General features: G+C 41.0%; 3 protein-coding genes across 3 annotated transcripts; 2 read left to right on the forward strand and 1 right to left on the reverse strand.

Moving 5' to 3' along the window:
* Window positions 1–14,474: 14,474 nt before the first annotated feature.
* On the reverse strand, window positions 14,475–24,007 carry nt5m (5',3'-nucleotidase, mitochondrial). Its single transcript, XM_084342859.1, has 5 exons — window positions 23,106–24,007; window positions 21,076–21,176; window positions 19,123–19,183; window positions 18,870–18,984; window positions 14,475–17,128 (listed from the first exon to the last, which is right to left on the reverse strand). Exons 1-5 carry the CDS (start codon window positions 23,379–23,381, stop codon window positions 16,989–16,991), a joined length of 693 nt encoding a protein of 230 aa, XP_084198985.1. The 5' UTR covers window positions 23,382–24,007; the 3' UTR covers window positions 14,475–16,988.
* Window positions 24,008–24,657: 650 nt separating this feature from the next.
* On the forward strand, window positions 24,658–35,531 carry cops3 (COP9 signalosome subunit 3). The gene is made up of 12 exons (XM_084343336.1): window positions 24,658–24,841; window positions 25,824–25,953; window positions 27,702–27,814; window positions 28,410–28,459; window positions 29,506–29,598; window positions 30,013–30,192; window positions 30,339–30,479; window positions 32,100–32,273; window positions 33,044–33,130; window positions 33,424–33,537; window positions 33,652–33,732; window positions 34,674–35,531. Exons 1-12 carry the CDS (start codon window positions 24,787–24,789, stop codon window positions 34,725–34,727), a joined length of 1,272 nt encoding a protein of 423 aa, XP_084199462.1. The 5' UTR covers window positions 24,658–24,786; the 3' UTR covers window positions 34,728–35,531.
* Window positions 35,532–35,828: 297 nt separating this feature from the next.
* On the forward strand, window positions 35,829–58,359 carry usp22 (ubiquitin specific peptidase 22). The gene is made up of 13 exons (XM_084342330.1): window positions 35,829–36,320; window positions 43,345–43,477; window positions 47,844–47,957; window positions 48,644–48,745; window positions 50,825–50,991; window positions 51,085–51,232; window positions 51,579–51,681; window positions 53,814–53,972; window positions 54,320–54,446; window positions 54,539–54,630; window positions 55,431–55,493; window positions 55,836–55,985; window positions 56,128–58,359. The coding sequence occupies exons 1-13, from the start codon at window positions 36,201–36,203 to the stop codon at window positions 56,168–56,170; spliced, it is 1,521 nt and encodes a 506-aa protein (XP_084198456.1). The 5' UTR covers window positions 35,829–36,200; the 3' UTR covers window positions 56,171–58,359.
* The last annotated feature ends 964 nt before the right edge of the window (window positions 58,360–59,323 follow it).

The raw sequence follows: 59,323 nt of genomic DNA on the forward strand, positions 1-59,323 counted from the left end.
CTAAGAGCATTTACGATATCGCTTTCCTTATTTTTTTGCCTCGCTGTGTCTCCCTCAGTCTAGTTTACATAGCGGCAGCATAACGACCTGTAAACACTAGATGTTATTATATTACCACCTTATAAAGTTGCTGTTGCGAAAAAGGTCAGCAAACAGTTCCATATTTACACATGAAGAAGATACAGAGCAAATTCAGCATTCATTAAAGATGCACTATGTAAGAATTGACCACGTGTCAAATTCATACTCCAAACAAATGGGGGGCAGCTTATCACCGGAGTAACCGCTAACTGCTGCCAACTGTAGCTGCCATTAGCTAATTAACACAGCCAACATGCCTACGAGCTGATTCTGCCCAGACTGGGAGCTAAGACCAGGAGGGAATGTTGGTGGTGTGCACTCTCCGACTATCACCTCTTGAGGTTGACTTAGCACACTTAATGTTTGATGTTTTAATCTAAAACTTAGCGTTTCACCAGCTAGCTGCGAGCTTTGTCTGGCTACGGTTTGGGGGTGGACTGGTCGTGTACAGTGTGATTCTTTTTTTTTAAATTAAAATGGCTGCTTGAAACAAAACAGTATAGATGGTAGGCAGTAAAATCAAAACAATGAGCTAAAAGATGCCTTAAAGAGCTGTGGAGCTGAGGGGAACTGCACAATTCTCTGTAGGCTTTCACCATGGGCAACCCTTTTTACATAACACATATCTATTTCACTCATTGTTAATGTAAAATAAATCGACTAGTGCAGCTTTAATGAAAAGTGTTCAGGTATAAACAGAGACTTTGTTGCTGTAAGGATATTTTTTTTTCAGATATAATTTCTCAATCCTATGAGCTCACACAAACACAACGGCAGAGACACAAATCTCACAGATACTGTATGTCAAGCTTTCTGCACTGCTATATATATATACACTATATATATAAGTTGAACAAATTCTTTAACAGCTGCTGTAACCACAGACAAAGAGCCGGGTATGGATAATGACTTTCCATTACGATAACTCTACTGTAATTGCGATTATGTAAGCCCAGAAGCAGCATCAAGGAGAGGCAGTATTTCTACGAACATGAAGCACTCACTGTGCTTCCTACATCAGTGAAACAAGATGAATTGTCTTTGTTTTCTGGCACTTGAGTGCACATGCACGTGTCACAACAAGACACGTCCGTAGGAGTGATCGGACTGAGAGTGGGCCGACATCTGAGAGATGTGTGTGTGTGCCAGAGTGTGTGATTGGTTTTAGCCCACAAGCCTCGTGGATCACTTAATGGCCTCTCTCTCATCTTTTTTCTTTCTAGACAGCCTTGTACGGAAGTGCAGTACGCCCCCTCAACCACGTCCTCAGTGCCATCAAAATAAATGTTTGTCAGTGCCATCAAAAAATATCACAAACAACATTTATATTAGCATTTTCAGGCCCACTGCTGGCCATGCTGAAATAAAACCAGGATGGACTGCTGGTAGGAAATGGCCTGTCTCTCAATAAATCTATGTTACTTCCACCTTTTTACAGGCATGACCAAACATTATACAGGGAGTTTTAGGCACTTTAACAAAAGACCAATGCTGTTCTTGCTAATGCCAACACCTGTACTGTGTTAAAGCAGTGGGAAATGATGCCCATATCGATTGAAAATGACATGAAATTAATTTTGAACCATAGGGTCGCCAATATTTGGCTTAGGTTGGGCTTAGGATTTCAGATTTTTAAAAGAAAGAATCTTTTTAGAGGCCCCATATTGGAGAAACTGTAGATTTCCACATCTTTTCAGATTATAATGCAGGTGTAGGTGCTATATAAAAACTGTGTTGTGATGTCATAACTATACCACCTCAGTACACTTCCTGCTCAGGCCTGTAACAGCTGACCAATCAGAGCAGACTGGGCTTTTTTGGAAACTGACCATAAAGAGACAGGCACTAAAACAGATCACTCGCTCAGACAGAGGTGAATAGAGGTGCCGCAGCAGTGGTCAGTCAATGAAAAATCATGTGTTTTTTTGAACATTAAAGCAGGTAAGGATTTTCTGGTAGACACCCAAAATAAGAGCATGAACCTGAAAATGAGCATAATATGCGACCTTTAAAATTTAGTGCGGCCCTAACATAGAGTCATTCTATTGTTAGGCTCTGCTTTACATACGTATTTCACACTTTGTTCCGTTTTTTTGAATACTTACGCTGAATGATTAAGGCACAAATTAGGTTTCACACAGCTATCAACACATATGGGATAAAAAAATATATAACTGACAACAGCTCACCCCAATGATTTCAGTACCAGGTAACCGGCTGAAACTGGGTTCTAGCTCTGAAACAAACACAACAGATCAGTCTGGGAGTTGATCAGCCTGGTTCAGATATTACATTAGGGGGACGCAGTCAGAAGTTACTCATAAGCTAGTCTTAAATTTAGCATGCGACCATACATTCACATAATGTGTGTTGTGACTCGAGGACAAAACAGGTTTCCCACTGCCCCGATGACGGCACACAGCGTCAGTCTGTGTCTAAAAACAACAGAACACCAGGGGATTCGAGGGAATGCCATGTAAGTATTAACATACTGACTCTGAGGAGTAGCGTTGCGTGCGTGCGCACACACACACACACACACACACACAAACACACACACACACACACACATTTGTGAGTGACAACTTGGCATCAGTGCGCGGCATCACACTGTGAGCCTTCCTCTGTGTTGCAGCCTCAATCTGTTACCCACGACGTCAATGTGTGAAGTTTCCTGGCAAAGTAAATGGAGTCAGAATCGGGGATGCTCAGTGCGCTCTCTCAGGCGCACACACACAATGAACACAAATATAGACATGAGATACAGACGGATACACAGTGGAGTCAGTAGTAATAGCCATCATAGCTGTGAAAAAAAGGTGTCACCTAAAACTAAAGCTCCAAAGGAGGGGACAAACTAAAATAAAAAAGGATAATATTTAGCACTTTTGATAACCAAAGAGCGGATATTGGGCCACGAGCAGCAGTCTCACATCACCCCTACCGAGGTTTAAAAACCACAGGACATCCCAGTGAAATCCAACACTTTAGCACCATCTTTGAAGAAATGTTCACACTGAAAATGATTCATCCCACCAGAAAAGAAAACTACGACATTTTTTTTTTTTGGGGGGGGGGGGGGTAATTTCCTCTGTTTTATTTATTTATTTATTTACATTCTAATTTTAGCCCTTTCCTCTCACTTCAGAGCTGGATGATTCAAGACTTATGGTGGCACATCTCCATCCTGCGCGTGCTTTCATGCACACACACACACACACACACACACACACTGTACACTCGCCACACACCAGAGAGGGTTGTGGTGAGTCAGTCTGTGCATTGCACTGGCACAGAGCCCTCTTTCTTTTTCCTCTCTCTTCTCAGGCCACACGCACACATGCACACAATGATACAAACGCTGCGTCGTTTGCGTCATCCTCTATTTCCACGGCTCCTGCGCCGACACAGTCCGAGTCTCCTTTGCCTCCCAGCTCGCTGCATTATTTATCGTCTCGCTCTCAACGGAAAACTTCACAGCCTTGAACCTGGCTCTTGGAAGATGACCCCATGATGGAAAAAACAAAACGAAATCCAATGATATTAAAGTTTCACAACAACCTGTTGAGTCACGCAATATTAACCTTATGAGGGGAACACCAGGACTCAACTACAAGTCATACTATAAATCGACCCAGAGTCGTTTGAACAATTAAAAAACATATGTATCAACATGGCTGTGTCAAGTGTAAAGGTTGCCAAATAAGAATCAACAAAAGGCTGCCAGCTGTCTTACTTGACCTACTTACCCATTCTTGACAAGTAGGGGAAGAAATGCTATGGGTTGTTTTTGGTATTTCTTTAAACCAATCACAATCATAACCACAAAGACCAGCGATGCTGCCCCTGGCAAAAAAAAAAAAAAAAAAATGTCAGGGTGACCTTGTTTTGCATGTAGGGAGGCGAGCCCTGGCAATAACAGGGCTAAATCCCCACAGAAGAAAAGGTAAAAACTGTTAGCTTGTTTACATTTGTACAGATAGAGACCAGGTTACGGTGAGGGTTTTTAAGAGCTAAGATCTTTTTTTCCATTTCAAAGTGACACCATGGAGGACAAATGTTGGGCTTGGGTGGGTGATTTGTGACAGGATGCTGAGGGTTCCTTTATATTAGGCCATACATAGAGAGTGTTTGGTGATTATGTGCCAGATTCAATAAGAGTAACATGTTACCACACAGAGGATCTTCAGATGCGCCAACCGGATTTAACAATAGGAGAGGGTGCGTGTGTGTGTGTGTGTGTGTGTGTGTGTGTGTGTGTGTGCGTCGTGAGCAGCCTAATGTGAAAATTTTCCAGCTCGGTCCTGTGCCTGGAAATGAAGCAGCTCTATAAAGAGATTTTGCCTCTGCAGCCGTCAACAGCCATGTCTGTTCCTCTGTGAAGATGGATTGCAAAGTGATGTGGTGGTCTGGTCCACTGTGGAAATTTACCCGTGTTCCTCCTCTCCATTTCTCACACACAAACACACATGGCACACGACGGCAGGCAGAAACAAACACACACAAAACAAGCTGTTCTTCCCATAGTGAGAACACATAGGAAATTAATCATGATAAACTTTACACAGTGCACAGCTTATCAACCCGAGCTGAAACACAGACAGCACGCTTTCTGTGTTCAACCCAGTCTCTCACTTGCATGACAATCTATAATTCCTGCTCTCTTCATTTTTCTCCGTTCTGCAGAAATAATCAAGCCCTTCTTGGAAATGAATCACATTTGCAGGGACCTTTAGCAGAACAGGACTCGCAATTAGTGATTATGTGAAGTGAGTGTGTGGCAGTGGGCAGTGTTCCTTCCTTTAGAGAAGAAATGTAAAAAAAAAAACCTTCAGTGCTGGACTTAATTGTTCTGCCCTGAAATTAATGCAAATTCCATTGTCTTCCTCTGAAAAGAAAATGAAAAAAAAAACACCCAGTGTAAGCCTGACACGCGTTAATGGTTTCTTCACAGCTTTTGACAGAAATACTTTGAACTCGATGCCTCCCTGATGAACTAGCCGTGAAGATTCGTAGAAATTTACTGATTATTTAAGCTTGTTTCATTCCAGCCTCAAATTAAAAAAAGTCCCCCTTCTGATACTCTGATATTTTTTTATATCCAACTGCACTCAAGGAACAAACTTCTCTCCCCTGCTTGACCCACTTTCCTTTGACGTGCCTTATCTTTATCTAGTTCATGCGGTGGTTGCTGTTATTCTCAGAATGTCGGTCACCGGGTGTAAAAACGCTGAGAGATCGAAAGTGTTGATGGATCTCTCACTGAAGTGCTCTCTCTCAGAGTTTTCACCACTGAGAGGGAGATAATCATACACCTTTGTCAAAAATAAAACATGACCTCCAGCTGCATTCTGGTCTTATAAGGCTGCTCTCAGTTCACCAACTGGTATCTTTTTTTCTTCATCGACACTCTCGCTATGACTGCTGGACATTGGTGAAACAGGCAGCTCTTGGTAAAAGCCTGCTTAGAGTAGACTGTGCCATTTATCACAAAAAATGTAAGCTACGATGATAATTATTTTTTAAATCAACAAAGGATTAAATGATTGTGTATGTGAAAGGGAAGAGAAAGAGAGAAATACCACCCATTTCTGCTGCTCCACTCAGCTCTACGGAGCATTTTAGTGTCTTTCAGCTGTGAACAGTACATTTGCAGCCGTTTTCAGCAAAAAAAAACCTCTAAAAACAAACTGAGTGCTACGTGCCCAGCACCAAACACAAGACAGACACAGTTAGTATAGCTGCTGAACATAGAGGAGTATTAAGCAGCTGTCATACAGAGCTGGATATTTCATTCAAAATTTCATTCATCATTTCATGATGTACAAAGTATTACTAGGATGTGCCAGCACACTTCAGAAGACATCTCTGCAACACAGTACATGTATGACATCAACACTGTTGTTTCTTCACATTCTGTCTTACATTTTACATCCTGCTCCTTTAAAAATCTACAGCAGTAAAATGCAACATACATATTAATGTCATGAATTAAATTCTGATTAAATGATTACACTCAAAAAAACGTATCCACCGTTTTACAGCAGCTTCTGTCACAATGTCATAAGTCTTTCAGGCCCCTGTGCGTCACGAGAAGTTGTAATTACACGGCTTGGCCACTATGTCAAATTGGCTTCAAAGCAGCTGATACATATCATTCTCAAACTTGCTATAATGATTCAACATACTGCATACTCAAGGGTTCAATCTGAGTACTGTGGCAAAATATATGGGCTGTTAGAAATAGGATTTTGATGCCAATCTCTTAAATAATTGTTGCTTCCCAATTCTCATGTAAAGCTTCTTAATGCAGCAAGTTTAACCCTTCTAGACTCATAGGGGGAAAAACTGAGTTGCCAGGTGTCTTTCTGAAGGCAACTTGAAAGTGCAATGGCTTTGACCCACATTATGGAGTCTATATGTGGACATTCAGCTGTCTTCCTGATGACAGTGTAAACATTCATCCCTCAGATCTTACTTAACCTCAGTAAGTGCCTATGATACACTTGGCAGACCCAGTTTTAGGTTGCTTGCTGCACAAATAGAATTGAATTGAAAGAAAAAGAGAACAGAAACCATTTTTTACAAGTGAGAATTACTCAAATTCATAATGGTTTGGAATGGAAACATCAATTTAGGAAACTTGTTATGCTGACAGAGCTGGGCTCAGTCAATTGAAACCATTAAAATAAAACCATGTTCATTAAATACAATGCACTGAGAGACGGGCATAAGGGCGACAACACCGGTTACCATAAAATAAGCTTATCATTGTTACTGTACTGTAATCGAGTGCAGGTGTGTGTGTGTTTTTTCCAGTGTTTGACTTCCACCCATAACACCAGCTCAGCAAAACACGGCGTCCTGTTCCTGCAGCCACACAGATGGATGGAGAGAGAGAGAGACTAAAAGACAGATGACAATACGCCAGACTGACAGATTGACAGAATGAGTCAGTCGCTGGCAAAAACATGCAAACTACTGACTCAGATATTTCATACCACCTGGGACGTTTCTAACGCATAAACACAAGAGGAATCACATACACGTGCACAGAGTCACGCACGCACACGCAACAGGCAGAGAGAGGCAACCACACACTGCAGTGTGCAAAGTCATCAGTACTTGATTATAACTACAAAGTATCTTTAACAGTGTTGAAGACATTTGCTTTTTGAACAGTCCATAATTAGCCGGTCATTCCCATGGTGAGGCTAGCAGCTGTGGAGCAGTCCGCTAAGATTTAAAGCTGGGTATTATATTTTTTGTTACAACATACATATGATGTCTTGGCATCAAAACATGCATTATACCATAGTTTGGTCTTGGGTAACTTTGTTGATACATGCATGCTTGACCCAGTTTTCAAGGAGTTTGACTCACCAGATGCAGACTGTGGGTGTAAAGCCTGCCATTATGCAGCTAATTCAGTCGGCATTTTTATCCCTTTTGCTATCAACGAGTTACCGATCTGAAAATCCATGTCACCCTAGACTATGATCTCTGAGCATACAAGCTGAAAATGGCAAGTTACCCTCACCCTTATCTGCAAGCTAACAGAAACATTTTAAATGCCAGGGCCTCCTTTTGTACGCTCCACCGAAACTAGTAATCCAGTCTAGTATTTTGCACTGTATGGGCACTGTCACTGCCTCCTGGGCTTTGTGCCGCTCAATATGATTGTGAACGGTTTAAAGTAATACAAACAAGTCAGAGCATTTCTCATTGGTGCAACCAGACCTTTATCGATTGCTGACACAGTCCTGTGGGGATAGGTCTGGCTCTAAGACTAACTTTAAAGCAGCACCTCTATCGGTTATCAAGAATTCATAGAACAGCGGTTCCATTTGTGATATTTTTAAAGCTGCACCCATCAATACTATCAATAAATCAAATGCTTATTTGTAAAAGGTGTTGACTGGAGTAATCAAAGCTACTGTTAGTGATATACAGTATGTTGATAGATAAATAAATAATCATAAGTAGCTCTGTCTTCCAACTCTTCATTCAGCAGATCAGCAGATTTATTAGTCATTGTGTGCAGGCTTCTGCACAGACCTATTGTGTAAATTTGTGTCTATGAAGCTCCAAAAAGTTGAGTGGAGCCACAGATTCAAAAGGTCATGTCGTCATTTCCTGATTAGTTGTAGATTTGGAGATGGAGAAATGATCACGAGGAAACTTGCTATACATGAACTCAAAAAATAAAGCGCACAGCAGGCTGTAAAACCAGACTTTTAATACCGCTATGAGGTGCAGATGATCCGATCTGGAACAGAATACGCAGCACATTTCAAGCGTGTCTCTTTCCTACTCTGTTGTAAAGCAATTAGACAAACGGAAGGAGAGCAATCCAAACAGACAGGGACGGAGTGTGAAACACAGGGGGAGGTGGTCGAGCGCTGTGACGAGAGGAACAAAAACAACTCAGCAAACAGGAAGAGCTCCACCTGACCTGTTTTCTCTATTTTATGTGCTTCATCGCACTTTCCGTTCTTCCATTTTTTCCGGTCTTGCATTTGTACTGTTCTACTCCAGGGAATGTTCTTTCTGTAGAAATAAATCATTGGCACATACACAAACACATATGTTCCATGAAACACAACCACCAACCAAGTCCCTGATTATGAACCTTCAACATCAGCAGCATGTGGTTAACCGTAAAGCTGAAGTCTAATCTAAATATAAGTGCTGATGCCAAGCCCCCATTGTCTCAGTGAGGACATCTTGTACATTATATGTCCACTGCACAAACAATACAAACTGTGCTGTACAGAGCATTTTCTTTGTATGTTCAATATTAGCGCACTCCCATAAGGCTTCTGTATTTGTCTTCAAGGAAAATTCTTGCTCAGTTCCATTTTTACTGCTCTGTTGGGATTTCCAGAGGACTGTGACGCATTTGCCCAAAAAGGACAGGCCATTTTACAATGTAGTACAGTTACACAAGGACGTACTCTTTATTCCAAGGCTGAACGCAGATATTTGATTAAGGCCCTTGCTGATAAGCAACCAAATTATTTAGCCTTTATTGTTTTCTTGATTAAACAGTTCTTTCTTATTCAGGTTTCAAGGATTCGGCTGACATTCTAATCGGAAATGATTTACAACAAGGACTACAAGAGAATAAGCTTAATTTCCTACATCACCATGATAAGCCAACAAGGTTGGAGCCTATTATTAATTTGGTAAAATTGGTATTATTATCAAGCTGATATCTGCCTTTGTTAAACACAAGCATCAGTGGTGTCAACCTCCACTGATTTTTTTTTTCCATAACTGATCATGCATTAAAAACAATGTTTAAAGCTGCACCAATCAAGTTTGTTACATAAACAATTGGTCAAATGACAGTGTGTAATATGAAAGAGGTCATTCGTGATGACCAAAAAGTTCCCCACAACTCAAGTCTTTTAGCATCACTGTTTTGGTTGTATGGCTCGCAACTTTACTGTTTTGGATCACTAGCAAATCTCATCTTTTTCTGCCCCAGAAACATCTGTGAACAGCAGACAAACTAGCAACTAGCTGCACATGAACTATATCACATACGTAACTTATCTTCTATGTTACTAAAGTAGCTTAGTTTTCTTGACTCAAACCATGATCTTTTTCTAATCCTTACCCATTAGTTTTGTTGCCTAAACCTAACCAAGTAGTTTTGTTGCCTAAACCTAACCAAGTAGTTTTGTTAGCTAAACCTAACCAAGTAGTTTTGTTGCTTCACCCTAACTAAATAGTTTGGCTCGCTAAACCTAGACAAGTACTCTTGTTGCCTGAACATAACCAAGTAGTTTTGTTAGCTAAACCTAACCAAGTATTTTTGCTAGCTAAACCTAACCAAGTAATCCTGTTGCCTAAACCTAACCAAGTAGTTTGGTTAGCTAAACTTAAACAAGAAATTGAATTTGAACCTTACCAAGGGCCTTACCAAACCTAACCAAGTGGTTTCAATAATGAAAACCTAACCAGGTGCATAAGTCTAACCAACCAAAACCGTTTCACGTTGATCATGTTACAACGAAGGTACAGTCCAGGTCACCTGTAACTTGTACTCTCCAACTGTCATATGTTGTAGCCTTTATGTTCGTATATGTTGTTTAAAGAGTCATTGGCAATGGACCTATTTACTGATTTAGGTATGAGACTGCGTTTCAGCTGAAAGTTTATGGAACTATTTGCTAACAAGTTTGCTATGTCAACTTCAGTCCGAATTATGTGTTTAGGCTTTCTGCTGCCCCCAAGTTGTCAAAAATTGTATTCCATTTATTATATTAAGTCTTCATAAAATGTCTTTCTTCAGTATGAAGAGCTACTAGGAAGGATTTCATAGGTCTGGTTAGCACATACAGAAACAGTGTTGCATGATGCTCCTTTATTAGATATAGATGCATCTCAATCCAGATATGAATAACCTGGAATCCTTTTAATTCAAGAGTGTTGGATAATTGCAACCAGTAACTGTAATTGGTGACTTTGGCAAAAAGAATACATTTAATTTTTAAAAAACTGAAGTCAGTCAAGTCTTGGCAAAAGCAACAGCAACCAGGGCTATAGCACCAGACAGTATTTATGTAACGCTGAAGAAAATAACGACCAAAGGGATGGACAGATGGCTCTTTTTTTTTCTGTTTGATGCAGAGAAGCCAAGCACCACCTATACAAGTCCAACAGCACGACACGCTGTTTTGCCTGCAGGTAAAATGACACATACAGAAGAAATGTGGCTGTCTGTGAGTCTGACTGTAGAGCCACAGAGTGAGAGACCAAACAGATTATTGATTTACACTCAGCTGGTGTTATGGGTGGAAGTGAGTCACTGTGTGGGTGTCTAGGTGATGACTGACAACTTTTTAATTTACATACAAACACAACTGGACATGTGACCATACACACACACTCCATAGTATTTCATTTTCACTTGATGGCCACGATTTTGTTTTACGGATGAAAATGAGGTAACGTCGTTACATGAGCATGTTATTTTGGTTCCATTCAAATCTACTGTGCCTCAAGGAAAATGTTCAATACAAAAAAGGCCTCAAGAAAATCTAATCCTGACCAATTTCCCCTTCTCCACAATTTCAATGTCATTTTCTTGCTTTTGAAGGCCTAACGTCTTGTTATTGACTGTGAAGTTACATGAGGATTGGTATATTTTTGGCGCGATGACGGCAGGCGAAGCAGAGTCGTTTCGCAATCACTAGGATTTGTCATCCTATTAACAATTCAGATTACAAAAGCTGTTACTCACACTGTCCTAAAGACAAATCATGCCCAAACGGGTCTTTGCTTTCCCTTTTTGGTCCTGTGCCATTATACCGTACCTGTTTGAAATAAAATAGGCCAGCACACATACGCTTCCTTCAAGCCTCTCGGTTCAGTTCCACCTCCTTACACCCTAAACACCTCCACTATGCTCACTGTGCCTACACTTTGAGTGCACATCATCAAGTTTCCTACAACTCTTCCTGAGCATTTCTCCTGTTCATACTGGCTACAATTCCTGTTTAACCGTCACATGCATGCCCAGTCTATGTGAATGGGAATTGTCTGAATGGAGATTATTTCTAAAATGGTGCCAAAACACTTGTGTGGACGGAAATCGTTACCAAAAATAACGATGTACGTGTGGACCTGGCCTAAATTTGCTAAACGCCTGTGATTACAACATTGAGAACAGAATACAGGCAGTAAAATTCATCATGATTGGTCCATGGCTAACGTTGTCGTCATACAGCAAGATGTTTCTGGTTTGAGTGGAGCTTGTATGCATTCACAGCCAGACAGAATGGAAACTTTTTCAGGCTGTGGGTAGCAAGTCATCAGAAGTGTGATCATGTGCTCAGTATCTGAGCCAAACAGATAGGCAGAGAAAACTGAGCCAAAGACATAATTCTGCCAAACAGATTTTTAACTTCCCAACTATTTCCATCTGATAATGCTTCGGAAACATTCGTTTTGGCGGGTGCATAATGTGCATAAATTAGAGCCATTAAAATGTCCTAAGTATGATCGGAAAAAACTACAAAAACAATGCTGTGGATTCAGCTGCATTAATCAGGTTTTCTCAATGTATTTACCTCAAAGTGCAAAACAGCCTTTGCTAGCAAACGGGTAATACGCCCTGTGGCTCGCAGTGGGAACATACAACAATGAACTACCTTTTTTTAAGACCTTTGTCCCATCCACCTGTTCAGAGACCATTTAAAGCGTCACTCTGTTCTTTGCCAATGCATTCTGGGATAGGCACCAGCCCCTCAGAACCCTGCTGCAAAGGCTTACGTTAACAATTTATGAAATGACATGCTGGCAAGGTTTTGTTCCATTCAACAAACGCAACTCTAAAATTACACCCAGGAGACGGAGCTCGATTGAGCAGCACAGCGGACCTCAGGTACATGTTGAGGTGAAGATCTGAGTGTAGTTTCTGAGGACAAAGAAATGAATAGAAGATCTGAAAAGAACCGAAGACCAAGAGCTGTGTGAGGCTGATGACAGATTATCTAACCTCTCTCTCTACAAATGCTGACATGTTGACAAAGCCATTATGGACAATGTTTTAGACAACTGGCAGCCGCACACCATCTGTTGCGCACCATGGTATGGCGAGGCAGAGGGGTGATGTTGTGGTTCATGTGAGGAGACTTTGAGAAATCGAAATGGAAGGAAGACAAAACAGTTGAATGTGACTAAACACTTAGAATTCTTTATTAAATCAATCATTTCTGCATCGAGGTTTCACAATTTTTCTGTGAAAAATGATTATCCGCACCACAAACATGAGACATTCATTGACAAAAATGGCTGACATACAAGTGACACACATGCAGTGTTTGTGCAACGGTTGATTGGCTTTTTGCTTTTTATGTATCTCCACTTTAACAACAACGTGGCTGTCAGCTGGCCGGTCACATGGAACGGAAAGCACTTCCTTTGAGTTCCACCACAGAGGCTTCCAGCATTTATCCGAGGCAGCTGACCCAGTTGACCAGGTAGTTAGTGATGGTCGGAAGTACGGAGAGGAAGCAATGGCGATGACTTTGAAAGTCACAAAGCGGCTGCAAATTGAGCGCTGTATGCCGAAAAAAGAAAATATGACAAAGATGCAGTCATGCATGTAAAGCTTTGTATCTAAATACTGACTGAAAGATATTTCTTGGCCCTGTTTTTCCTTCGCATTCACACTTTCTTCTGAGCTTTCTTTGTGATCTCCTGTTGCCTCCTACAGTTCATTGTGAAGTGAAACTCTATATACTGCCCACGTGTGAATGAGAATGTGTTTCCGACATAGTATCACGGCAGTTCGTCAAATTGTCACCAAGTATAATCTACACGATCAGTGTTTATTGTGCTCTCAGCGCAACTATCTTATCTTATCCTTCCATCCCTCACATCCCCACTCAGATCACTAATAGGCGGGCCGCTGTCGGGATCTGGATCTATCCGGACCCCAATCCATAACTGATGATGAGAATTATTATTGACAGAGAATTTTAACCGGCGCAGCTTTCTAGTCTTTAGCGACCCAGAAAACTCAGACCAGTTGCATGCGTTGTAAATCACTCATGTGATGCTACTCAGCTGATCATATCAAATAGACAGTGTAAAGAGCTTTTATGAATGTACAGTATATCTTAAATGTATATATTGCCCATGGGCAGTTCAGTTTTATATAATATGTTATATGGCACTGAATCATTATGCAAGTTAGAAACTAATGTTCTCTACTAATGTTAACTGATGTTCTGGACCTTTGCTTAAGGAAGTTTTCTCTAACTGGACCTCTGTGAGTTTAATTTTTTTTTCTCTGGAACCTGCTGTTCAATCAAGTTTCATCTTTGATCAATAATGTTCTCTCATGGGATTCACTTCTGTTATGGTTAGGGGAAAGATCATGATTGGTCAGTTCATATTAAAACATCTTTGTCAAATACTGACAAAATGTAATCGTTAAGATTTGTGTACATTGACACGAACTGTTCATTTAAAAACTTGTGTTGACTGCCATGCAAAAAGTAGACAATTTGATCCCTTGTCCACAATCCTGTTGATTAAATGTAATCAGTATTTGACAAACTGCTGTGATACTGTGTTGGTGTTTCGCAGTGTGTTAGCTCTTTGATACCCCTCAGTGAATTTAAATCCTTGTTCAATCATATCCTCTCTGTTTGTACCTGTTTTAATTGATGTGTTTTTATATCTTGTTTCTTTCATGAACAGTATTTATGTCCTCTTGTAAATGTTCTTTCTCTTTACTTGACATGATTGTAAATGAGGGAAAACCAAGGGTTTTAAAAAAGGGAAATAAATAATAGATAAATACAGCCTCACAATTTCATTCTGTTTTAAGTACCGTAGAGCGAGAAGGCAGTCAGAACGTACTACAAAAATCAATACTTAAATGAAATGATTTATGGCTATAAGGAGGCAGATTTTGACATTTGATAACAGCAGTTTCTCATGCATAAAGTCTTTTCTGGCATGAAACAATGGACTGATGGCAAAATGCAGTCTAGACTAATGTTTACATGTGGCATGAGTTCTTAACTGATATAATCAGTAGAGAGAGGAAATTACAACAAAGATCACAATAAAGCAAGTTCATCATGTTTAGTTAAACAGTTTGCCAGAATGTTAAACGGTTAGCAGATGACAAGTTGTCCAAACTTCTGCCAAAAGCTATTTGTGAGCTTTTGGCAGTGTTAGCCTAAACAAACAAAGCACAAAAACTAAACAAACAAAGAAAATGAAATGCACCTTTAATTGCACCAGAGAGAGAACCATTAAAATTTCCACATCCCTCCTATAATTCTTTTCATTGTGCGCATTTTAAGAGAGGTGGAATAAAACACAGAATCTAAAAAACACCAGACAGATGTATGTTTGAATAACATGCACAGCACTCAGCGCTCGGTACGACTGTCATAACACATGTTCAGCACCCACCACCTTCTTTTCCATAACACATTAGCAGCAACAGGCAAATTTGTCACTGGCCTGACAGAAATATCCACAATGGATTCGAACATACTTAAGGAAAAATGGAAATCCTGACGGAAAGCTGTTTTCTTAAATGTTCATTTGCTTTACACCTCAGACATAACACAGTGATGAAGAGTTGCGTGAAACAGACAAACGCAGCTGGCTCGTATGACTCAACGACATCAGATGTGGATATCATATCATATCATATCATATATATTCATATGGTCTTTTCAATTTGGTAAAAAAATCTATGTTTTATATTCACAAATGACACACTACAATAAATGCAAGTAAATTGTGTTGTATTGTGGAGGTACTCTGCCATTTAGGAGTTTATTTTTAATCTGATGCAATGCTTATGTAAACACACTAAGAAGAGAAATTAAAAGTAAACAACAGTTATAACTGTACCATTCATGGTTTGTTTCGCCAGAAATGATGCAGATCTACTTGGAAGTGGTATAGATCATTACCACTATTCAAACAAATGCGTGAGTTTTTTGTATTAAAACAGATGCTAGTGCTGTGCGTTGCTTTTGATATATTGAGGTAATGTAACTTTCTCATTTTAGTGTGTTTACAGTCGGCAGTGTGCACAAGATTTAACCGGAAATTGATACAATATGCCGTCTGACTGGCTGTGTGAAAGTAGAGCATATAAAAACAGGAAGTCTCTAATAGCATAAATCATCTCTTTTGAAGTTTAGTATATTATTTCCTTTTTTTAAACTATCTTAATATCTTTTCTTCCTTTAATACTTTAAACATATTCAGCACACATTTCTCTGTGAACGTTATCCTAATATATTCAGCACTAGTGATGGCTTTGGCAACATGCATATGTATGTGTGCAATTCTAAGAATTTTTTTTCATTGGTGTAATAGTTAAGATGCATAGATCAGTGTGAAACAGAGGAAATAAGTACGGGAAAAAGAGCACCAACGTAACCATGCCTGCTCTTTAAAAACCTTAAAGAGATATCACTTAGCATTTATATTTAAAGGGCAACTCCAACAATTTTACAATATTAAAGTGTGTTTACAGTTCTTGAGGAGTACTACTGAATATGTGAAACAGTAGTATGAAGTCTTTTGTGGCTCCAGAGGAAGCTGCATGTAATCTGATAAACTGCCTCCAAAAAACTACTTTTTTAGGAGTACTCCCCAAGTTCTGTAAACACACTTTAATGTGTACAATTAGTGGAGTTACCCTTTAACTTACTACTCAGTGACCCAAGATACACTGCAGTACTCTAAAGTAAAACAATAACCTGACATAACAGTTCAAGTGCTGCTACTTCCAGCGCACTCTCCTGTGTTTATGTATTGCACATAGTCGCCAGTGCCAGTGACTCGTGGAGGCTATTCTTTATGTAAATGTGAGTGAAATGTTTAGTGGAGTGCCCTGTTGTTGTGAGTGAATTACAGTCCCGTGACTCATTAATGCTACACAATAATGTCAACTACTGATAAGACCTTTGTGAAGAAAACACAGATAAAGTGGCTCCAAAGAAACAAAAAATGTCCTCAATAAGAACCACAAAAACATGTAGTATGCAGACGCAGAGCAGCCGACAACAAATTCAACCTGCTCTTTATTTTGTCCTCATGGTCAACCTTTCCGTTGTCCCAGCTGTGCAGTGAAACTGGTGGAGATGTGGTCGTAAACATCTTCACCTTCAGTCTCAGAGTGCCCTCTTGTGGTCAAACAAGTGAATGTTCTCTCCCAACAGAGTGCATCAAGGGTCTGCTTTGTGTATCCGACCTGTATGTTATTGTGAATTTGGCTGATCACTAGCCTCTTTTTTTTTTTACCTTCCTCCTTTTCAAATAATGATTCTGACATCCCAAGACGTCCTCCGAGCCTACACACACACAGGTTGGTAGTAATGATGCTGGGCTCATTGATGGGAGTGTCCTCACTGCCTCTTGCTGTCCAGGATGGCCCTCCAGTCGTCCGACCAAGACAGGAGTCGTCTCTGGGAGGGGCTGGAGGAAAGATGCTTGTTGTGGCAGGCGGTGAACAGGATGTGCTCCCACGTTGGCTTGGGCTCCACTCCTGATCAGGTATGGAAGGCACAAACATTATGTAAGTGACAACCAAACACATTTCACTGATTTACACAACCCGGACTAACAGCTCACACACCGTTAACAGCTGTCTTAAAAGCGGCAAATGAGGCATTGAAGTAGATGTATGCAAATAATTACACCCACATGACATTACACGAACAGGATTATGCAATGTTCTTCTTTTTAAATTTTTTCCCTCCCTTCCTTCCTTCCTTCCTTCTTCCTTTTGATCTTTGGAACACACTCTTCATGGATTCATTTTAATGCTATTTTTTGCAAAATATTATCATTTTGATTTATGCCACTACATTTTTGGGATCGACGATAATTATAAACAGCACTTAAGTCAGCAAAAAAAAAAACTCAACCACAGTTTTTAAGACCAGAGGACTTACAAGGTTGTATTGTAACAACCGCTGTGCTTTCCTATTGGTAATTTCTCCTGTTATTCTGGTGATTTCAAAACTATACAAATCAAATGGGTGTTTCTCAGTTTCTGTGTGGGATGTTTGTCATGGTGCCTGGAAACCCAACTCAATCAGAGGTGAGCATGTGCAAACAACCCTGCCCGATGTGCTAATTCCTCAGTGCACTCTCACAAGCCCGCAGCAATTTCACTGATCATTTCTTTGTATATTTTATATGTTTTTTGTTATTTTACTGTGAGCGATGAATTAAAGACTTATTAAAAGTACTTAAACTTTCACATCTTTGTAATTATTCTATTAATCTGTGGTTTAGCATTATATTGAGATGGGTTGGCCACTCTCCAATACCCCAGAAAATCTCCATCTTTTTCACAGCCTAATGGTGGCAGGGATGGCTGCCATAATTTTCTAATCACTTTAACATTTACATTTAATAACATTAATTACTGTTACACAGAGAATATTTTTGTTGGGCTGAATGGCTATAAAACAGTTCAGTTATTCTTTTATAAAGATGACTGATTTGTTTTCTTGACAATAAGGGTGAGTAAATAACAACAATTATTATAATGTATGCTTTATGTTCGACTATGACTATGTATAACTATAGCTTAGCAAATGACAAACTGAACCTGGTGTTGGCTACAGCAGAGTATGTCTTGTCATGCTGTTACTATAGTTAGAAAGAGTTACACAAGTTATTATAACTTTCTGGGTACTAAACACAAGACTTCCATGTTGACAGCAGCTAAACACACAGCAGGACTGAGAGTTTCTGTCCAGAACAGTGAAGCCTCCAACAGTGAACTGCAGTTTAATTTGACAGCACAACAAGTTTACAGTAAAGAAATGTACTAAGGTACTTCGTTTGGAAGTACTTTGAATGCTAATACGTTTAACTAACAACTGCAGACGGTGGTGAAAAAACTTGAGTGTTGTCTGCTAGCAGCTGTTTTCATTTTAAGCTTACAAAAGCAACGTTCACCCAGAAATGAGAAACCTACTTTTGTCTGCCTTTGTGTGAAATCAGGGAGCCATTGTTTAATAATGACTAAGAATTCTGAGGAATAAATCTGACACCGTTAAGGTTGGAGACTACATGTGTTCGGTGTCAGAGGGGTGGAGCTTAGTGAATACAAAGCAAAATATTTATAAATATCTCACAATGCATAATGTGCATTTGTTACATGTGTAAATCCTTGAAAACATTAAGATGTTGATGAGCACGCATTTTTGTTAATGTGACAAGATAAACTCTGCATGTGCACACAAACACACAAACACGTGTTCAGTCCTCACCTAAAATGTCTGGCTTGTCGTCTATGAGGATATCTCCGGTGATTACCGTCTTGTCTCTGGTCAGGATGACCTGCTCCAGAAAGTCATGGCCTAAATGTCTCTCTACCCAGGCATACTGAAAACACACACACACACACACACACACATACACACACACACACACACAGTTGATGAGATCTAATTAGAGAAAGGAAACATGGTAATAATTTACAAAGGAAACAGAATAGATGTTGTTGATTGGCAGGGGGCTTACCTTCTCATATGGGCAGTGTTTGAACTGTTTTATTGGGCTGGTGCAAATAAAGACATCTGTGCTGCGGAGAGAGATGGAGACAACAGAGCCAGAGTGGAAAAATTAAAAACATACAAACATTTCTATATTCCAGCTGCTCAAACTTGACAAACACATTGGCTCTTTATAACCGGAATGAATGACTATTTTGGCGACGGGCAGAGGGCCTTCAATGGAAGGACAGCTTAAGTGAAAAACACGGGATCGCACCATATGGCAGATTCCCCAGATAAGAAAACATCCCATTCATTCATTCATTCATTCATTCATTCATTCATTCAAGCGCTGGTAGTTAAAGAAACCCATTCATTTCTATCAGGAGAGGAAATGTAAACACAGTTTCCTTACTATGGCGGCTATTTTTAAACGTTATTCCACTGTGTTGGGTTTTTCTGAGAATATTGCCGAAAATGGCAATCACCGCTGCCTCCATGTTGTCTGTTGACAGTAGAGTGCATTACAAGCACATGGCCGGTGCTGACTAGTAGGGCTGTGGAGCAATGTTTTTATGAATGGATCCTGGTTTTGTTTGCACTCAATACATTTGTTTAGCCTCAAGGATACACATAACACACTTTGGAGGGAAACACTAGTTGTAAACGTAACTTTTGTTTGTTTACAATAAAACTCCATAAGGCACCTTTAAATCTGACCACAGACAGCAGCCAGTATTTCTCAATATCATAGTTCTTTAAGTAAAGGAGACTCAGAAACAGCAACACAAGAGGACACGAAACCTCTTACACAGCAATAGAATAATTGGTATTCATTATCAACCCAAGACAGTGTCTCATCATGTCTTTATAAAAACAAATATAACATGTTAGACGGACTGTTTTTGTAGCACAAATCAACAAAGAATTTCTTCATTGTGTGTGAACAGCGCACAGCACTGACCTGCCTATATCCAATATTTAAAGGTCCCATATTATGCTCATTTTCAGGTTCCTATTTTAAATTTGGGTGTCTACTAGAAAATGTTTACATGCTTTAATGTAAAAAAAAAAAAAAACCCAAAACGCTGCAATATCTCTGTTCACGCTCCGTATGAGTGCTCCGTTTTAGTGACTCTCTCTTTACGGACCCCCTCCCGAAAAGCCCAGTCTGCTCTGATTGGTCAGCTCTCACAGGCCTGAGCAGGCACCGCCCACCATGTTTCCACATCAGCTTTGCTGACTTTTTTTGCAACCACGGCTGTGCTGGTGGCAGGGCTGAGGGCGGTGACAGAATCGTTGTGACATCACAACATTACGGAAGTCCTGACGGCTTGTTTGAAGGCTCAGTTCCTGAATACAGGCTGTGTGCATTGCTCTGTGGATTGAGTGTTGTAATACTTTCACTGTGTTTATATAGCACCATGCTCTGTAATCAAAAAGACAGGAAATCTCACTTCTACAAACTGGGACCTTTAAGTTGCTTACAGCAAACATGGCGCCATGCTTTGTGAGTTCTCTTTCTCTGACAAATTATAATCTTATCAACTTGACACAATCCCCATCCATTAGTCCTCGGTGCTGTCACACCCTGAAACTGCATGTCAAACAGATTACCAAAGCATCGATCAACGCTTGCAATTTTCATTAATCATCCATAAATATGTAGTAAGAGTGTGAGCTTGCTCACTTTAAACTGTTTGCCTTCCTCTCACAAGTTTCTGCGCAAAACCATCCACTACCTTGTTAAAATCCAGGGCTCTCACCAGATCGCTAGATAAAAATTGCTACTTGTTCATCTTTTCCACCCATTACTTCTTTGATTTGTGCAGTTAGAGGCTCAATCCTGTTGTTTATTTTCTTCAGTTATTCTGCTGTTTTCTATACACATTCCAATATGCCTGTCTACATCACATTTCACTGTGGCAGCAGCAAAAACAGTCTGTATATTAGATGAGTGAAATGCATCACCAAGACTTACTTATCCATCTTGGCCATCTCCTTGACCGCCTCCACTCCTCCAGGCAGTGGTTCCAGTTCTATAAAGAAGTCCTTGGACTCCCAGATACTGATGGCTTTTTCCTGGAGTAAAGAAAAAAACAACAATATGCATATGACTTGGACATGCCCAAAGTTAGGTCCATGGTGGGAGGCTATCGAAAATACACTTAAGAAAGTCTTGAATATGGAATTTAGCTTATCTCCTTCAATAGTAATCTTGGGTGATTACTCTAATCTCCAGTTCAACTCTATACATTTAGCTCATTTCTTTGGGCTGGCCATAACAGCTGCCAAAAAACTCATTCTGTCTAAATGTATTGATGAGGATCCTCCAAGTCACTCACAATGGGTGAACGAACTTAACTATTGTAAGCCATTAGAGAAGATCAGGTATAATGTAAGAGGTAAACGGCAGAGATTTCATAAAACATGGCAAGCACGGATTGAGTTCCTGGAAACAGGATAGGGTAAATCTGTACTGCTCTCATTTAGTCATTTCCTTTTTTTTCTTATTTAGTTACTTACCTATTTTGCATTTTCATAGTAACTCTGCAAAATCCTTTGGAAGAATACAGGGTGCTCCTATGTGTGTATATATATGCATCAGTCTTCTGATGTGTGGTTATTACCCACCGAAGTATATATGTCAAACTGGATGGAATATATGATTTGTGTGATTTGTAGACTGTGTGATAATGCAGGTTGCATGGAGCTTATCCTTTGCCTGTACCAAATATGACGGCGAATAGGGACGGTGCTCTGATCCGCCCTGGCAACATATAGCAACATAAGCAAGACAGCTGGACTTTCAACGCGTTACACCAACCACAGCATAAGAAGCACCGCTGTCCAGCTCCTCTCTCAGGCCAGCCTTGAAAGGGAAAGTGAAAACTTTACCGACCAATCCTTGTCTGCTGAATCATTGTGGGTGATTATTTATTATTTATTTCACTCGTAAGCCGTGTAATAAGCGGGATAATGTATAGTTAGTTGGTTGTTATGGAGAAATAAACCCCTTCAGGTTGTATGGAACCCCTGTTTCTCCATAACAACCTCCAAAATATACATGATCCCTTACATATTTCATAGCAGAATGTGGAAGATACACTGTTAACCTAAATTGATTTTGATTTTGATTTTACTTAATCTTGCATGTATTCAGCTTTCTTTTTTGTGGAAAACTGGAGTTCAATAAAAAACAATGCAAAAAAAAAGGGTTAACACCAATAAAAACACACACACACACACACAGCTCAGTATCGGCTTACATTGATAAGGTGTGTGTGAGTTCCCGTGAGTGTACATGTGCTCTGAACAAAGAATGTCCAAAGTGCAACGCTCTCAAGGTCAGCTAGAAACTCCAAACTCCCTGAAGGAAATAAGGTTTTCCACAAAATATAAAAAATAAATACTCGACTATCAAGAAATTACATTATTTTGTCTTAAAATACTGTAAATAAAAGAGCCTGTACGCTGACTATAGACCTGTGATTGAGTCAAGCATGATGACAAATCGAAACCAGACCCAGTCAGTCGATATTATTCGATATTGTCAGTGAACTAATTTTGTCCTTTAAGATGCTGGCTACTTTTCATGCTGTCCATCCCCCCATAGATTGAATTAAAACAAAAAATACAAACGAAAAAAAAAAAACCGTCAGTGTTTTATTTGGTCGGCAGTGTGCAAATGCATACATGGGACGTATACAGTAACCACTGATGCCCTTACAACTAGCCTATGTGAAGATTAAAATGCAAACTAGATTATTGTCTTTTCATTTTAATATTTTCACAAATAACACGTGGAAAATTATTGTGGATTTACATTTTCATTTTCACATTATCATTTTTTAAAAAGTCCCCTCTGGTCTTCCATTGAGGTAGTCGCATATTCAGTAAAAATCTAACTATTTTCATTTTATATTCAAGGGCCTCTGCTTCTGTGTAGGACTGCAAATATGAATTTCGGAAACTATTTTTGAACATATGTAACCTATACTCGTCACTTACACACAGGTCACTCCTCAGCCGTCCATACTGCGTCGACACCCAGAACCCCCTCCTGTCATCCAGGGTGATGTAGGGCTCGCTGGGGTACCTGGCCCGGTACTTCTTCAGGAACCCGCCCTCGAAGTCCGCCAAGACCCCGTCCATGTCAACCAGAACCCGCAGTCTCTTACCCGAGGCAGAGGTGGACGACATGTTTACGCAAATCCTCTTAAACGGATCACGAAGCAAAGTTGTTCCTCTTCCGAGTAGGCGTGTTGTGCTGGACAGTATCAACATTGTTGATTGTTACCAAAAGCGGTCACTGCGTCGAGTGGAGACCCTGGATAAAGTCCGCATGGGAGTCGAAAAAGTTTTCCAAATACTGCTGCAGTGACACCGTGTCGTTCTCAGCACACGTTATTTCTGGTGCTGTTATTTGCCTTAAAGCATTAAGTTGTTGTTTCACTGTTAGCTTAACTTTGTCACTCTGCTGGCCAGCTGCAGTTGAGCTAACGCTCGGTAGCTAACTTTAGCTGTCAGGCTAGCCGCACAGCAGCGGGCAGGTCAAATGTGACAAGCCTTTGACCACAGTGTACTGGGAGCTGTTTGCATCGTTTGTCAGTGTGTATTTCCCACAGCCTGTCTCGAACCCGCAGCATATGTAACAGCTGCTGCTGGGGCAGCCTGAACTACGAGGAGTAGTACTGGCACTGCAACATCAAGGACAGTGGGAACAGACTGTACTACAACAAGGCTGTTCGCAGCAAAGATAGTTTAGGTGAACAGGATGGCTCACTACTACGTGCTTGTCTGTGTGAGTGCCAAGCCTAGCAGTTTTACAATATTACAAATAAAAAAACACACATTTTACCACCACCATTAATATTATATGGTCTAAATGTGACAATAAATAGTCCGTTCTGAACGGACGAAGTCATTTTTTAAAATATTTTTTCATATGCAATGGTTGCTAATAATTTCTACAAATAAGAGATAACGCACTCAACTCACAATCAATAAAAAGTTTGATGGGAGGGCTGTCATTTATTTTTCTTTTGCTAATAATCTCTAAACATTTGCATTTACCATCATACAGTACATTACAGTACTTTGCTTTTTAAAGTTAGGCATATGGTGGTACAGCAATAACACATAAAATATCAGTATATGTATTAACAAAGTTAACATCACTTAAATCAGGTGTATGAAGGCAATTCACCAGCACATAATAGGCTTCCATACTGATGCCGTACCGCAAGACTGTGTCCAGTCCATAAACAGCGGATGCTTAAAACTCAGTTAGACAGGCGCTCTTACACCTTATACCATCTTTGTTTAAAACCCGGTAAATTGTACGTCAGTTCCCTTATTTATTTTTCCTTAAATGGAGAACGGGCACGGCAGTCTGAAATAGACAACTGTAGTGCATTAACACAATAGGTTACAATTTCCTAATAAAAATACTTATATTGAATTTATGGTTTTCATGTTTACAATACTTTCAGCGAATCGTGTATCTGGCCCTTTAAGAATCCTTTGGTCGATCCGTAAACTCGTTGCAGTCTGCTCTGTTCTTATGATCTCGCGATAGCTTCACATCAGTGGCGGCTGTGTGGCCCCCCTGTCTTAGTCCGGACGGAGTTGTTTCTGACGTTTGAATGAAAAACAGTGCAAATTACCTCCACTTTGGACCCAGGAAATAATGGCTTCAGCCTTGGAGCAGTTTGTGAACAATGTGCGGCAGCTCTCCGCTCAAGGTATGGTTGCTAAACTCATTCGAGTGGGAAGTATTAGCTAGTTAGCTAGCATATGCTATCCAATGCCTTGCCGATAGCTAGGCAGCCAAACTGGTCAGAGCCCTCTTTTTGCTTTATCATGTAAACACACCGCAAAAATGACTTTTTCTGGCTGCGAGAGTTCTGTAAAGTATCACCAGAAGATGCGTTAGTGCACAGGGACGCCAGGGATAGCCGTGAACTAGGTGGGTTATCAAAGAAAATGCCTAAATCATACTTTTTGTTTTTGATCTAGAAAATAATTTCTGGGGATTGCCTACCGGTAGTCCCGCCCTGGCGCAACATGATTGGCTAGCGAACTGAATTAGCGAATATTATTGGTCCAAAGTCATCTGTCAATCCAACTTGCATTACCTATGTTGCAAGGCCTTGACAGGACACTTGACCGGCCGATTTCTACAGAAATACTGAGCTACAGCACGATTATTGTAGCCAGATTTGTCAGTTAATTTGTTTTCTACATTTGTAAAGAATAACCTCACGACACTCGTGGACAAGAAAATTGGAATTTGATTATTAATTCGGCCACTTAAACAATGAAGAAAATGCCTCAGCATTCTTGGAGGGAGGAAAGTGTTGTCCTTTCGTGGATTTTATTAATTCATCCTCATCATTTACATTGACTGTGATAGAGGAACTGTTATAATAACATTTTTAGTTTTGGTAATCAGTGCAGTTACATCTTTGTGCATGTGTCCCTCTTGTGTGGTCCAACATGTATTAAGAAATGTGAAATGTAATGCCATTAAATCCTAGTGTAACAGCTTAATTTAGTTGCAAAGCAGAGGGCCTGCCTAAAGCAATTATTTTGAAAATTTGATTTGCATCCAACATTGCAATGTAAACCATCTTATGTATGAGATAGATGTGTTTCCCAAGATTTAAAATACATGTGAGAAAGTACTTAACTTTGTCTCTGTTCTCCTGCCCTCTAACCCCCCAGGCCAGATGACTCAGCTGTGTGAGCTGATCAACAAGAGTGGGGAGCTGCTGGCCAAAAATCTGTCCCACCTGGACACGGTGCTGGGGGCGTTGGACATCCAAGAGCACTCCTTGGGCGTGCTGGCTGTGCTGTAAGTAGCGTGCTCCATCCCAATTCTTTCTAGGTTTGTTGCCATCAGTGTAGTTGGCATCAGTCAAGAACTCATCCTCAGTCTCTAGTGAAGTCCTTTGCTGATTTATTTTATTTTTTATTTTTTTGTCTTTGCCTTTGTATTCAGTTCTGTCCATTCTTGTGTCCCTCTGCCCTCCTGCCTTCATTATGCTCTGAGCTTCTGCTCCTTTTTTTCTACACTGGGCCAAGAGATTCTTTGATTGTTGTGCCTGTTGAATGTCATATCATACTTTTTGTGAAGAATAAGGTAGTGGCATTGAGAAATATTGTTAACCAGGAGGAATTTTGCCAACTCAGTCAAGGTGAAAATGTGATTTGCCAAGTCAATAAAAAAATGATTAGGGCTTCAACCAAGGATTATTTTCATTGTGGATTCTGACGATTATTCTCTAGATAAATCCATTCCTTGTTTGGTCTATATGATGAAGGAAGATGGTAAAAAAAAATGTGGATTAGTGTTTCCCAAAGCCTAAAATGACGTCCTCAAACGTCTTGTTTTGTCCCCAACTCAAAGATAATTCAGATAGTTCAGTCTACTGCCATATAGGAGGAAGTAAAGCAGGAAATATTCATATTCAAGAAGCTGGAATCAGATAAAAAAAAATGTTCTTGAAAAATTATGATTGATGACTTATTTAATAGTTCACAACCCATTGCATTTCTATAAATGATCCACTATTTTCATGTCATGTAAAGGGTGCCATGTCCTGCTTCTCTGTTATGTTTTCATAGGCTGCCTGTTGCATGCAGCACAGCAAATGTGATACAACCACAAAGCAGCCAAAAGCTACCTGTTGCATGTACAGCTGATAATCTAGACATGAACCAACATTGTAGCAAAAAAGAGATTACGTCTTGTAATTTAATGAATTAAGAAATGCCAATGCTGCATTGAACAGTCGTGAAAATGATGACTATGTTTAAATGATTCAGTTTCAGTTTGTGCATTATATAAAACGTGGGGAAAAACACAAAATTATGTTTTGTTTTTTTACTATAAGAAAATACTAAACATTCAGTATTGTAAGTTCACTTCTGCAGCATGAACCTTAAACCTTGTAAAGCTCAACACTGTTCCATGGAAACCATTTGACTGGTGCAGTTTTTCTATATGAAGAAAAATACCTTCTGCATATGGAAATGACCTAACAACTAAACCATTCAATTTTGAATTTGAATTTTTCATCCCACATGACAGTGTTATGTGGTTCAGCTTTGGAGACATAATATACAACATTTCTGCATTAAAATGTCTAAAAGCGACTAGGCCTTTGTAATAAATTCTGTTAAGTTATGTACTTGCATTATTCCAAATTTAGCTGTGTCCAACAATGTTCAAACCCAGAATAATGTCATTGTTATTCAAGTTAACAGTTTGTTTAATTGGGTCACTTGTTGCTAGAACTTCAGGTGAAACACCAGATGATGTGAGGAAGGATGTTGGCTAAGGCGAACAAAACTTAAAAGCGCTACCTCGTCCGTGAACATTTCTGCCTGATTCACATCATACAGATTTTCATCAGCAATGGTTTTTGTTTGACAGTGAGGACAACAACTCCCATGATCCTACACTACTTCACAATGTCATCAGACTACATATTTTGTTTCATTGAAAGGCACCTAGCAGCAGAAACCACATACTGTGCTTTTAAGGCCTTTCTTAAGTTCTCCTTGCTTGTGCTAACCTCCTACTCGTTTTTGTTCCAGATTTGTGAAGTTCTCCATGCCAAACATCCCTGACTTTGAGACGCTCTTCTCCCAAGTACAGCTCTTCATCAGTACCTGCAATGGAGAGCACATTAGATATGCAACAGACACTTGTAAGTCCACACTAACAAAACTTGTCACTGCTTGATGTTTAGGAAAAATGTTTGTATCCTGTTGTTTTTATGTTTTACAGGTTTTTACTTGAACAAAAACTGATTTCTACACTTATCAGTGTTCTGTTGCTTATCCTGTTGACAAAATGTACTCTGCTAAAAAATGCACTGTTGCCAGCTATACATACCCACTCACTTGTGGCCATATGTCAGATACGGCTTTTTTCCAGTCTCCGATTGTAAGCTCTAAAATGTGTTTTAGGTGTCAACCAAAAGCAAGAACGTGTTGCATTGTTGCAATGGCACGGCATCTGTAATTTAGACTGTGGTGGTCAGGTAAATTGGTGTAGTTTAGTGTTTTAGTAATGTTCAACAGAATCTGCTGTTGTAAATTATATCCCAGATAAATAATTACAAAGTTGACTGGCTTACTTGAACCTTTGAGGAAGAATGGGAACACTGTATGTATTTACATGGCTGCAGTGAAATGAAGATGAAGCCTGCAGACACATGTGAGCACTTGAATATCAACTAAAAGAGTCAATCATCTATTTTCTTTCAATACTTTCCTTCCCTTCTGCTTCCTCCCGTATAGTTGCTGGTCTCTGCCACCAGTTGACAAACGCCCTTGTAGAGCGGAAACAGGTAAGACTGTTGATACTGACTTAGGTCAGATTGACATGCCCAACTAGATATCCTCACCGAGCTTTAATTCGAAATTGAATCCTTTTTTAAGAACTCCAAATGGCCACCGTAGATGTTTGATGATCAAGAGGAGTGACTTTTTTTATTGTATAAAACATAAACACGATGCCAGGTGAAATATGACATTAGAAAGGCTCTATATTTCTGTTAGATTGTCCAATTTGTAATGCTGATATGCTTGAAACTGTTTGTTTCCACGCATGACTCACAGCACTCTGCAGTGCTGTGGTTGCTAATGAAGACTGAATAGTTTAAATACCAGATGAAAACACAGAATGCAAATGAGGCCTGTTCATTCCTCTTACAACTGCACAGTCAAGCATCATATGAATAGTGTGATATCATCGACAGAGTGCTGTTTTAGTGATGTAGACCAGCAGCTCCAAAAGGCATCGGGCCTTTGTTAATCCATATAATGTTCACTCATGAGCCATATTTCACTTACAGTATCTATGTGCTGACATGTGCCATACAGAAATATGCTCACACACACCTTTGAATTCCGAACAGCAGTTGACAATGCTACATCAGCCACTCTTAACTTTAGCAGCACAATCACATGACTCAGTGAAAATATCTTCATCCCTCCTTAGTTTTGTGATGTTTTTGTTGATTCTGTGAAGTATCCTTGTCATGTGTCTGTATGTGCATATGATGGATTAGAGGAAGATGTGCAGTGTCTTGACAATGTAGCATGCGAGTGGGTGAAACATTTTTGAAATGTTGTATGCCCCCATTGGCGATAGTGAAATAAGTACATTTAAATCTTATCTCTCAACACTGCCCGACAAGAATGAGTCATCCTATTGCTTTTACTTCGCTGAGTTTCAGCATCCAAGAGTAGCATGTTTTCCTTTTTCCATCGTGATCTAAATATTTTAATACATTTTAAAGTGCGGTACGGGCCTGGACCGTTTGCGCTGTGTTTTGATGTCTCAGGAAAGCCGAAGCTGAATAAGTGAATATTTTTTTTCCTTCTCTGGCAGCCATTGAGGGGTGTTGTCGTCCTAAAACAGGCAATAGACAAAATGCAGATGAACACAAACCAACTTACCTCAGTTCATGCAGACCTGTGTCAGGTGAGTCATTGGCCCTGGATATTATATGGCACAAGTGTTGTCTATTCTTGGTTGTAAAGGCCGCATAACAGTAAAGTGATGTAACTTACCAGACTGTTCCAGTTATTATTTTAAGGACATGTCACCCAGCCCAGGCTGTAATCCTAGATGGCCTCATGGTTTAACTTGCACATTAAATTTAGCTACTAAATGTGATTTATTTAGCTGTATTATATGTAATCAACATCCACATTAACCTAATAATATTAGTTGTTTTCTCCCCCTTCTCCTAAATTCATACTTGTTGAATAAGCCATTTAAAGGGCTGTGTTAAATAATTCAAACACAGGCTTAGTCCCAGCATAGTTCCCTTCCATTGTGACTGTCCAGTGTACCCCTCTTAGTCATCCTCACAACTTACCTGTCTTCTTGCAGCTGTGCTTGTTAGCAAAGTGCTTCAAGCCTGCCCTGCCCTTCTTGGAGTTGGACATGATGGACATCTGTAAGGAGAACGGAGCCTACGACGCAAAGCACTTTTTATGTTACTACTACTATGGTGGCATGATCTACACGGGCCTCAAAAACTTCGAAAGAGCACTGTATTTTTATGAACAGGTACAGGCATGCACACATGGAATGGCATTGCAAACTTTCCTTGAAATTTTCTTTCTAATGTTCCAATTAATTCTATAGAATTTGAATGCACAATAAACTGTCACGTTTTCCTCTGGTTTGTCATGTGTTTCTCATGTGCTCCTCAGGCAATAACCACTCCAGCCATGGCAGTGAGCCACATCATGTTGGAAGCCTATAAGAAATACATCCTGGTGTCACTCATTCTCCATGGCAAAGTGCAGCCGCTGCCCAAATACACCTCACAAATAGTAGGGAGGTTCGTCAAGGTAAGAAAAAAAAGCATGGATGGAATGAATAGTATCAGGTCTTCACATTTGCATCTGGAGACATTTGAGTAATCTAATATTTACCTGATGCAAGTACGCTTACTGTAACTAAACCGCATAAAGAAGATGAAGCAAGTCAAGAAATGTTGCTCAATTAAAACATCTCATTCTGTTGTGGTTTACAGAAACTGCTGAAACTCACACTATTATACACTCACGTACCCCTTTCTAATACTGTTGCAGTCCAATAACACAATCCTGCAATAAATCAATTTGAAGGTTTCAGTTTGTGGAGCTATTAAATTGTGTTACACTGACAGGTGTTTCTATTGTTTTGTCCACCCCATTTATTTCAATGAGGATACACTCTTAGTATATGCAACGCAAAGTGCAGCTTCCAAAATGATCATTATGAAAATAACTGTCATGAGCTGGCAATAATGAGGATGTATATATAAGACATCCTCAGAACATGCGAGCATTCTGTATTAGACATTAGGGCTGAGTTTAAGAAATTTCTTTTCTGGTTCAGATCGATCTTCATTTAAAATATCTGATATTAATGAAATCCCTTGGTTTTCACCTACGCACCTGTCGATCTACAGGTGTGCAAAAGTTTTGCACAACATTGTACAATTTAAAGCCCAAGTTCTCTTGGAATCTTACCTCCAAGCGAGATTGGCACCGTAACTGAAGTATCCCCAACCCAATCGTTATTGAATCGATCAAATCGAGACCATGTGAATCAGAATCAAACTGCGTCGGGAAAGCAGTGGCAATACCCAGCTCTACTGAACATTGGGTCCTCCCCTATCCTCTATATTCAAAGTAATGAAAAATTCACCAAAAGCAAGCACTCATTTAAGCTTATTTAGATGGTTAAACGATGTAAGGCGGAACGTAGCAGGATGTCAACAGCATAAATCGGTACAGTAAAAGTAACAAAACGTTGATAATTAGGTTGATATTCATATAAAACTTCTTCCATGAAGATGTGCACAAGGATTTGTGGTACTGCCTTGCCAGATGGTGTTGTAAATTTCATGTGCAAGCATCTGTTTTCTGGAACTTCTGAACATAAGGTTGCTTTGAAAATCTAGACCCCCCCACCCCCACCCCCCAAGCACCCAGTAAGTTGTGCCATCATGCATAGCCCTTTGTTGTTTATCTAGCTTTTATATAGACAAATAGGCCAGCAGCTCTGTTGTTTCAATCACCAATTAACCTGTCCATTTTGTTGTAGTTAATCAGTCATTATTATATCACAGTCCAAAGTGCCCAGTTAACTAGCTGTAAACCGCTTACAATGGCTGTTTTACAGCTTCTCCTGTTTGCACTCTGAGCATAGCTTTTGTTCATAAAATTAAATCACAATAGAAATGACCATCAAGCAACCTTTCTTCAAACCCTGCTTCCACACAGATTCCCCACATCTGCCAGTTTGTATTCAGGTCTGAAAGCAATGAGGGGACTTAAGTGACTTAGTAACCATGTTGCTTGCAGTGTCAACACATGGTAAAAACCAATAATGACCTACTTGTGCAGTTGATGGTTTGTTGTGCCATGAAGTGATCGGTTTTCTCTCTGTTCTTTTTTTTTTTGTCTTATTGCTACCGTTAGCCCCTGAGCAACGCGTACCACGAGTTAGCTCAGGTTTACACCACCAACAACCCAGGAGAGCTACGCGGCCTGGTCAACAAACACAGTGAGACCTTCACACGAGACAACAACACAGGCCTGGTCAAACAGTGCCTCTCCTCTCTGTACAAGAAGAACATCCAGAGGTTAACAAAGGTGGGTCACTGTATGAATGTGAGCCAGATGTTTTCACAAGAAAGTAGTGAAATTCCTCTAATCCTGGCTTCCTCACGTGGTCAGGCTATGGTTGAACTGTTCTGTTGAAGGTTTTTTGACTTGGGTTAACAGTTAAATTTCAGTTTAGGCTGGGAGTTATGGAATGGAAATGGACCAGTATGGATCCTTGCTATTGTAAATTAACATGGATTTACACAAGTTTTGAAACTTGTACCCGTTTGGTTTATCTGGTCAAGTGAAAGTCATTAGAAGTGAGAGTAATTGACAGGAAACATCCCAGAAACATAAATGAGGGAAGGCAGATTTAGATATCTGATAGCCAGCTGTTACTTGGAAAGCTGAGCAAAGCAGAGATAAGAAACAAGAGCTTGCCTTCTTCAACTAGGTGATGTATCACTTTAATGCCTCTATTGTAGTATTTTAGCGATTTTGATATCATGATTTCACTTTGATTTGTTTTTACTGGCTCTTGAAGGTTTTGCTGCAGTCAGCTGGTGTAATATTCTGATCCATTTTGACTGTCCTGATTTTAAATTGGCAATTAAGCATATTCACATTACCAAGGATTTTTTATCTTTAAACATTCCTTTGTGTAAATATCTCTAGAAATAGATACATATAGCCACATATCATTATATACTTAGTGTAATATATAAAACTAACTGTACATATGGCTTCCCTCAGGTCCAGCACATATTTTAGTCTAATCTATTTTTAATATCACTTTCTGTTTTATCTGCCTCCTGCAGACCTTCCTGACACTGTCTTTGCAAGACATGGCGAGTCGAGTGCAGCTGTCAGGCCCCCAGGAAGCAGAGAAATACGTCTTACACATGGTGAGTTGGTCCAGAGACTTAAGAAGGAAAAGCCAGTCCAACATGTCGTCCACACACTTACTTGAAATCAGATGAAGAAGTATTAATCACTGCACATGAAGTATGCTAATTAATGGTGATGGGAAGTTGATCAATCAGCCACTAAAATGTATATAATGTTAATGCAAGAACTTTGGCTAATTTAACAGTATCCTGTTTTCTTTATCTTTAATCGGATTCCTGATAGACTATTCATCAGTACTAGAGATTTTCTGTTTAGTTTTCATCATTCTCCTCCTCGTGCTTCTGAACAGATTGAAGATGGTGAGATCTACGCTAGCATTAACCAAAAGGACGGCATGGTCTGCTTCCACGACAACCCCGAAAAATACAACAACCCAGCAATGCTCCACAAAATTGATCAAGAGGTGAAGATGTCCTGCTCTATTTTGTTTGTAGTCTTAATGTAGTGAATGAATCCTGATATTATGTTTGGTGGTAACTATTTTTAATTCAAAGCTATATCACTTTTGTCCTTTCAGATGTTGAAATGTATAGAGCTGGATGAGAAACTAAAGTCTATGGATCAAGAAATCACAGTAAACCCACAATTTGTGCAGAAGGTGAGCCAACACTTTTGCCTTATTTGAACAACTTCTTCATTCTACATATACATGAATGTGTTTTGCATTGTGGAATCATAACAAATGTTTAAACGTACATGTCATGCTATGTACCTTGTATCTCAGTGCGACATTTACATTATTTTGTTAAAGGTGTTCGAATTTTAAGTTTTGAGTTTTGTCATAGATGTCTATGTATTGTGTTGCAGAGATATATATATACAGAAGTTTACATGCTAACCAGCTAGCCCCGGCGAGTCATGTCACCTAATACCACTTTGTACCTCAGTAGGTGATAGTATTGCTCAGGCCTCCAGAGGTGGGCACTGACTGATGTAAACACCAACAATTCAACAGTGCTCAGAGCTCTCAGTCTAGGCAGCCTCAAGTCGGCTTGTAGGACTGCTAGCTTATTAGCTAATTTGTAATGAGTATGAATTCTACAGCAGGCCACTTCTTACATATTGCACATTTAATTCAGATGTTTTACATGTGGTAGAATAAAATTAAAGAAAAAAAATTAATGACGCAAGTAATGTTAACATGGTACAAACTACAATTTGTACAAAACCTGGCCTTATTGGTATTTGGATATTACCAAAGCATTGCTATTCTATGCACAAAAAAGCAAAACTGGAAAAGGTCAATGGTTATGGCTTTCACGGTTTTATTACAACTTATAAAGTGAATAATTTTCTGAGTAAAATCATGAACATGGACTTATACTTAAGGACAAGTTCTGGTTTTACTAACAAAGCTGTGCAGGTAATTCAGTGGTAAGTCAACATGCTTCCTGGAAAAGGCCCTTGGTTAGTTCTAAGAGATAACAAAACTATCAGCTATTGTTTACGGAAGTGCAGCAGGAACCGGTTTTTACCCCGGTTGTTTGGTCTGTTGTGTAACAGGTTACATGTGACACCTTTTTTTTTTTTTTTTCCCAGAGTATGGGATCGCAGGAGGACGATGTTGGTAGCAAAACATCAAGTTATTCCTGAGGGGCCTTGGACAGGGAGAGAACGCTGCAGCCACCCAACACGTTCTTCCCAGGATGAGTTGGATTTTTTTAAAAGAGGAAAAAACAAACAAACAAACATTCTATTGCATAAGGACATTGGTCAAGGAAAATCTAATTGTGTGGAATGATGATAAATTTGGTTATTCTTTCTTCACAGTGTCTTAAGGATAGCAAAACATCCTTACAGAAAAGGAAAAAATGATAACAATTTTGTCAGTGTTTTATTTATCAATGTTCAGGTTGGAGCGCCACTGCTACATTAACAGAAACCACAATAATAAAAACTGGACTTATTTGTTCCAAACGTGTGTGAATAATCTCACTGTTTGTTTTGGTTCTGCTGCATGATGGCCGTAACAAGAGGGCATTACATATGAGAAAACATCTATGGCGAGGAATAAACCTGATATGTTCTACATTTGTAAAGACTGCAATGATCGTTTCCCTCGCACTCCTTTTGGTTAGAATGTAGATATCATCAATATCAAATCTGTACAAATCTGTATCTGGACATGCCCTTGACCCAACTCGGCACAATGGAGGAGTCGTTCACAATCTGGTGCACTGTTTTGTTTTCTTGTTTTTTGTTTTTTTTTCCTTTTCTTTTTTTGTTTTTTTAGGTCGGATCCACTAGAGGTCGCTAGAGCACTGTATAGAAAAACCGTTTTGACAGCTTGTTATTACAAGAGGTGAAGTCAACAGATGAAACCAAACTGTCATGTCATTTTGGGAGCTTGAGCTTTGCGATTGTGGATCTGTTAATAATAAATTGTTTAAGAATATAGTCCTGGGTTTCATGCCTTTGTGAAAAGACACTCATCCATTTGTACTGTAACTGTAGGGTGGATTTGAATCTCCATCCACTTGGTTGTCACATTGTAACATTCTTGGCTGATACAATGAAGCTGATGTATGCCTAAGCCAATGAACGTCCTTATTTAGGCGGATGTAGTTTGCAGGAAAATGGCACCAATCACGACGCAGCACCCACTTCAAAGAGGCGGGACATAACCGGGAAAAGAACGTGGGCACCCGCCAATCATGCGCAGCACTCGCCCCTCATTGGTCCGTCGTTTTGAATAAGGTGGGTCTTGACGACACTCACCGTGTAAGCTACTGTTGAAATTCCAGTGCTAACCAACTTTAGCCAGCTTGCTAACATGTAATTTAGCGAATTGTAAAGAACAGCACACGGCGCTATTCTGGATTTACATGCATGCACAATATTTCATGTCAAACCGAGGAATGCTGGACACATCGTCTTGATGTTCGCTGCTGCGCGTGTCTCCGTTACTGCAACCAGGACATGTCCAGTTAGCCGGAGCGCAGAGATCGGTGGATAACGAACCTGGCAAGCTAACCAGCCAGCCAGTTCGGGGACTGGGTCCGCGTTGAGGGGTTTGAAAAGGTTTCTTCGCTCAGAGGACAGTTAAGCCCGGATGCTGTGACTACCATGAGTCCCGCAGGCTGCCCTCATGTCAACAGCTTCAAAGTGGACAACTGGAAGCAGAACCTGAGGGTTATCTATCAGTGTTTCGTGTGGAGCGGTTCAGCCGAGACCAGAAAACGCAAGGTAACAAGTGATAGAGAGAAAACGACTGTTGAGACGGGACTCGAACGGACGACGGACCGTGTGTGTGTGTGTGTTTGTGTATGTGTGAGCTGCGGTGGCGTGCGTGGACAGTTCCCCGCCCTTCTAAAACAACAAACACCCGACACTACACACACACACACACACACACACACACACACAGTGAACGCCAGACTACTGTAGCCTCTCACCCACATACTACACGCTCAGAATCGAATTCTGCGCTGGTACCGGGGCTCGAACCAGCCCAAAAGCCCACCTCAACACCTGACAGACTCGCCGCATCTGCAAAACATCCCAGAGTGAAGCAAACTGGCCGCGTATCTCCCAGTTGAAACGTTAGCTTACTTCAGAGCGACAGACCGCATCATAGATTAGAAAGCTGATGTGCATCTGTTTGCATTGGCAGTGCGCCTGCAGTGGCTCCACTTCCTTCCACCAGCAGACCGCAGGCCAGCTTCACACAGTGGTATTTCCTCGCTTAGGAGGCATTAATTGATTTTTTTTTTTTTTTAAATCATCTAAGCAGTCATGAATCTTTTCCCCGCAACCAAGCCAAAGGTGACAGACGAGTAATTGCTATCATTTTACTGCATGACTGTGTCAACAAGGTTTTACCTGGAAAGCAATGTGTATCATCAGTCAGGTGTGAGAGGAGGAAAACATTTCTATTGAGCCGTGTTCAAGATTCACATGAGTGGCTGCAGAGCTGATGTGCTCAACAGTAGTAGTGCTTGCATCTGCAGTGTGCGAGCGTGTCGGGCATCCTTGCACTTGAGTGTGCTCTGGGACAACCCTGTGTCCCCTGGCATTTGCTTGGCATCAGTGGGTAGCTGGTAGTCCAGGAGGCATGTTTACTGAAATAAATGGTGTAAATATTTGCAGGCTCTTCCTGCTGTAATCGCCCCGGCTCTCTGCCCCTGCCCCCACCCTGTAGCAGACGAGGCTGGCAGGAGGGCTCACATCACTGCTGCGCATCACCTCCCAGTGGCACTACATTTTTATTGATCGGGAGCTCAGTTACATATACATATCTGACAACTCTTCCATCATTCACGGGCAGCGCGGGGCTCCACTCCATGCCTCAGATGGTCTCGATCAACATTCAGTCAGCGCCAGGGCGGTCCACTGACCTTCTGACGCAGATTGAATTTTAAGCTGTTTGTTCACCTTGAGAATACAAAGGCGGCACTCTGTGGTTGGCTTCGGTGTCAGTCAAGTGTCTAATCACATCTGACTGACAGGTGTGTTGGATTGTATCAGTCCTCCACAAAACTAACTGATTTTTCCCAAGATGCTGCGATGGAGAATGTTGACTGGAGCCTCGCAGGAGGACGATGCATCCTCTTTAGCCCATATTATAACATTAAATTACACCCACGGTAAATTCATAACTGTCCATCTTCGTGTTTCATATAGGCTACAAATAATCCCACTTAATGCCCCCAGGAGAAGCTGCATGTATGAGACCACAAGTCAAAATACTTCTACTTTGGATTTTTTTTTTATGTTTTGCTACTTTTTTTCATTATGAATGCTAATTTCAGTTTAACAGTGTGAGTGAAATGTTTAATCTTTGAAAAATGTCCTTGAATTTCTGCATATCTTAGTGTTTGGTATGTCCCCCTTTTTGCTTTAATGTGAGCATGCACTCGACCTGGCATGGACTCCACAAATTTGTGCAAAACCTGATGACTCATGTTATCCCAGCATGATTTTGACAGTCTTCCACAAAGCTTCTTATGATGTCACATAATGCTTGGCTTTCTCGGTCTCTTAGTCTTCAAGTGCCCCCCCATTAATGTTCGGTGAAGTTGAGGTCAGAATCATCGTGGTGGACACAACAGCACATATCAAGAAAGGAGCCCAGATGCTATTTGTGTTTCATTTCTTCTTGTTCCCATTTTCCCACTTTTTTACATTATTTTCGTAAGATTATACAATATTTGATGTAGCACCTTTGTTTTGGAGGGAATAGTCCTTTTAATTCACCTATCTACACTCCACCTATCGATGCAGGCCTTGCCGTCAATGGAGCAGACAGATGTTGTTGCGTTTGGCTCGTAGTGAGATAATGTCCTCACTTCCACTTCTAACCAGGATCTTTCCGGCCCATTACTCCCCCTGTGTTTCTCCTGGCTCGTCCTTAACGTCTTAGCGCTCGCAGAAACAGGACATGGACAGAGCTCGGGATGTTGTCTAGGTGGTGGGAAGACCACAAAGCCTCAGTGAGCGTGTGCTAAAGCAAAAAGTACTGTATATCCTGAACAGTATGTGTACTCAAAGTACTCTGACTGGCATGGCAGTAGAGGATGTAAGGATATGTTGACGTGCAGACCAGAGACGTACACATGCACACTGTAACACTGACAGTTGGAAGAATGAGTGAGGAGAAATTGTTGAATATTGATGCCTTTTCATAATTCATGTGCTGTCTAAGCACTTATGCATGGAGGTGAGTGTGTGACTGGAATAAGAATCGGTGTGTTTGGTTCTGTTATTTTTCCATTTTGCATCGGTGTCCATGTTTAAGCTGGTATGCCGAGCATGTTCCAAAATCATTTTTAATCAGAAAAGAAAGCTCTGACCGTGAGTGTAAATCATAGTGTTTTGTCATAGTTGACACTTGGTGTTTAGTATGAGGGAGCCTTCAAAATCATTACTTGAATCTGTTTTAAAGGAATTGTTTGACACTGATATCTGATTTTTTCATCAGCAAGAATGAGTATTTAAAAAAGCCTCTTTTTTGGTAAAGGTCCAGTGTGTAGGATTTAGTGGCACTGAGCAGCTAGTTTGCAGATTGCAACCAACTGAACACCCCTCCCCTCACCCTCTTCTTCCAAGCATGTAGAGCCTACAGTGCACACTAAAAATACAACAAGCGCCAACAGCCCTCTTTAGAGCCAGTGTTTGGTTTTTCTCTGTTCTGGGCTATGGCAGAAAAATCCCTCTGTAGATATAAAAGGCTGATTTAAAGGATAAGTACCGTTTTTTACAACCTGGACCTTATTTCTGGCAAAACATATGGTCATTTACTCACCCAGATAACTTTGGTGTCATTCGGCGTCGTTCGGACGAAATTAGATCCAGTGTAGCGGCGATATATCCATATAATGGGAGAGACGGGGCAGCGACACACAGCCTCTATATAACACATTATCTGCCACGAAACTAGTTCATTTCATCAATATTTTGTTATGAAATGCTAGCGCTATTAGCCTCTGAGTCCGGGCCATGGTCCGGGCTCGTCTATTGTCAACATCCGGGGTCTGTAGGCTGATCTACTACCTCTGACCTGGAAGATGTCGTCTCTGAGCTGCGCGCGCACCCGCGACAGCGCGGTTTGTTTACCTGTAGCTGCTACTGCTAGTTTGACCCCGGATGTTGATAACGGACGAGCCCGGACTCAGAGGGGAATAGCGCTAGCATTTCATAACAAAATATTGATGAAATGAACTAGTTTCGTGGCAGATAATGCGTTATATAGAGGCTGTGTGTCGCTGCCCCGTCTCTCCCATTATATGGATATATCGCCGCTACAGTGGATCTAATTTCGTCCGAACGACGCCGAATGACACCAAAGTTATCTGGGTGAGTAAATGACCATATGTTTTGCCAGAAATAAGGTCCAGGTTGTAAAAAACGGTACTTATCCTTTAAGGCTAGAAAACCCACAATTATTTAAAGTTTCAGGTGATTATACTCTAATGAAAAGATTATTATAAATATTATATTACGTTTATGCTGAAGATCCTCCTTAATCCTACACATTATACCTAGCCTGGACGCGAAGATAAGTGAAATATTTAGCTACAGCCAGAGGATGATTAGCTTAGCTTAGCACAAAGACTAAAAAGACTGGCTTGTATAGTCTTTACTCTTTGCTTTGGATTTCGTATTAAATATACAAGATCTTATGCGTTAATTAGTGAGTTTGAGTAGATCCCGTTACCTTTGGACGAATCCATGCTAGCTGTTCTCCCCTGTTTCCAGTCTTAATGCTATGCTAAGCTAATCTGGCTCTAGCTTCATGTTTAATGGACTGAGTGGTGTTAAAGTTCTCATTTAACCCAATGTTAGAAAGCAAATAAACACGTTTAGCAACATTCAAAGAGGGTTTTTTAATAAGAAATGCTGGAACTATTGATTGGATCATTAAAATCTCTTTTCTGAGTTACAGCTTCTCAGTTTGGGGCATTTACTGCTTTTGTCTTCTATGATTAATTTATATTTAATATCTGTGTGTTTTTAGATTATTGGTTGAACATAACAGGCCATTTAAATGCGTCACGTTGGGCTGTGTGAAATAATGATTTGATGGTTTTTTCACTATTGTCTAACGTTTTACAGACAAAAGATATCAGCAGTGTTGATACTGCAGCTCCCTTCCCACATTCAAACCAGGGTATTGAATATTCTCATGCAGCATTAGCGTATAACATACAAAATGTGTTGGTGCAGACACAAGGCAATGCAGCAGAACAGTGGTAGTCACTGAAATGCTTTTCTCGGTTCCTTTGAAAATTAGTCCTAGGCTCTTTGTTCTTTGTAGCATCTACTTCACAGAGACTTTAATGTCATTTATTGGTCTGTTAGTCATTCTATAAAGGCTTTTTACTGCTGGCATCAGTTTGCCATACAGCACAAGTGGACTGGGATTCAGTTCAACACAGGGTAGAGTGACTCTACACCCCCAGTTTTGACCACCGCAGTCTACTTTCAGACAGAGCAACAGCTCTTTTCTCATCCCATTTCTACCAACTGGTCCACTCTTACATGTTTGTTATTTGGAGGCGACTGAAGTGAAATTTAACACATTTTGTGAACACATCAAACATTGCATTTGACTTTGAAATCTACCTTTGGCAGTGCCATCAAATTAGCCTCTAAATTTCAAATATCATAATCTCCTTGATTTTCTCCTTTTGTCTCTATCTCTCATCTTTGCCCTCATACCTTCCTCTTTCTTCGACCTCCTGTCTTTTCTTATTTTCCAGCCTCTCTTCTTCCAGGCGTTTCTCATTTCTCACTTCATCAAATTCAAGCTGGCGCACTGGCATGCCAGCTTCTCATCTGCATGCTTTTGAACTGTTGCTATCTACCCTCCATCCACAGTCATGCGCCCTCCCTCGTCTTTCCTACATGACTATCCAACAGATGCAGGACTGTATAAATCATTAACAGTCATATGTGATGTATGTATGAATAAGTATGCGCATACATATTTTCACCGAGAGACGGCTGAAGTTTTTTTGGCCCATGTTCACGTACAGTGCAGCCACACACACACATAGAAAAACATCCTTGTTAGATTGCTTTCCAGTCGCCTACATTGTGATTCTGCACAAGGCTCTAGCTATGTAAGATGTTTTTTTTTAATAATTGAAACAGGATGATTTAAATAGAAATTGCAACCAAAAGTGATATAGCTATGTCAGGTATGGTCCTAACAAATAATTAACAATTAAAATTCATTACAAAGTGGTTCAAGAGGGACATTTAACAATTTTGAAATGTCAAAAACAAAATGTGTGTACACCACAACTACCTCAGGATGTCAGAGCGGTTGTCACACCCATGTACAGTACAGTTGATCTCTCTGCTGCAGTTGTATGTCCATTAACCATGTGGGGAAATTAGAATATTTTAAAGTGTAGCTTCTTTATCAGAGCTCCAGGCTGACACTGTTTAAGTTGCTTATGTACCCAAAAATCTGTCAAGTACGGCTTAACATTTTCATTGGACGCGCTGCTGCACCTGATATTTAGCAGGTCTAATCTTTTTGTTGTTGTTGTTTTTAGAGTAGCCTATAAAAAATATGTTTAACAAACACAAACAGAGTGTGTAGACAGTTGCCTTTGAACAAATATTAGCGTCACATCCTTCATTTCCCGAATTGTGTTTTAAATGCCTCTGGAATGTTTGGCACTTAGCACCGTGCATTATCGACATCGCACATTATTCTCAAAAAACAACTCACTGAATGAAAGGTACAAAATTATAAAGAAACATTTATTGAAAACAATATTCAACCTCACAAAATCTTCAGGAATTGTGCCTGATTCTATGAGTGAGTGCAGCCCTGGGAAATACGGTACAAGGTGACTCATGTCATTATACAACACAGTGTTACATAATGAAATGAAAATTTGTAACTCCTTCAGGCGACACCAACTTGGAACATTCATCTAGGCTGCAAACATAAACATGTATACACCCAGGAAATAATCTCCAGATTAAAACATCAACGTCAGGTAAACACTGTCAATCAGCTTTGACTAATGTGAGTTCACCTCTCCTCTTCCTCTACTCTGTTGGCTCAGAACTGTGTCCACCCATCAAGTGAATTAGCTTGATCTGGGATATTGGGTTGGAGACAGGTTTTTGTAAAGGTGCAGGCAAAACAGTGTTAATTAATTATTAAGTAATGACTAATTAATACTAATCAGTCATGTTTACAGTTCCTTAAATGTGGTTGAGGCCCGATTTGTAAATTTGTCTCTGTCCTCCTCCTCCTCCTCCTCCTGACCCACATCACTCCACTGCATTTGCTAGGCCATGTCCACTTGAGTGATGCAATCATAGCTGAAGGGATTCTGTAACTAAACTCTGCCCACATAGTTTAGTTTCCCTTGTGAATGTACCACTTTACAGTATCGAAAGATGCTTTAATGTCTGTGCCACTTTGCACAGACATTAAAGCTGCAGGCTAGAAAACCAAAACAATGAGCTGAAAGATGCTAAAATGCCCTATAGAGCTGAGGGGAACTGCAGAGTTGGGTGATGATTCTACTAGTGTTCATGACAAGCGACACATTACACACATTGTTAACATAAGAGTATTGATAAATGCATATGGAAAAAGCAGCTTTTTCCATTTATCTGAATTTTAATTTTTAAACATCATCAGCATCTACTCATGTTTTATCGCTTGTCTTTTGATGCAACGGTTGTAATAATAACTTCTCTGTCTCTCTGTTTATCCCCCCTCCCCCTTCTCTTCCAGGCCAAGTCATGTATCTGCCACATGTGCGGCGCCCACCTAAACAGACTCCACTCCTGCCTCTACTGCGTCTTCTTCGCCTGCTTTGCCAAAAAACACATCCATGAACATGCCAAGAGCAAAAGGCATAACCTAGGTACGGCATACATACACACACACACACACACACACACTCGCGCACACAAAGGAATTCGCAGTGTCCACAGGTGCAGTTGGAGCAGGTGTGTTTTGAGGCTTCTGTTACACACATGGTGTCACACCAGGCATCCATACCTGCAATTACCCCCCCCCCCCTTGTGTAAATGAGTCGGTCCCTGCCTCCTAAACAGACACGCTCGCATTATGTACATCATGCACACAAACACACACCTACACTTGATGATCAGTAATGCGTCTTGTTTCCAAACAAAGGCTGCTTAAAAGGCTAATTATACAGCTGAGTGGCTAATGAAGACGTAGCCTGGTGTGATTGCACAAAGCGCTGACAAGCCACACACACTGGAGCGCGTGTGTGCGTCTTTGTGTATGCCTATATTTAGGGTCAGCTATGAGTCAGTTATATGTTGGACTGTGACACATTGTGATGTGTTTAATCGAGCAAAATAATCGAGAGGCGCACAGAGAGCTATTACGCAACCTGGTGCAACGTAATTGCAACACAGCCGAAGAGGCTTGGCCTCATGGGGGATTTGAATGTCACCTGTGTATTTGGCCTCATGTAGCCTATTAGAGGGAATATATGCATTAGTGAACTCACTAATGAATAGGGACTGAGGTCTGTCATGATGACTGATTAAAATTAAGCACCTAAGAATCTACTTAATTGGGTGCACCTCCCCTGTTTTACAATCATCCTCCTCCGAAACCCTTCAAAACATTCAGCGGTGTGCGTGTGTGTTCATGGGGAAGAACACAAACAGGAGATTTACCCCTGCCTTGTTTTGACAGGATTATTATTCCAGGTCAGATAAAGGTAACGTTAAACATCACACATCAGTGACTTCAGAGAATAATCTCCATCAGATTTGTTTAAATATTCTTCCCTGACTGAGACGGCTCGTATTTCCAGCAATGCAACAATTGTACTGTGTTTCTCACGGCAGTTCACACGGAGGGCGCTTTGTTGCCGAGCTCTCACAGTGACAAACGGGAAAGTTGTCTTCAATCCATTGAATTAAATATTTGCATCAAACAGACACAACGCGGATGGCTCCAGATTTCGAACAAAGACGTGGGTGTTCGCCGAACACCAAGAACAGTTGGCTGTTTTCCCCATCCGTGCTACTCCCACAGGGACACACGGCCTGTAACAAAACTTAGCGCACAAATCGCTGTGTTATTGCAGAGAAATTTGCTGTGTATTACCCGATCCCACCCAGCAAAACAACTGCTGAATGTGTGCAGTCTTGACTCATCTGCAAACTGCTGTGTCTTACTTAGTACAAAGAAGGGATGATGCTAATATGCAGATGAACGGCAAGTGTCTCAGTAAGGTTTTTGCCTGCCTCGTGCCTCCAGAACAGCTTTGATGCTGTTGTTCAATTTGTCAGCCTGCTTTATGTCATGATTTTACAAGTGTATGCAAAATATTCTGCTGTGTTCCACTGGTGGAAACAAGAAAGGAAAAACTCATTGTTCATTTTGGTTCGGCGGTGGTTCTCTCTTCTTTATTTTTCTTTCTTTTTTTAACATTTATTACTTGCCCCAATCCAATTTCCTATTTATTAGCGCTTCAACATCAACAACAAAGACTTAATTGTCATGTTCAGTCTTATCCACCTTTCTCTCAAACTTGCAGCAGACTGCACAATACGTAGTTTCGCCCACATCCTTTAAGGCCATCCAACTAATCTCCTGTTTCCAGGATAACTGGATTTTTTCTTTCTTTTTTTGGGAGTAAGTTATGTTGATCAAGTGCACTGTTTCTGTTTACTGAATTGTGGTATAAAAAATATGGTGCTTTCAGATACATATTGATTTCGCATCAGCCAGATAAAAGAAAACTACAAAATAAGAGTATGATTTGGCTTTTATAATAGAAATTCGCTACACACAAGCATCAAATAACGCACATGTATTGCACACTGGATACCAGCAGTGGTTGGTGTTCAGCTCTCGAGGGTTCTCTGCCCATGCTGTTGTGGGGCTGAGGAAGAGTCGAGGATAGAGAGAGCTTGTACCCCTGTTTTCATCTAACTTGGATGATGCAATGCGACCGCTAAGTAGAGCCAGACCAATAAATCTGCTAAAAGTAGCCCTTAGCAGACATATCGCTATCAATGTTCATGTCAGCCTTGACGTAACAAGACCTCGTTGTATAAAAATGCCAAATATATTCTTGATGCCATTGAGAAATATTCTCTCCATCATAATGTATGTTCACCATATTTTTTATCTGGAAAAAGCCACACCCAGTGCAAAATATAAGGGATCTATATACAGTTGTTTGTTAATTTTAGGTTTATTTTAAGGTACAGTATGTAAGAAGTGTCCACCTGTCAAAAACATACTCCAAACAAATAGGGGGCAGCATATCACAAGAGTAACTGCAGTGTGTTGCTGCTGTTAACTATTAAGCTCAGTTAGCTCTGCAGCTAGCCATGATGTTGTTTACACCGCTAGCACAGCAGCTTTGGACCATGACAGGCCAGGGCTAGCTGGTTGGGATGCTAACTTCAGGAGGAATCTCTGCAACACAGTACATAGACATTATAACAACAAAGCTGAGAAAAGAAAAAAGTTAGAAAAAAAATATCTTAATTGGCAAAAATCCAGTATGAGTCACGCTGGTGTCCTGTTTGAGGGTTGAGCTGACAATGATGATGTGACAACAGACCTCAGGACAGCATAACATCATCATACAGTTTTCTGCACGCGCTCAAATCATTCAAATCATATTACACAGTGATTCTGTGATCATACAGGGCCTCAAGACCACACAATGAACTGAGTTCATCCTCAAAGGGTTAACAACACTTCACATTCATGGAGCAGGTGGCCGCAATACATGCAAAGACATTTAGCAAGGGGTGAAAATGCACAGTGCAGTTCACAGCTTTGGAACATGGGGCATTTTATTTAAGGTATAAGCTGCATTGAGATGTAGTGTGCAGACATCTGTACAACCTTTCATTGTGCATAACAACACTGAATGAAAAACACGACCTCAGAGGCAACATTGAAAAGACACTGAAAACAGGATATTATCTCCGACACGAGGCGTCATCCTGTTCACCTAATGCTGCGATACCAGCTCCACACCCGCCAGCTTTCTCTTTTTATTCTCCACATAATAGAATTAGGCTGCTCGAGCAGTGAGTGAAGTACGTTCCACTGCGGTGTGTTTTGGAGGAGAACGGCGCCGCAGCAAAACACACTCGGGGTGTCCATGACAAAGGCTGGCTTTGGCAGATGTTGAGAATCTGCCGGGTTGTTTTTTTTTTTTTTTTTAAAGCCTCCTTTGCTCTTCGTTATCGCCCAGCTCAGGAAGACCCCCTCTGGTGTCTGTGTGTGTGTGTGCCCGTGTGTGTGTTTTCCCACAGAGTGTAATTGTGAATTTAATTAGGTTAGCTTCTGAATCAAAAAATGGAGTGAGAAATGGTCTGATACAGAGCGAGAGAAAAGATCTCAGCAGACTGGTGAGGAGGTAATTAAGTCGTCTTTAACAAACCCTGTGGAATTAGCCTCCATTAAACCACCGGCCCCTCCTCCTCCTCATTCCTGCTTCTCCTCCTCCTCCTTTTTTGCCGTTCCACCTATCTCATCCAACCGTTTTATGCATTTTCACTCGCAGCTATTTGGTCGAATGCTGTTTGCAGCCTTGCATCGGGCTCGTCCTTGTCTCTATCCTCGTCTGTTTTTCCCTCCACTTGTTCCCATGGTTACCTGATGACCCTTTCGATATTCAGAATTGTAAAAGCATTTCATCTAATTGCACCGTCAGCCTCGTACCTCTGGCGTCTTCTTTCTTTTCCCCTTCCAATCCATCCAGTGAAGTTCTGTACTTCCTTCCTCCCCCCACCTCTTTCCCCTTCCTGTCTCCTTCCTGCTCCTTCTTTTTTTTTCTCCATACCTGCAGAGGATGACAGCCCAGGAGAAGCCTGACAGGCAGGTTGTCATGGCAACAGCAAACAGGTATCTGCAGGGTACAGAGAAGGTGAGGAGAGGAGGGAGAGAGGTAGGGGAAGGACGGATTTGAAGGTTTAAGTGAGTGTGTGACAGTGGAAGATTGCACCTTTAGATAGGCGCCTCCCTCCTCACCTTTTGACTCCTCATTGCTCTCTTCATCTCTCGGGGCGTCTCTCCGCCATTCCTGGATGGTGTTAACAGATAGCTGATATGTCAGCAGATAAGCCCGGCTGCCTGGCATCGCAGCACCATGACAACGTGGCCTGAATAGCAAAAGACTTAAGAGATGAAGCAGTTAGCGGTTCACACACAAACCATATTCCCTGCATTTGATTAACGGCTTTCCATGCATTGTTTTTTTTTTTTCTTCCCAGCTATTGACCTGCTGTATGGAGGAATCTACTGTTTTATGTGCCAAGACTACATTTATGACAAAGACATGGAGCAGATTGCCAAAGAGGAACAGAGGAAAGCCTGGAAACTGCAAGGTATGACCGCATTAACCACATGTAGCCATACCACACACTGTGCCACGGGATTGAAGTGAAAGTAGACAACGAATTTCAGCGTTCCAGTTCAAATACAATAATGTTCAACATTGTTATCTAGATCTTTGCTCCAGCTAGAGCTGCAAAGGCTAATTGATTAGTTGTTATCTATTAGATTATTGGCCATCTGTTTAGATTATCAGTAAATCAGTTTAAATCATTTTTTGAGAAAGAAAAGGTCAAAATTCTCTGATTCCAGCTTCTGAAATGTGAATATTTTCTGGTTCCCTTACTCCTCCATGACAGTAAACTGAATGTGTGGCCAAAACAAAAAACAGTTGGGCTTTTGAAAACACTGGTCGACATTTTCACCATATTCTGACAATTTTAAAGACAAAACAAAAAAATGTATCCAGAAAATAATCGACAGATTAATCAACAGTGAATATAAACGCTGCAGCACGAGCAACAACATGTTTTTCTGAAAGCAAGAAAGGGAAGAGGGGTGTCAGGAATGATAAAGGCAAGCGTGTAATCCTTTGTGTGTGTGTGTGTGTGTGTGTGTGTGTGTGTGTGTGTGTGTGTGTGTGTGTGTGTGTGTGTGTGTGTGTGTGTGTGTGTGTGTGTGTGTGTGTGTGTGTGTGTGTGTGTGTCCGTGCGTGTGTGTGTGTGTGTGTGTTTTCCAGGCATAGGGGAGAAGTACTCGACATGGGAGCCCACCAAGAGGGAGCTGGAGCTGCTCCGCCACAACCCCAAGAGAAGGAGAATCACCTCCAACTGTACTATCGGTTAGTATCCCTTTTGTCTCTCATGCACTGACTGTGTGATTGTGTAGCTGCAGAGAGCAAGGTGTCAGTGTGGGCCGATGGCTCAGTTTCAGAGAGAGGGGGACAGACTGCAGAGCTGAGAGGGAGTAGCAGAATGTTAGCTGCTGCTATCAGAGCTGCTTGATCGTCAGAACTTTTTGTTTCAACTGTGTTTTTCCAGTTATAGTCATTATTGTTTTGTCACATAGTACATACAATATTATACTGTATGTTTTGGTTGGTGGTGTTGTGGTAGACTTGTGGAAGTTCAAATCTCAAAATACTGCAAGTTGAATAAACTTTATTATTATTATTATTATTATTATTATTATTATTACAACAGTTATTAGTGACAGGACACTATTGGGGGAAAAAAACATGCTGATAAAACCATCGTACATCATACAAAGAAAACATTTAGTAACAAAGTACCCTTCATTATTAGTGATAAGCTCAGGATTTTAATAACCTTAACATTAAAATACCAATAAGAGCTGCAATAATTCCAAATAAAGACATAACATAACAACACAATTTGCCTTGAAGTGCCAGAAGTTTACCAATAAAGAGCCGAATAGCCTCAGCAAAGATGTCTAAACCTCCTCCCAGGCGGCATAAATTAAAGTGTGCACAGACTCTAGTGGTTAGATCAGTTCAAACAGTTCATCAAGAGGTGACAGGCTGAGCTTTAACTTAAATGGAGAAAATTTCAACTTCTCACGCAAAATTAGGCGTATTTGAAAATATTTATTTTTGAACTTGTGTAGAAATTATTAATGTTGATAAAAAATTCAGCCACTAGCAATTTTTGTGAGTGAAGTGTCACTTCTTAAACAGAAAAAGCAAAATATTAATTGTTTCAAGGTTCAAAAGTGGAGGATATGCTGGTTTTATATCATTATATGCATATTAAGGATCTTTAGGGTTTGGACTGTTTCATGAGGCAGAAGCAGAAGACATGATGTGCCTGGGAACACGCACTTTTTACTTTCTGAAAAGGTTCATTGTTAAAGAAAACACGCATTAGTCACAGCCCCTGCTACAAACTGTGATAATAATAACACTGCTATCCTACACATGTCTGTGATCACCGGTCAATCATGCAGATATAAGCTGGCAGACATATTGTCTTCTGAGAAAAGCAGCAGGATATATTTGAAGCTGCAGGGAACGTCAGAGTAAAGCAGTTTTGGGGTTTGGCAGCCTGTGGGACTGAGGGGAGCGGTCATACGTTTAACACCTTGTAGCAGCCTGCAGGAATCTGCTCGAGCATCATTAACATCCCTGGCACTGTCTTAGGTGAGGGAAATTACAGGCCTGGCTGCTCATCTGTGAGAAAACTACCTCCCTCGTCCTCCTCCGTCCTCCTTCCTTTTCCTTCTGTCCTTCCACCTTCTCTCCTCCCTCTCCCCTCTCCGTGTGTCTGTGTGTGGTGTTTTTCTGCTGTAATTCGACAAGGGTTTCCCTGCGTGCAGTCCAACACTGCCTCAGGGACATCACGGTATTACTGTGGTGTGTGTGTGTGTGTGTATGTGTGTGTGTGTGAGAGTGTGTGTGTGTAGTTGTCTAGCGTTTAACAGCATTGCAGCTTCGATGCCCCACTGCAGCAGCCAAGAAAAACGATCTGGCTCTCTTCAGCTCTTTCTCTCCATCCTCCCTTTTTTTTTTCTACCATCCACCCTCCACCCTTTCTTTCTCTCTGGCTCAGACCCAATCTTTACCCTACCTCTTGTTTTCAAGTGCCCCCTTGCCCTTCAGGACAGAGTTGCAAGGGGTAGTGGTTGAAATCTCCCTGAAATGGGACAACCCCTCAAGACCAGTTGTTAATGATGGCGTTTACGTAAACGGACGGGTTAAGACATTTTCAACATCTCATCATCAGCTGTGGTGATTTCTGTTGCATTACTGTGGCAATCCTGGTGGTTGCCATTTATCTGATGGCGAGGGAAAAAAAGCATGGACACTCGCAATTAAGGGCAAGCAGTGTATTGGGATCGGGCTTCTGACTCTTCTTTGTTGCCACATTTTCATTCCCTTTCTCCCTCTCCTCTCAACCCTCAGGCCTGCGAGGTTTGATAAACCTGGGCAACACGTGCTTCATGAACTGCATCGTCCAGGCGCTGACGCACACCCCGCTGCTGCGCGACTTCTTCCTGTCCGACCGGCACAAGTGCGAGATGCAGAGCAACTCCTGTTTGGTGTGCGAGATGTCGCAACTCTTCCAGGAGGTAAAGAATTGGTTCAGATGAGTAAAAAAGAAGAGGAATAAGTAGAAGCGAGGTGCAAACTTTATCTTTCAAATACACACCTTCCTCCTGCAGTTCTACTCAGGCCATCGGTCGCCGCACATCCCCTTCCGTCTTCTCCATCTGGTGTGGACTCACGCCCGTCACCTGGCCGGCTACGAGCAGCAGGACGCCCACGAGTTCCTCATCGCGGCGCTGGACGTCCTGCACAGACACTGCAAAGGTTAGACGATAAAACTAGAGAAGAAACAAACAAAAAATTGAGCGAGATGTGAAAGAGGCGAGGGAAAAGCTGGAAGAACGACAGAGAGGAGGCTTTCAGCTGAGTGTAGGAGTGATGGGAGGAGAGCTGGTTGGAATGAGAGGAGTTGAGAGGATGAAAAAGAAAAGGCAGAGATGCACTGACTGACGGAGAGACGGAGAGACACAGGACTGATCTCTGCTGGATCCCTGTGTCTCTCTCTGCAGTTCATAAGCAGAGAGGGTGGCTGTGAAGTTACACAGCATTGCTTTTAGTGACTGTGTGTGTATGTGTGTGTGTGTGTGTGTGTGTTTTTACACCCACACAGACGACAACGGGAAGAAAGCCAACAACCCCAACCACTGTAACTGCATCATCGACCAAATCTTCACAGGGGGCCTGCAGTCTGACGTCACCTGTCAAGTCTGCCAGTAAGTGTGATGGAGTTGGTGTGTGTGTGAGGTTCTTCCAGGAGAAACACACAACATAAAAAGCCTTTTAGGCCTCACTAGAGACTGCATGAAGCCTAATAGAACAAAGCCATGACCCAGTAGCGTTCCATTATGTCGCAGTACGCCCGTCTTGACCGAACAGCCGCTCAAAAATGACACACTACGCTCGTCTCTCACCATCCTGCATCACAACTCTCTAATTCCCTGGCCTGAGGTGACCCTCCTGCCTCCATCATTCACACAGTGCATCATCAATCACACACACGCGCGCACACACACTGAAGCCTCACACTGCAGCAACAGGAAAAGCCTTTCATGGCATACAGTCTGGAAAGCTGACCTCTACCTCCACCTGGTGGTTGAAGAGAGATGCGTTTATGAATTTTACAGTGGCTGACACACTGAAATGGGTGTGCATAGATCTACCAGCAAAATGGGATTTATAAATCAAAACTTCCAAAGTCTGCATTCAAAGTTTTTAGTAGAAGTAAGAAAGTATCATCAAAAACTCAAGTATGAACAGTTCAAGTACTCATTCTGCCCTTAAATCTAAAAGACTAACTGAAAGAAGCACTGTGCTTTGGCTTGGAGTAAAAAAAAAAAAGATGATTGCTTGCAGACGACGGTGGAAAACTCTAAAATAATAATCAGAAGAATTTTTTAGCATACAGTGAAGTCATTTATTATTCCAGCCGAGAGCCACAAAATTGGATTCTGACGCTTTGTGTTTGTTTATAAGAGAAGAAACTCATCCTGCATCCGGTAAATATTCTACAAAGCACAGAGCAGCTTACACAACACTACTCACTATTTACAGTCCGAATCATTTAGTCAGGATCCAGAGGTGAAATCCAGCTGAAGTTCTCTTTTTGAACGGCATGAAATTAACCCAAAATGACCTCCAGTGTCAGCCGTGGAGCTAGTTGATGATCAGTGCTTTTACACAGCATACCAGCTTTGCTTCACTCCATTACTGTCTCTGCTCACTGCACTCCCCTCCACCATTGTGCTATGACACGGCTGCTAGTGATGAAGGTCCTGTGATGTCATCCATCCAGTCACAGCATTCAGAGACCTGCTGTTAACATAAGACATCTTTTAACAACCGTCATATTTAATTATTGTTCGTGTTGGTGTAAATGACATAACCTGTAAGGAGTAAGAGCTGCAAAAAAAAGGATTTTGTCTGCTAACATTCTTTCACAAACTAATAAGCGTATTCTATTTTGGATTCAGTTCCCGCAGTGAGAATAGACATGGGGAAACCAGGACTTGAGTGGGATCAGCAGCTCACTGAGTTATGAAATACTTAATACGTAATTGTACTATAGCTTCTTGACCGAACAAAGATTAAGTGGGTCACCTTAGTCAAAACATTTTAATTTGTTCAAACAGAGGGATACAAGGGGAAAAGCTTGGCAGCGTGTCACAATAGAACAAATAAATGTGTTGTGCTCTGCAGGGACCAGGCACAAGCAAGAAGGTCATGTGTCTGACTCCCCCTGCAGGATGAATATTATGCTGCACTTTGCATGTTCTCCATACACATGTGTGTGTGTGTGTCATCTGCATCTTTCACATGTTTTGGAGACTTTGAATCGGGCGTTTATGTTTTTGTGTGTTAGCCCCGTGACAGACTGGCAACCCGCCCCGCCTGCACACCACCTCTTCCACCCAACGAGAGCTGGAACAAGCTCCAAAACCTGCAAAAGATAAGCGGTTTAAAGAAATGCTTGATGTTAGCAAAGGGAGTTCTTTAGAGAAGATCTCCGCCCCAAACGTTCGCAGGTCGCGGATGCTATCGGCCAGTGTGCTTTGTTTTCATATCCTTAACTGCCAGCACTAAGCTGCTGCGTGCATGTTTGAAAGATGTTCAACAGTAGAATTATCTCCGTTGCCCAGACGAAGGAGCTTAGCTGCCAACATTAGGAGCGCAAGGGTCTAAGCCACGGTGCCAAGATGGAGCTGATGCCAGATTTTCTTCTCACTTACACGTCTGTCTGAATAAAGGAAAACTACAAAGTGCAGTGTCTTACCGGGCCTCCTGTGAAATGGCATCTTCATCTTCTCATTCAGAATCATTATTTTGCATCTTTCTATCTTCCTTCCAGCGGCGTCTCAACAACCATAGACCCGTTCTGGGACATCAGCCTGGACTTGCCGGGCTCCTCCACCCCATTCTGGCCCCTGAGCCCCGGAGGAGACGGATCAGCACTTAACGGAGAGAGTCACACCACTGGAGCCACGACACTGACGGACTGTCTGCGCAGGTAACTGACATCGTTACTGCATTTTATATCATTTTTAGATCGGTTCCCTCTTTTGTGTAACTCCCCACCGCACATTTCCAAAACAGAAGTAACCGCTGAAGCTTTTTGTTTCCCCGGACGGAAATAAACGCATGCATGCACTGATAAACTCAGAGATACAAACAATCGAAAATCGGTTCCCAAAATCATCACAGCGAAGCCTGTTAGAGAGCAGGGAGTAACACACACATGCTTGGTTCCCTGAACACTAATTCCTGTTCTTCCCAAATTCACTGGAGACTACAGGGATTATAGAACACACACACATACACACACACAGGCACTAAACCCCATCCTCTCCTGTTTAGGTTCACCAGGCCAGAGCACCTCGGCAGCAGTGCTAAGATCAAGTGCAGCGGTTGCCATAGTTACCAGGAGTCCACCAAGCAGCTGACCATGAAGAAGCTGCCCATCGTGGCCTGCTTTCACCTCAAAGTAAGAGCGCGTGCGACGGTTTGACTGCTAATTTCGGCGATATCAGTTTATCGGAGCCGCGCTCTGACACTTGTTTCTTTGTTTGTTTTCAGAGGTTCGAACATTCAGCCAAACTGCGGCGGAAGATCACAACGTATGTCTCCTTCCCGTTAGAGCTGGACATGACCCCCTTCATGGCCTCCAGGTGAGCACGATCCAGACTGGAAGCAGTCAGCTAGAAACAGAAAAGAAAAGAAGTAAGTTGCACGCAGACTAAAGAAATGGAGGGATGGAGGGAAGACCTGTGATCTGGAAGAAATACGTGACTGCCTCTGCTTTGACCTCTGCCAGCATGTTTCAGCTTTATAGTCATGGTTGTAGCACTGTGCATCCTGAGTAGACAAAGTGTGTCTGTTCTTATCTACAGTATTGAACTCTTGAACTCTTAAATTATAACAAAGTGTTTCTTAAACCAAAAATCCTTCTGTACTCATTTTATTAAAGGTGCATTATGTAGTTTTGTGGAAGAAGTTTTAATCAGAAGAAAAAGATATTCATTCATTCATATTGGTATGTCTTTACGAAACTAAATAAAGAAACTCTCTTTGTTTTCATGACTGAATAAACAGATTAAACAAACTGGCAAAGTGGCGATCTCGAAGTTTTCCCAAAGTGGCAATTGCAGGTTGGACCTCACTGCTTCCCAGAGATCCAGTGTCCCCTGTGGTGACGTCAGTTAGTTGTCAGTTTGTAGTTTTGCTGCAAATCTCATACAGTTGCAAACTCGCACACACTGGTATACCAATAAAAATGCAGGAATAATAGAAAGATAAGTAGCACAGAAGACGAAGTCGCATTGCAGTAACTGTTTCCTTTGTTTTATTGGTTTTTTGAGCAAACAGAACAAAAAAATTAAAACCTATTTAAAAAGACAAACATGTTGACTACTAACTCTAGCAAGAACAGTTGATGTTTTGACTAAGTTTGTTCTGCTGTGTGTTTCAGTAAAGAAAGCAGGATGAACGGGCAGTACCAGCAGACCGTGGACCCCTTCAACAATGACAACAAGTAAGGCAAACATCCGTCTGCCACAAACCAGTATCTGAACCAGCACAGGTTATTCCACAATAAACCAGATAATCATCACTCTGTCACCTGACGACAATCATTATGGGTCTTGTGCAGCAAATGCATCTACAAATATACATTCAGTGCACTGTTCTCTGACCAATTTTAATGGTTTCACAGCGGAGGGTCCACCACAGAAACATCATGACGTTAATCTTGACTGTCTGTATTGTAAAAATAAATGTTGTTTGATTTTGTCCTATCTTGCCGAGTGTATTCAGTCTGTGTCTTAAGCCTCGTTGTATCATTAAGTCTCTTCTTCTCTCTCTTCCTCTGCTTCAGGTACAGTCTATTTGCAGTGGTGAACCACCAGGGGACACTAGAGAGTGGCCATTACACCACCTTCATCCGCCAGCACAAGGATCAGTGGTTCAAATGCGACGATGCCATCATCACCAAGGCCAGCATCAAGGACGTCCTGGATAGTGAAGGGTGAGCTGAAACTGTGTTTAGCTACATGTTTCAGATGTAACTATATACAGTTAGCCTCTGTCTTTCTAATAGCTTTTAGACAGCAGCTGCTGGCTTATTAATGGTGCTGCAATCTGACCTCATGGTACTTTTATCTCCCCAGGTACCTTTTGTTTTACCACAAACAGTTCCTGGAGTACGAATAGCTCCCTCCCATCAACCTGCAGGAGGAGACGAGCTACGATGCAAGGATTACAGTAGTTGCATGGGAGTGATGAGAGAGGCATGGAAACAGAAACACAAGCCTACCTGAATCACCCTTTTAGTCGCAACTCTCACTCTAACATGGAACCGCTCTTACCACATACTAATACTAGCTCCAGTGTACGACGTGCAAGAGAGAACTGTCTGCTGTGCAGGATGGTGCAAAGACCAAGGGCAAGAACCAAACAAAATGCAAGAAATTTGGAAGGGAGATTTGTATGGGCCCCTGAAGGAAATATTGCAAAAGTTTTTCACTTGAATTCAGGAAATGAAGAAGAAAGCGGCTGTGGTTATCTTCCATAAGAAAGAAATGACTGCAGAATCAGTCTGTGCTCCCGACATTTTTCTCTTTTTACAGGTTTCTTTAAACCTTAGTTTACCTGCGGAGGGTTTACTTCGTCACAAATGCTGTTCTTTACCAACATCCTGTTTCATGCTAGCACAGCTGCATTTAGTAACACCCGAAGGCGCTGAGAAGAGAGTGGCAGCGAAGAAAGTTTGCTAAACTGGCAACTTTCTCGACACAAGCACACTTGTCCGTCCCACACCCACACTCCTCCAAATGACCAAATATATCAAGGATGGAAGTTGTCTTATTATGCATTTTTGCTCAGAATGCAAAGAGTGGAAAGAGAAAAAAAAGAAAAAAAAACCTGACAAATGGTATTATGAACTTTGTATAGAGAGACAGTCAATTCCATTCATTACTTGTGAGTCGTAGTTGTCAGATACTTTTAGGAGACCGAGGACGAGTAAGCAAAGCATCTGTTATTTTCTGCCTGTCATGCTGCTTCCAACAGTCACAGGGGGGAAATAAAGTACACAGTGAATATTATATTTTTATACATACTGTAATTAAAATGTTTGTTTACAGTTTTGCATTCTCCCTAAACTGTCACATTGTTCGTCTGTGCTACATTGTGCCGTCAATCATGTTATTTGTACACACAAAAGGCAAAATAGTGTTGATAACTTTCATAAAGCTGCTGCTATGGCGGCTAAATTAATTATTATTATTTTATCCCTGTAATTTAACTGTAATCTGGCTACTTTTTATCTATTCTTTTGCGTTACGGGGGCATATTCTCCACGTTCAAGATACGTTGTCGTGATGCCGTTTCAGGTAAACGGCGAAAAGAAAAATGAAACAAAAGAGAGCATAATTCTCAGTAAAGTGTGTGTGTGTGTATAATTATGGAAGCCTATTGCTGCCACACCAGAATGAGGAAAAACAAATAAGTATCAGGTTATGACTTGAAAAGTTAATTGTTATGAAAAGACGTTTTTCATGTTACAACAAGATATTTTGAACTTTCATACAAACTACTCGCATTATAACAAGACATTTTTCTGGTTATAGCAATATGCTATTTATGTGGTAACGTATAACCTGGCATGATATAACATAATAACATGTTATAACAAAATGTTTCACATTACAACATGATAATTTGCATTGGTGAAAATATACATGAGAATATATTTGTTAAAACGTGAACACATCTAGTTACAACACTTAACTTTTTCACTTTATACCGTGATACTGATCTGTTTTTCGTGCATGGCGGCAATAGTCTTCCATATGTAATGGGTCAGATGCTCGATCCTGCAGTGTTAACCGTCGGCCGCATGTTGCTCTAATTCAGTGTGTTTGTACGTGTGTGTGCACGTGTATGTGCCCGAGAAATGGGAGTGGGTGGGGGGGGAGTTCAGTGTAGGTGTGTTTGTGTAAAATGTGTTATTGCGGATAAAAAAAAAAAAGTGTGCGTGTGTGTTCCTGTTTGTATGCACGTGTGTTGTGCGCGTGCGTATGTAGCGTATGTTTGTGTACTGAATCAGTACTTGCATTCAGCATGCCGTCCGAGCTGGGTATCACAGTTTGATAGGATTTTTTTCCACATGTTGATGATGTATGTAAAAGTATATATGTACAGTTTGTATGTAAGAGACAAATGGTGAAACCTCAAAGTTGATTTGTGCAAGTTGTTCTTCTTATATTGCTGGATCCGGACACGGGGTCATAATCAGAAGAAACTTGTCCTGACCCGGTCAGTCATTCCTCGCACACACATGTAACTGCTGCAAGAACTGGACACGGTGACTGAGAGACACTCAAATAAAGAAAATTCTATATCTGTAAACACTTGGTGCGTGTTCTTTATTGTCCCTACACCCACACAAACAAACAAGACCATCAGCAAGAAGATGGTCTATCTCTACATAGTTATTCATAATGCCCACCACCAGATTGGATTCCAAAAGTTTAAACTAGGAGCAAGGTGTTATACTCTGCCTTTTTCACAGCACTGAGATCAGGGTTTTGTTAGTCAAGATGGAGATCTTACTTTTTTATTTTTCCTTTGGACAGTAGCCAGGCTGCTGGCTGGTTGCCATGTTGTCAATGCTCTCTTTGCAATAACGGCCAACAGTAATACCACAGGAAAACACTTGCGGGGTTGAAAGTTGAAAAGCTGTCTGTGTCTGCTTTCCAAAAATAAAAATACCGTCAAGAATACTATGTGATGCTCGCTTTTGAAAAAGTGCACAGCTAGCCTTCAAAGCCCAACAATAGTTGTAAGAGGCCCTTGGACACACATGCTCCCTAACAATTAAGGGAAGGTCGAGTCCTTGCCCCATTTTCAGGGATACTATAAGTGTTTTTCGGGGGTTTAATGATTCCATATTAGTCTCATTTTCAGCTTCATAATTACATTTTGTGTGTCTAGTAGAACATGTTAACACTCTTTAATGTTTAAAAAAAACGTTCTTTTCTCATGCCATCCATTGTTGCAGCTCCTCTATTCACCCTCTGTCCAAACGCTCCGTTTTAGTGCCCGTCTCTTTAAGGCCACCCTCCCAAAAAGTCCAGTCTGCGCTGATTGGTCAGCTCTCACAGGCCTGAACAGGCCACATCAGCTTTGCCAGTGATTTTTCAACCAAGGCCATGCTTAGTGCGGTGACTATACAGCTGTGACATCATAACCTTAAAGAATTCCTGACAGCTTGTCTGAAGGCACAGTTTCTTTGATTGTCTCTATTTCTCTGTAGGTTGAGCATTTTGATCCTTTTACAGGATTCATATAGCAGCTAGACCT

Source organism: Pagrus pagrus, assembly GCF_965226575.1.
Source record: "Pagrus pagrus genome assembly, chromosome: 21".
Classification (NCBI taxonomy): Eukaryota; Metazoa; Chordata; class Actinopteri; order Spariformes; family Sparidae; genus Pagrus; species Pagrus pagrus.

Bases quoted from the DNA above. Each gene is read 5' to 3' on its own strand.
- cops3 (XM_084343336.1), top strand. From the start codon at position 24,787: ATGGCTTCAGCCTTGGAGCAGTTTGTGAACAATGTGCGGCAGCTCTCC. The intron at 25,954-27,701 runs GTAAGTAGCGTG...TTTTTGTTCCAG, and splicing joins TTGGGCGTGCTGGCTGTGCT to ATTTGTGAAGTTCTCCATGC. The intron at 28,460-29,505 runs GTAAGACTGTTG...CTTCTCTGGCAG, and splicing joins CCCTTGTAGAGCGGAAACAG to CCATTGAGGGGTGTTGTCGT.
- nt5m (XM_084342859.1), bottom strand. From the start codon at position 23,381: ATGTTGATACTGTCCAGCACAACACGCCTACTCGGAAGAGGAACAACT. The intron at 21,177-23,105 runs GTAAGTGACGAG...TCTTTACTCCAG, and splicing joins GGCTGAGGAGTGACCTGTGT to GAAAAAGCCATCAGTATCTG. The intron at 19,184-21,075 runs GTAAGTCTTGGT...CTCTCTCCGCAG, and splicing joins GAGATGGCCAAGATGGATAA to CACAGATGTCTTTATTTGCA.
- usp22 (XM_084342330.1), top strand. From the start codon at position 36,201: ATGAGTCCCGCAGGCTGCCCTCATGTCAACAGCTTCAAAGTGGACAAC. The intron at 36,321-43,344 runs GTAACAAGTGAT...CTTCTCTTCCAG, and splicing joins CCGAGACCAGAAAACGCAAG to GCCAAGTCATGTATCTGCCA. The intron at 50,992-51,084 runs GTAAAGAATTGG...TTCCTCCTGCAG, and splicing joins TGTCGCAACTCTTCCAGGAG to TTCTACTCAGGCCATCGGTC.